Source organism: Camelina sativa, chromosome 18, assembly GCF_030686135.1.
Source record: "Camelina sativa cultivar CO46 ecotype springtype chromosome 18, ASM3068613v1".
Lineage (NCBI taxonomy): Eukaryota > Viridiplantae > Streptophyta > Magnoliopsida > Brassicales > Brassicaceae > Camelina > Camelina sativa.
In genome coordinates, this window is record NC_141897.1 from 1,268,797 (window position 1) to 1,340,885 (window position 72,089).

At 40.7% G+C, this 72,089-nt stretch overlaps 2 protein-coding genes, 2 non-coding genes and 1 pseudogene across 4 annotated transcripts; 2 read left to right on the top strand and 3 right to left on the bottom strand.

Moving 5' to 3' along the window:
• Positions 1-8,477: 8,477 nt before the first annotated feature.
• Positions 8,478-8,577, bottom strand: LOC147921332 (small nucleolar RNA R71; annotated as a pseudogene).
• A 9,892-nt stretch (positions 8,578-18,469) lies between these two features.
• LOC147921333 (small nucleolar RNA R71) lies at positions 18,470-18,576 on the bottom strand. The gene has a single exon (XR_015589873.1). It is a non-coding gene; the product is annotated as a small nucleolar RNA R71 (small nucleolar RNA).
• An 831-nt stretch (positions 18,577-19,407) lies between these two features.
• On the top strand, positions 19,408-20,016 carry LOC104763048 (uncharacterized). Its single transcript, XM_010486466.2, has one exon. The coding sequence runs from the start codon at positions 19,408-19,410 to the stop codon at positions 20,014-20,016; it is 609 nt and encodes a 202-aa protein (XP_010484768.2).
• Positions 20,017-31,833: 11,817 nt separating this feature from the next.
• LOC147921334 (uncharacterized) lies at positions 31,834-32,163 on the bottom strand. Its single transcript, XM_087499715.1, has one exon. It carries the CDS (start codon positions 32,161-32,163, stop codon positions 31,834-31,836), a length of 330 nt encoding a protein of 109 aa, XP_087355841.1.
• Positions 32,164-68,391: 36,228 nt separating this feature from the next.
• On the top strand, positions 68,392-68,500 carry LOC147921335 (small nucleolar RNA R71). The gene has a single exon (XR_015589931.1). It is a non-coding gene; the product is annotated as a small nucleolar RNA R71 (small nucleolar RNA).
• The last annotated feature ends 3,589 nt before the right edge of the window (positions 68,501-72,089 follow it).

Consider the following 72,089-nt stretch of genomic DNA (forward strand, 5'->3'; position numbering starts at 1 on the left):
AAGAGAGCTTGTCTAAGGACAACCCACTCTCCTCACCCTGCTTGAGAAAGCAAGCTAACGTCAAGCCAACGACGTTAAACAAGAGCGCTTCTTGGGAGACAACCCATGTCTAGTAAGTTTTTATTTTTGGGATTTATTTTCTTTTACTATTGATATTTTTGCATTTTAGTTTCAGGTTATAAAAAAAACACAAAAAAAAAACAGAAAAGCCAAAAAGAAGGAACAAGAAGGACCATGGATTGGCAATGCACACTATGTCTAGTGGCAATCACCATCTACTGATCGGCTATGTTCAACCTGACCGAAGCAAGCCGAAGGCAACGAATCAATCACAAACCTCATGTGATCGATGCCAAGAGTCCCCACTAGCTGTACGTAGCCGATGCGATGTCCCATGTCCCATGTACAACGTCCAACGTTAGCTGCTAATGTGTGTGACCATACCATTTGATGTTGTCCGCGACCGTTCATCCGTGTGCCGCGAGACACTTCCGAACCACCACCATCCTACCACCAACCATCACCATTCTTTTACTTAGGTATGTTTTAGTTATTTTTATTTTCTCATTATTATTGATGGTTTTAGGTTTTTGTTTCAAGGAGGATGCATTTAGAGATATATCAAACACAATTCGATTGAACTTAGCCTAGTTCAAACTCGATGTCAAGCAACCAAAGGAAGTATAAATGGTTAGTCACCACATTTTCCTTTTTAGCTCCAAATCTTCCTATTTAGCTCCATTAAGCTCCCATCCATGCTAAATCCTATAAAGAGTCAAAAGACTCTAAAAATACCAAAAAGACTATAAATAAGACTTATATCATGGCTAAAAACACCTAAAAACCATGATATATCAACTCCCCTAGACTTAGTCTTTGCTTGCCCTCAAGCAAAACATAAACTTAGACCTGTGAAAGAGGTTTGAAAATGCAGGAACTCATTTTCTTTTTAATGTTATGCCATGATCATCCAAACCATAATCCATATGCTTAGCAGATAAATCCAAATCGAACCACCATGTACCGTGGAATCTCATTGAAGGCTCGAAGAGGATGTTTTAGGACTCCATGTCACACACAATTGACTAACTCACATAATCAATCAAAGCATGCAATCCCAACATCAACAACAAAAACCTAGTGAACCCAAACCCTAGAACCGTAAGGGCTCTGATATCAAACTGAAACGACCTGACCTTTTTTTTAATTAATAAATAATAAATATATAAATATAATATAATAATAAAAATCTAAGCTAGTGGTCCCATACCCACTAGCCACCTAACCACGATCACATCAAACATCGGAAATAATAAAACCAATAAATAACCAATAAACCAATAACCAATATCAAATAAACTGTAATAATTCCAAAACCATAAACTAAAGATCCAATCAACATAAACCAGAAAACCAACAATCCTAAACAACATTCAAGGACTCAACTCTAGCAATCTAACAAAAGCCAGACAACAACCAAGCGAGCAACTAGAACATCCTCGTCTTCATTGCCATGATCCCACGGTCACACTTTGCCTCTACCTGCACCACAAACACAATGAGATGCGTGAGTATTACCAGAAATACCCAGTGAGGCGATTCTCCCAGCTATGAGCTATACACACAAGAAAATCAAGAGTACAACTCCAAATAAAATATAACAAACCAACCATTAAACAGAACAACCAACAACACTTTCACCACACCTACACATCATCACACAAAACAAGTCATACAACCCAATCGCTTAGATAAGCTCATGGTCACGCACTCACCTTAACAAGTGATTCACGAAAATAACAACAACCAAATGAGAGGCTCTATAATATCCAAGAACAACCAAACTCGCTCCTACAACCAATCACAACAATAAACAAACATTGAAAATAAACTCCCAGAAAAATCAGAAAAGAACAACCTCACAAGTGAAACCACGAAATCAAAATGAACCGTTAACTTTAATCCCTCCGGTGACAAGCAAGGTCTATACGTCCCACAAAATTTCAGCACGATCAGAGCTCAGATGAAACCGCAGTCGGTCCCAAAACACCCGCTGGTCTCAATCCGTGACTGAGACAAAACGCCCCATGGAACTGCCAATATCTCCTAGAATATTAACTTCGACTCACTTCTGTAAAAAGGAGAGTGTACGAAAATCTCTTAGCTACAACCCTACCAAAAATTAATACCTTTCGAAACGTTTTGAGTAATCGGATCTTCCTTCTCCCAAACTCTGATAGTTCTGAGAAAACAGTTTTGTTTCTCTCATTACTCTAAAGAAAAAGCTTCATCTCCTTCTCTTCCTTCTTTACACTAACCAACCAAGAGTTCTCTCCCTTTCTCTCCCTCTCTCTCTCATCACAATGTCGACAATAGCAAAAATAGGAGAGGAGGCGTGACTTTGAGAAAGAGATTAGGGGTTTTTGGTTTAATTAGATTAAACCAGGATTTAATGAAACCAAAATTAATTAAAATCCACTCTTTTGGTTTACTCAACATATCTCAAATTCTATTTCCGAAACACGGATGTTACAGTAGGGAGCAGTAGTTAGATGTATAATACCATTTTCTTGACAAAAGTCATTAAATGGCCCATCATACTCGCCTCCTCTATCACTTCTTACTACCTTGATAGTTTTCAAGAGTTGATTTTCAACTTCGGTTTTATATTCTTTGAATTTTTCCAAGACTTCGTCTATACTATGTAGCAAATAAACGTAGCAATATTTTGTACAATAATCTATGAAAGTAACAAAATACATTTTAACGCCTCTAGATTGTACGTATTTTAAATCGCACAAATCTGTGTGTATTCATTCTAGAGGTTCGGTTGCTCTTTCAACACCAGGTGATGGTGTTTATGTGAGTTTCGCTTGAACGCAAACTTCACATTTTTCTTTGCTTATTTTGCATTTTGGGATTAGGTTCAAATTAATTAAACTTTGCATAGATTTATAATTCACATGTCCTAACCGTTCATGCCATAAAGTAGAAGACTCAACCAAATAAGCAACTCTATTTCTATTCATGGAATTGTTTGAAACAAAAGTAGAAGCTACATCATTTTTCTTAAGGAATGTTGCAACACCCAGTTTAACAAGTCCTCCCTTAACAAAACCTTTGCCAATAAAGACACCATTCTTCCTCAAAGTCATCTGATCGGACGCGAGGTTAGCAGCAAAGCCATGCTTGCTCAATAGGGTCCCAGAGACCAGATTCTTCCTCATGTCTGGAACATGCTTCACGTTGTGGAGTGTGACAGCCATACCTGAACTCATCTTCAAGACCACCTTTCTGGTCCCAACGATCTTGGAGTGAGACACATTGCCCATCATCAGACTAGACTTGGATTTCTGATAAGTGCTGAACATGTCTCTGTGAAAGCAGAAGTGGATAGTGGCTCTAGTGTCTTACCACCGCTCCCTTGGGTTTTCATTGTTCATTACCACATTTGCTTCTGTGACGACCGCACACAAGTCTTCTTCACTCAAATTGGCTTGATTTTTACCCTTGTCTTTGCTGCGACATTCAGCGGTTTTGTGACCTTTCTTGCCACAATGTCTGCACTTTCCAGCAAACTTCTTAGCCCCGCCTTGCTTCTTGAAGAACGTGGAGGACTGAGGTGTCGTCTTACCTGGAACAGCCTTTTTTGGTGAAGCTCCTTTGTTGCCATAGACAACCTTAGCTTTCCCTTTTCTTCTATACTCAGCCATATTTGCATTCTCATTAGTGACGGACACAGCGTTGCCACGTTCAGTTGATTGGTTTTGAAGCCTTGAGATTAGGTTGAGCAAGGTGATTGGCTTCTGCTTGTGATCGAGATAGTGCTTGAAGTCGCTCCAACTTGGAGGTAGCTTCTCGATGAAGAAATTCACTGTGAATGTCTCACATATGTTCATTCCTTCATCAGCTATCGGTTGTGCCAGCACTTGAAGATCATGTACCTGGTCCATTATGGGCCGAGAATCCACCATCTGGTAGTTGAGAAACTCTCTTGTGGCGAGTTTTCCTGAGCCTACATTGTAGACTTTGTACTTTGTTTCTAGAAGATTCCAGAGAACTTTGGAGGTTAGTGCTTTGTTAAACACCTTGAACAGCTTTTCCTCCATGTGCACAAGGATGGCGCCTTTGCACAAGTAGTCCGAGTGATGCAATGCTTGAACGCTTGCCAACGCATGCACATCGTTGTTATCAGCAGGCAGTGCCGGAGCATCCTCGGTGAGAAACCTCTGCAGGTTGAGTGTACTCAAGAAGAAGTACATATTTTGTTGCCACGATTCAAAGTTTGTTCCAGCAAACTTGTTGGGCGTCACTGCAGAGCTCGGGATGCTTGGTTTCAGCTTAGTCGGAAGGATAGGAGCAGGTGGTGGACCATTCCCGGGTTGGGTTGTCGACTCACGATGTTCCTCGACATCTCCGTTGTTGTTGTTTTCAACACCGTTAGTCATCTGTTCATAAAAGATAGAAATATGTCAATATTTATTTGAATAAATATAATTATTAAGAGTTAGCAAATAATTAAATAATTAAATTAATTTAATTTGCTAAAATTAAAATTTTTCTCTAGATAGCGTTATAATAACGTTCACAGAATTAAACGTCCACAAATTCGCTAAAATAAGCTATTGTAGAAAACGTTTTTGGATTGCTCAGATTTGTTTGATAAAACTGTGTCACGAAACTACCGTATGGCCTTCGCGGAAACTGATTTAAAAAATCTCGAGAATCTTGTAGTGAAGCGTTTTGCGAAACACACCCGAAGGCCTTCACATAAACATTCAAAAATCGATTACAATATGGAAAAAAGGTTGATTGTTTGTTACCAAATATGAAAACTTTAGCATATATTTACTATATATTTTTTCTTTAAAGTTTAGCTTATTCTAGTTCTTTAAATTTAGATTTATAATTATTTTTATTGTTGTAATTATTTTTTAATTATTGTATGATATTAAATTCTGATTGAAAATATATCAATGTTGCAAAAAATCGTATTCTGAATTTAAAATAAAATTAACTGACCTATATTTTACGGAATAGTTTTAATATGTTAATTTCATAATCAAGCATTTAATCTTCAAATCACAGAATCAAATATAGTTTGTTACCTTAATAATAGTTTTAAAATTTTGTTAGGATACTTTAATAAGGAAATTAGAATCCAATATAGGATCTTAATTATTTGGACTTGCCATAACTACTCGAAGTCGAATTTTTTTTTATAAAATTGAATTTCATATTTATTTCTCATAAGTTTAGCAATTCAAAACTGTATTTTACCGTGATTGGTCGGAAATATAATCCAATAAAAATACGACTTTTTAAAAAACATCTTTACTATTAATTGGAGAGTAAACTTAGAAAAAAAAGAAAAAAAAAAGAAAAAAAAAGAATTTCATGAAATGCTCTTTTTGAAAAAACGTGTGCAGAACAAAAATACAAAAAGGACAAATCAGAAACTTAATATATACTAAACGTGCGGATCTGTTAGCCAACATGTCTAAGTTCGGATCATGTGTTATTCGGATATGGAACCGATATACACTGATCCAAACAGATTCCAAAACTGCAAAACAATTTAAACCAAAAGATTATTAATATACACATATAAGGAAATCATAACCGTATTAGTATCCCTAACTATTGGCTGAGAGCATTAACCGCAAATAATTCATACCAGATAGTGCATTTGTAAAAAACTAATCATATATTAATTTGATTTAAACCGAAAAACTATTAATATAAAGAAAAACAAAACTAAATCAGTATCCCTAACTATTAGCTAGGAGCATTAATCAGATTCATACCAAACAATTAGTTTGGATGGTATTATTTGAATTATTGAATATATTAAACAATTAGGCATATTAAGAAATTCCAAAGTACATTGAAATTAGGGTCTGTATCACTCACAATTTACCAAAAACTATCAAAACCCAATATCTCCAGAACCAAAACTTATTCTCAATACAGATTTCTTTTTAAAATAAAAAGTGAAGCATATTTTTGTGTTTTGTTGTTGCTCATGTTTTCTTTCTTCCGTAGTTTGGTTTTGTTTCCAAGAGAGATCACAAGCAAACACTCAAACTAATGGTGTTGTGTCAGATTCTCTTTTGGGAATATTTTCCAGTTCGAAATTGGACCCGCGGTTGAATAAATATCAGTCTTGTGACTGATATTGGGAAACATAATTCTTTGGTTGGATTTCTTTTAGTACCCACGGTTAACACTTTGGTTAGATGTTAAAGTCTTTAAGACAAAGAAACAAAAAAATTTGGTTGGATTGTTTTAGTATTGATAACTCTCTAATTTGCATGTTTTAAGCATCCTTTTTTGTCCATATTTTGCATTGTTTATACCCTAACCTCAACATTTTTAGGTCATTTACTGTAGGAATTCACATTTAGGCCATTTAGGGTGTTGCATTCTTGCATTTGCATATTTTGGATGAAAACAGGTGATTTAGCGCCTATAATGGGGAGAAACAAGGTCAAATCCGAGCATGTACCCGAAGGAGCTATTGAGCAGGAAGAACAGTCCGAACACCAACCCGATCGAAGAGGATCCAAGAGCAAGAAGAACAATCCGAAGACCTATCCGAAGGGCAACCCGAGCTCATCCTCGAGCAGACCCTCGAGCAGGACTGAGAATCTAGGGTTAATGGGTTTCCATATATAAACCCCCCTCTTCTTCCTCTCGCCCTAGCACGCCGCATACACTCAACCAGAGAGCGAGAGCTTCTGAGAGAGATCTAGAGCGACTCAAACTCTTTTCTATCTTTGTTAGGATTTATTTTACATCTTTTTGCTATACTTTAAGGTTTCTACTTTATACTCTTCTCTTCTACTTCATATTTTAATACAATGCAATTTTCGTTTATCTATGCTTTTATGTTTTCTGCAATGAATTTTGAGTAGTGAAACAAAGTTTCTAGGGATGGGATAGACGATTTTGTGTTCTTGATCGGTTATGATGTCTTAGCTTTATTGTTTATGTTTTATAAATTCCCTTCTAGATTGGTGTTCTTAATGCTATCAACAAACCGAGAGGGTGAGATTAGATCTAGGGTGTTTTACCATCGAGAGGTGTAGATGAAATGCTTGAATCAATCAATGCTAGCGATTTAGTCACTTAGCCTAAAAGATTAGATGAGTAAGGGGTTTATTGACAATAATGAATCGATTTGTATTGCCTGTTTGGTCATGTTTCTCAAACGAGAGTTGGGTAGGGAAGTGATCAAGGTTGATTGTTTCTATCACGAGAGTGTTTTAACAAGATTTTAGAGATTCATTGTCTAGGGAATATTTGCTTGAGGCATGTAGGACATCCATACTGGTCAGGAACACTTAGGACTCGATTACCCCATCCTTAGGAGCTTTCGAATCTTGATTGTTTACATTTTCATCCATCACTCGATCCCTTACCCGAACTAGTACTCGATCACCAGCTTCGTGTAACCCCTCGAGCTGTTCATACTGTTCTTGCTTACTTGATCACCCCACCCGATCCTGTACTCGAATGCTTGCATCGAGTGCTTAGTTCGTGTGGTTCTAATTTATTTGCTTTCTTTTATTTCTTTTAGGATTGTTAGATCAAAACCATTTCTTGTCTGGCTTGACTTGCTTGCTTATGATTGCATCCTATCTGCTAGCAGAACAACCATTTGGATTGATAACCCTATGTACTAAATCTGCATAGGGAATTGATACCCTGGGTGAAAACCATATTATCAATTTGGCGTCGTTGCCATTTGGTTGTATTTAATTTTTCTACGTTTAGGATTTCAGCACTTGCTAGATCAAGTTCTATTATACACTTTGGTTTGGTATTGACTTGTTTACTTTTGTGTTTGTCTATTTTGCATTTCAGGTACAACCCAAGCACCCACCCGACCCGTCACTCGATCACCTGGATCGAGTTGACCTTCGTGTACTCACTCGGTCACCTGCTTGTGCATGCAAAAACGAACCAAGGGTAGCCAACACTTGAGTCCTTTCATCGACAACATCGACAGACCAAGGTTACCCTGACAACAACGAGTTCAGCAACAACAACCAACAACAATTGAGGAGACAATGAACAATCAGAATGGTCCACCAGCTCCTCAAGAGAGGACCAACATAGGAGCAGGAGATGCTCCATCTACTCACACTCAAAGACATGGCATTGTGCCACCTGCTGTCCAGAACAACAACTTTGAGTTCAATAGTAGTCTTATCCAGATGATATAGAGCAACAAGTTTCATGGATTGCCAATGGAGGACCCATTGGACCATCTGGATGAGTTTGATAGGCTCTGTATCCTAAACAAGATTAATGGAGTGAGTGAAGGTGGATTCAAACTCCGGATTTTCCCATTCTCTTTGGGAAACAAAGCACACGTCTGGAAGAAATCACTCCCCAAGGAGTCCATCACCATCTGGGACGCATTCAAGAAGGCGTTTCTAGCCAAATTCTTCTCCAAATCCATAACTACAAGGCTGCGAAATGACATTTTGTTCAGAAGAGCAATGAGACGTTCAGTGAAGCTTGGGAACGTTTTAAGGGATACACAGGCAGATGCCCTCATCATGGATTCAGCAATGCTTCATTGCTAAGTACACTATACCAAGGAGTGGTCCCTAAAATACGGATGTTAATGGACACCGTAAGCAATGGTAACTTCCTCAACAAGGATGTTGATGAAAGTTGGGATCTAGTAGAGAACTTGGCTCAATCTGATGGGCATTACAATGAGGAGTACGATCGCACTGTGCGATCTACTGGAGAGGAAGATGCCAAATACAAGAGGGACCTGAAAGCCCTCAATGACAAGCTCGATAAGCTCCTCAACCAGCAGCAGCATGTTCATGCAATCTCCGCGGAAGAGCAGTTTTTACAACAAGATGGGGAGAATGCTCAGCTAGAGGACATGAACTACATCTATAATCAACGTGGTCACACAACAAGGACTCGGACCTACATCCTAACTAATCAACCTATCAGCCCAATACCTTCATATAATTCCTCATCGCTAGATTTGCTCTCACTAATGCACCAAGTCCTGTCAACTCAGAAGACCGATGTCGTACAAATTACTACAAGATTCGATGATCTTGCCTGCCGTTTATCATCCAATTTCAAGCAACTACACAACAAGTTTGATGCCTTAGGCTCTCGAATTCAGGTTCTTACAGAGAAATCGGCCTCAACTTCCGAACGTCATGAGTCTGCGCATGCCATCGCCCTACGGAGTGGACGCCAATTACCACCTCGGACGGCACCACCGCAAATTACTGAGGACAGCAATGATTTAGATGGGAAGGATCTCCGTGAACCGCCCACTCTTTCTCAACCACCAAACCATTCTTGATAGATAGGTTTTTCACCAGGGTATCAATTCCCTATGCAGTTGTAGTACAAAGGGTTATCAATCCAAATGGTTGTTTATGCTAGCAGGAAGGATATGATCAGAACAGTGCAAGTCAAGCCAAGCACATAGGGTTTTAGACTAACAATCCTAAAATAATAAAAGAAAAGAATATATACAAAGAACCACACGACCTAAGCACTCGATGCAAGCATTCGAGTACAAGACCGGGTGGGGTGATCGAGTAAGCAAAGATGGTATGAACAACTCGAGGTATTACTCGATGTAGGTTATCGTGTACCTGATCGGGTAAGAGATCGAGTAATGAATGGAAATGCAAGCAATTAAGATACGAAAGTTTCTAAGGATGGGGTAATCGAATCCTAAGTATTCCTAACCAGCACAGATGTCTTACATGCCTCAAGCAAATATTTCCTAGACAATGAATCTCTAAAATCTTGTTAAAACACTCTCGTGATAGAAACAATCAACCTTGATCACTCCCCTACCCAACTCTCGTTGGAGAAACATGACCAAGCAGGCATTAAGATCCGATTCATTATTGTCAATAAACCTCTTACTCATCTAATCTCTTAGGCTAAGTGAGTAAACCTCTAGCATTGGTTGATTCAAACATCTCATCTACACCTCTTGGTGGTAAAACACCTTAGATCTAATCTCACCCTCTCGGTTTGTTGACAGCATTAAGAACACCAATCTAGAAGGAAATCTATTAAACATATACAATCAACTAAGACATCCTAACCGATTAAGAACACAAAATCATCTATCCCACCCCTAGAAACTTTACTACGCTACTCGGAAATCATAGCAGGAAACATCGAAGCAAATATAAACGAAAATTGCATTATATTAAACGGTAAAGTAGAGGGATAAGAGTACAAGATAGAAATTTAAAGAAATGATAAAAAGTTATGAAAAATAATCTAAAACAAAAGGGAAAAGTGTTTGAATCGCTCAGTTCTCTCACAGAAGCTCTCGCTCTCTGGTTTGAGGGTCTGCGGCGTCCTTGTTTGCGAGGAAGGAGAGGAGGGATTTATATATGGAAACCCCTTTGACCTAGCTTCCCAGACCTGCCCGAGGGTCTACTCGATGGGGTACACGAGGATGAGGTCGGGTTACTCCTCGGGTAGATCTTCGGGTTGTTCTTCCTGCTCCCGTATCCTCCTCGATCGTGTTGGGGTTCAGACTCGTTCTTCCAGCTCGATGGCTCTTTCAGGTACATCTTCGGGTTTGTCCTAGTTTTTCCCATAAATCTTGCCATGTCCTCTAGCAAGGAAGTAGGAGAGTGCAGTTTGACAATGGGGACTCATAACCTTTATATACTAAGCAAAGGATTCAAGCTATAGTCCTTAAAGATAGTTTAATGGTGCTAAAATCAATCAACATACTTACAAATATTTTCCTATGCTTATTACCATGCATCGATCTAGTTCAACCTCCATCTAAAAGTAGAGAACATCTCTTTCATATTCAATTAAGTGTTTGGCGAATTCTTGCAAATGGAAGGTGAATCAAACTCAATTGGTTTCAAGGGCAAGGCTTTTTAGTAAGGTGGTTTCAAGCAAATTTTTTGGGTGTTTTTCTCTCAAAAGAAGGAATGCTAGACAGTTGTGAAAACTATCTAAGATTGAGAACAATTTGGGCATACAAAGCTTAACTCTTGATAATCTACCCTTTTCTCATTCACTTTTTTTTTATATATCAAACCCCAAGAATTATACTACCCACATCCTTGATTTTAAGTCTCCTTTTTGACTTCTCCTAATATGTATAAATATATATATATATATATATATATATATATATATTTGAAAGAATGGTTTGAAAGAAAGGTTTGGGTTCATGGGTAGGACAAACAAATCGGGTTAAACGAAAAAGATTGGTGAAACGGAGTGCTAACCTGAATTTAGAGTTACCATGAGCAAGTATTCAAATTCCATAAGCAAGACAATTTAAGTTTAAATTAAGTCCAATAATATAGAGATGTTCCAATGTTTAAGCAAGTGGAAGAAGCATTCAAAAGACACAAGGTTCTAAGCAAAGATTTTTCATTTTTTTCCAAAGAATGATCTAGCAACAATGAACTGTGCTATATGAAGCAATCTAGACTAAATCCTAATATGTAAATGCAACTACATAAACATTCTTTTTTTTTATAATTATTATTATTTTTTTTTAATTTTCAAAATTTGTTTTGTTTTTTTCAATGCACATAGATGCGGACTCAAATGAATAAAACTAGCATGCAAAAATTTGAAATAAGAAAATTAAGAAAATAAAACACAAAGTTGAAAATATTCTGGACCCTCCCCCAAACATAAATTACACAGTCTCTGTGTAAATAAAAGTTGGAAAAAGAATCCAAAAATCACACAAAATGAAATAAACTAAATGCAGTGTTATTTACAAAGATTGGATGAAAGTGGTACCTCAAGGGTTGGTGAAGAAGGAGGTTGCAGCAGCCTCCATACTCGCCAACGTGTAGCCAGGGTCGTCTCCGGCTTCAGCAGGTGCCGGTGTTTGCTCGTCAGAGAGCTCGGTGATATGCACGGACGACTTACTCGGACCAGCATCCGAGGGGTTAATCGAGGGGGGTATCGCGTAGCTCATCGGGTAGGGCATCAGGTAGTACGACGGGTATGGCGGAAGAGGTCCAGAGTGATCACCCGTGTAGCCACTCGTAGGGTGCATCGTATACGACATCGTGTATGGCATTTGGTAAGGAGGAGGGAAGAGTCCTGAGTAATCACCCGATTGTGTACTCGATGGGTGCGTCGGGTAGTGCATCGTGTATCCCATCAGGTTAGGCATCGGAAGGCGTCTGAATGGCTTCTCCGTGATACTTCAGGTCGGGTGATGTTCTCCTCAGCTATGGGCTCGTATGATGATACTCTGTAAGGTTCTTGAGGTGGCAGTCCTCGAGTTCCTCCTAGCGGTCCGCTTCTCCCCATCCAAGTTGGTGCTTGTGCTGAGGTAGGAGTTGAGGCACAGCTTGCCTTGTCTTGCAGCTCCTTGATCTGACCTCCCATAGTCTTTACCGAACCGGTAAGATCTTTTACCTTTCTCACCAAAAACTTGTTCATCCTCTTCAGCCATCCGATCCTCTTGTGGGCTTCCCTCATTCCAACCGGTTGCTTTTGAGAGCACACATACTCCTCAAAGTCGAAATCTTCAGAACTATCTCCCTCTCTTTGCCCGGTTGCCTCTCTCTTCTCAGCTTCGGACTCCTCCTCCGGATTGTACAGCTCATCCAAAGGTGGTGCAAAGTCGATGTTGTCTCCTAGCCGAACCTTGGTGCACATTACATTAGGTAGGATCATTTGGGTGGCTCCGGCGGTTGGATGGACGAACTTGAAGAGCATCATGTCGTTAGGCCTCTCATAAGCCAAAAATCTCGCCAGCACGAGGTAGTGGACGTCCAGCCATCTCGGATCATGTACCACTCCCTTCAAGGGCACATCGAATGCCACTAAAATCAGTGTGATCAGTCCTCCAATGGATATCTCTACGCCTCCTTCTCTTCTCTTAATAGCCCATGACTTGAGGTAGAGGAACTGATCGAGCAGCACAAACACCATGCTAGTATCCGCAACATCCCCAACTAGCGGTGTACCATACCTAGCATTGTCCAAAACTCCACACAATGAAATTTCCAGCAGCTGGAGCTCGTGGTCATTCACATTCCCAGTCTCCTTTCTAGAAAAAAGAGTGCATGCGAGGGACTTGTGAAAATACCTCAAGACAGGGCTCCTTATTTGAGCGGATTTGGAGCTTGTGGACTTGTAGGGGATCTTGTCTCCTATTGTCCGCCATAGGGACCTCATTTCTTCCTTGCTAACCTCCATTCCTTCTCCACTCCCAGCCTTGAAACCATACAGCTTCTCCATCTCTTTGAAAGTGAGCCAGTACTCTTTGTTCCTCACAGAGAAGGTGATGAACCCAATCTTCCCATCGGGTAGCAGGGTCGGGTGGTCCTCAAAATATTGCAGCCGAAGTGTGGAGAGAAAGTGGACCGTCTCCTCCTCATAAGCTTCAAGGTGAGCTCTCATCATTTGGCCCAGGTGGCACATGTCAAACAGGAACTCGACATCTCTAGTGATGCCCAACTTCTTCATTGTCTCACGGTGAGGGTATCGGGTACCAACGAAGTTCATCTTCCGGAAAACCTTGAAGAGTTTTGCCGGAGTCTCCACTTCCTTCTGCTTCAACCTCCGCGAGGCTTGGCGTGTTCTCTCTCTCTGCTCCTCCTCTGCTTCTCGATCCTCTTCCTCAGCTGCTCTCTCAGCTACCTTCTCAGAGGCTGGTCTCTTCCCTCTTGCAACCGCAGCTTTGCTCCTTGACCGAGATGTTTGGATCTCCTCTTTCTCTTCTCCTCCAGCATCAGAATCGACCCCCATGGGGTCGGTAGCGGTTCTTTTGGACGTAGACAGGTCCCTACGTCGAGGAGATCGGAGAACAGCACTCGCCACCGGACTAGGTGAGCGAACTCGATGGTCTACACGATCAGTTGCTCGAGCACCGGATCGGGTGGATGATCGGGTCGAGCATTGGGTTGGGGAGGCAAAACGTCCAGCCAGCGGTTGGGAATGCGGAACGTTTCCTCTTCCTTGGGATTCTCGAGGTTTGACGGCATCACCTCCGGTTGTAGCAGCGGTGGAGGTTGATCTTCTCCCCTTCCTTTGGTAGGTTTTCGTGTGTGGCTCCATTGTCGAATCCTTGAGAAGAAAAAGCTAAGCTTCGAGGTTAATAGGGTTAGTCCCCGAAGAAAAGCAAATATTACTTGAGATTGAGAGAGAATAGAAAGTATGGAAACTAAGAGCTCTAGGGTTGAAAGAAAACTTATCGGTGCTGCTGAGGAAGGAGGGTGTCGAAACCCTTAAATAAGATAGGGTTGGTGGGTTGGGCTTCTCCGAGAGTGGGCTTGCTTGTGGAATTCGGACTCCACTCTCCACCGGAGCAGGGACACGATCAGGCGCGTCGAGTACGGTGTTGGGTTGACCCTCGGGTTTCTCAATTTCCCTTATATATATATATATATATATATATATATATGTATGTGTGTAAAAATAGAAAACAAGATTCAAAATAATAAAAATAAAAATGACAAGAAAATTAAATGGAAGATACCTTTGGGACTTCCTCCCAAGTGAGCTTGTTTAAAGTCACTAAGCTTGACTATTCATGCTTCTTAAGCATGGGATCCAGGTGGAAGAGGTTTTGGAATCCTCTCCACAATAGCAGGCTGGTTCAACTGATTCTCCAGGTTTTGTCCAGGTTCCAAGGCAATTGTAGTGTTGACCTCCTCAAGATGTTTGACTTTTCTCTGCTTTGTCTTAGTGGAAAAAGCTTGACCATCAATGGTTGGCCTCTTAATCCCCTTCTTCACATCAAACTCCATCTTGAAGTGCTCACCATGCACAATTCTGATCTTTCCTTGCTTCACCTCAATCACAGCGCCTACTGTTGCCAAGAATGGCCTTCCTAGAATCAGTGGATCGTCTGGTTCCTTGTTCATATCAAAGATCATGAAGTCAGTAGGGACTTCTATTCTTCCGATCCTGAGTGGCAAGTTTTTTAGGACCCCAATAGGATGTCTGACTGTTCTATCAGCTAGAACCAAATACGGACTACTTGGTTTAAAACTGGTGAAACCCAACTTGTTGGCAACTGATAGCGGCATAATGCTAACTGAAGCTCCAAGGTCGCACAAGCAATTCTTGAAAATCCGAATTCCTATCGAGCATGGCAAAGTAAAAGAGCCAGGATCCTCTAATTTTTCCTTGATTCGCAGCTCAGGATCTAAGCACACTCCACTCCTGAGAATCTCAAACCAAATTTTCTTGACAGCCACCTTAACCTCGTTCTCCAGCCGAGCTGCCTCCTTGGCAGCTTCCTCCTGAAGTTTGTGTGGTGGCAAAAGCTTAGGTGGTGGAGCTTTATGCTTGGCCATACGCTCTGCAAGCGCCTCAAGTTGTATGTCAAGTGCAGCATTGAACCTTTCCTCTAGTTCCCCTTCTGGTGCTACAGGTAGTTAAGGCTGTTCTCTTGTTTCAACATCTACTCGATGTATCATCCGATCACCATTATCGGGTAGGTCATCGGGTTCAGCTTCGGGTGGTTCTTCGATTTGTGATTCTTTAGCCAGTGCTCGATCATCAAATCGATCAGTCTCCTCGGGTGAAGGCTTGGATTCATACTCGGATATGTAGTATTTGTCCTCAGTGAGGTAATCCTCATATTCATCATCAAGGAATATGGCTTGGGCAGTGGCATAATCCTTAGGGTTTTGAACAGCTTTACCTAGGAGTTGGTTGATGTTTGGAGCTGGTTGGTTGTTGTGGTGGCCTTCTAGTTACCGCAGCTTAGTGTTGAGCGAATCATACTTGGCATTAAAATCAATGTATTTTGAATCAATCTTGTTGCTCATCTCCGCAAAATGTTTTGCGGTGTCCATCGCAGCTGATGCCTGATTCTGAATCATCTGCTGAAGTAGGCCGTGTAGGTCAGCTTCTTGTGAATTGTTCTGCGGGACATGGTGTTGTTGAAATCCAGGTGGTGCAATGGGTTGGTGGTAGTTTCCAGAATACTGCTTCTTAGGTGCATAGCCTTGATTGTACTGGACAAAAGGCTTCTGTTGGGTCTGATTCCCTTGAACTGCAGATGGGTAAGTTTGGTCCTGAGGATTGGCAACATTCGGGTTCCAGTAAGACAGATTCGGATTTGGCTTGTAGTTGTTGTACCCTTTGTTGTAACCTCCCTGGTTGTTGATGTAGTTAACATCCTCTATCTGTACAGTCTCCCCATCTTGATGTAGAAACTGCTCTTCCTCTGATATTGCATGAACATGCTGCTGTTGGTTGAGGAGCTTATCGAGCTTGTCATTGAGGGCTTTCATGTCCCTCTTGTACTTGGCATCTTCATCTCCTATAGATCGCACATTGTGATCATACTCTTCATTGTAATTCCCATCAGATTGAGCCAAGTTCTCCACTAGGTCCTAACCTTCATCAACATCCTTGTTGAGGAAGTTACCATTGCTTGCGGTGTCCAGAAACATCCGTATCTTGGGGTGATTGAGTAAGCAAGAACAGTATGAACAGCTCGAGGGGTTACACGAAGCTGGTGATCGAGTACTAGTTTGGGTAAGGGATCGAGTGATGGATGAAAATGTAAACAATCAAGATTCGAAAGCTCCTAAGGATGGGGTAATCGAGTCCTAAGTGTTCCTGACCAGTATGGATGTCCTACATGCCTTAAGCAAATATTTCCTAGACAATTAATCTCTAAAATCTTGTTAAAACACTCTCGTGATAGAAACAATCAACCTTGATCACTTCCCACCCAACTCTCGTTGGAGAAACATGACCAAGCAGGCAATACGAATCGATTCATTATTGTCAATAAACCCCTTACTCATCTAATCTCTTAGGCTAAGTGAGTAAATCTCTAGCATTGATTGATTCAAGCATTTCATCTACACTTCTCGATGGTAAAACACCCTAGATCTAATCTCACCCTCTCGGTTTGTTGATAGCGTTAAGAACACCAATCTAGAAGGGAATATATAAAACATAAACAATCAAGCTAAGAAATCCTAACCGATCAAGGACACAAAATCGTCTATCCTATCCCTAGAAACTTTGTTTCACTACTCGAAATTCATTGCAAAAAACATAAAAGCATAGATAAACGAAAATTGCATTGTATTAAAATATGAAGTAGAAGAGAAGAGTACAAAGTAGAAATCTAAAAGTATAGCAAAAAGATGTAAAATAAATCCTAACAAAGATAGAAAAGAGTTTGAGTCGCTCTAGATCTCTCTCAGAAGCTCTCGCTCTCTGGTTGAGTGTCTGCGGTGTGCTAGGGCGAGAGGAAGAAGTGGGGGGTTTATATATGGAAACCCATTAACCCTAGCTTCTCAGTCCTGCCCGAGGGTCTGCTCGGGGATGAGCTCGGGTTGCCCTTCGGATAGATCTTCTGATTGTTCTTCCTGCTCTTGGATCCTCTTCGATCGGGTTGGTGTTCGGACTGTTCTTCCTGCTCAATAGCTCCTTCGGGTACATGCTCGGATTTGACCTTGTTTCTCCCCTTTATAGGCTCTAAAGCACCTGTTTTCATCCAAAATATGCAAATGCAAGAATGCAACACCCTAAATGGCCTAAATGTGAATTCCTACAGTAAATGACCTAAAAATGTTGAGGTTAGGGTATAAACAATGCAAAATATGGACAAAAAAGAATGCTTAAAACATACAAATTAGAGAGTTATCAATACTAAAACAATCCAACCAATTTTTTTTGTTTCTTTGTCTAAAAGACTTTAACATCACACCAAAGTGTTAACCGTGGTACTAAAACAAATCTAACCAAAGAATTATGTTTCCCAATATCAATCACAAGACTGATATTTATTCAACAGCGAGTCCAATTTCGAACTGGAAAATATTCCCGAAAGAAAATCTGACACAACACCATTAGTTTGAGTGTTTGATTGTGATCTCTCTTGGAAACAAAACCAAACTACGGAAGAAAGTAAACATGAGCAACAACAAAACACAAAAATATGCTTCACTTTTTATTTTAAAAAGAAATCTGTATTGAGAATAAGTTTTGGTTCTGGAGATATTGGGTTTTGATAGTTTTTGGTAAATTGTGAGTGATATAGACCCTAATTTCAACAACAATTGAGGAGACAATGAACAATCAGAATGGTCCACCAGCTCCTCAAGAGAGGACCAACATAGGAGCAGGAGATGCGCCATCTACTCACACTCAAAGACATGGCATTGTGCCACCTGCTGTCCAGAAAAACAACTTTGAGATCAATAGTAGTCTTATCCAGATGATACAGAGCAACAAGTTTCATGGATTGCCAATGGAGGACCCATTGGACCATCTGGATGAGTTTGATAGGCTCTGTAGCCTAACCAAGATCAATGAAGTGAGTGAAGATGGATTCAAACTCCGGCTTTTCCCATTCTCTTTGGGAGATAAAGCACACGTCTGGGAGAAATCACTCCCCAAGGAGTCCATCACCACCTGGGACACATGCAAGAAGGCGTTTCTAGCCAAATTCTTCTCCAACTCCAGAACTGCAAGGCTGCGAAATGACATTTCCAGCTTTGTTCAGAAGAGCAATGAGACGTTCAGTGAAGCTTGGGAACGTTTCAAGGGATACACAAGCAGATGCCCTCATCATGGATTCAGCAATGCTTCATTGCTAAGTACACTATACCGAGGATGTTGATGTGGTTTGGGATCTAGTGGAGAACTTGGCTCAGTCTGATGGGCATTACAATGAGGAGTACGATCACACTGTGCGATCTATTGGAGAGGAAGATACTAAATACAAGAGGGACCTGAAAGCCCTCAATGACAAGCTCGATAAGCTCCTCAACCAGCAGCAGCAGGTTCATGCAATCTCCGTGGAAGAGCACTTTTAACAACAAGATGGGGAGAATGCTCAGCTAGAGGACATGAACTACATATATAATCAACGTGGTCACACAACATGTCAACTCAAAAGACCGATGTCGTACAAATTACTACAAGATTCGATGATCTTGCATGCCGTTTATCAGCCAATTTCAAGCAACTACACAAAAAAGTTTGATGCCTTAGGCTCTCGAATTCAGGTGCTTACAGATAAATCGGCCTCAACTTCCAAACGTCATGAGTCTGCGCTTGCCATCATCCTACGGAGTGGACGCCAATTACCACCTCACATTACTGAGGACACCACCTCACATTACTGAGGACAGCAATTATTTAGATGGGGAGGATCTCCGTGAACCGCCCACTCCTTCTCAACCACCAAACCATTCTCCAGAGAAACCCGACCCAGCACCCGGCCACCCTACTCGGATGGATGATTGGGTTGATACTCCAGTCAGTCCACCTCTTACAGACAAACCAGGAGGAGAGAAACAGAAAGAAAGACGATTCATCCCTCCACCTTACAAGCCACCCTTGCAATTTCCTGGATGATTTCGCAAGAAACTTCTTGAGAAGTACAAGGCATTGTTCGAAAAACAGATGCAGGGACTCGAGCTTTGCATGCCTCTAATGGACGCTTTCACTCTGATACCCCCTTACCAGAAATTCCTGAAAGATGAGGTGATGGAACGGATCAAACAAGTTCAAGGGATGGTCATACTCAATCATGAGTGCAGTGCTATAATCCAGAGGACTACTGCGCCTAAAAAACTGAGCGACCCGGGTTCGTTCACTTTAGCTTGCTCGATAGGACCTTTGCCATTCGGCAGATGTCTCTGTGACTTGGGGGCATCAGTCAACTTAATCCCTTTGATTGTAGCCAAACGTCTTGGATTTGAGAAATTCAAACCCACCAACATCCAACTATTTCTGGCAGATCGAACCACAAGGTTGCCAAGTGGAGTATTGGAAGACTTTCCGGTCAAGATAGGGCCGGTAGATGTTCCAACCGACTTTGTGGTTTTGGAAATGGATGTAGAGACAAGGGATCCGCTTATCTTAGGACGACCGTTCTTAGCCACCGCAGGAGCTATGAAAGATGTGAGGAATGGGAAGATAGATCTGAAGCTCGGGGAAGACCTCACTATGCAGTTTGATATTCTAGAAACCATGAAAAGCCCACAATCGCGGGGCAAACCTTCCGGGTAGAGGAGTTAGAAAACCTGCACGAGGAGGCGCTTGAGGAGATAACAATCGGGGATTGCCTATAGACAGCGCTAACAAATGGAAGAAAGGATGGATTCGTGCACCAAGAAATGGAGTTAAGTGAAGACCTGATGGAGGCTGAAAAGGAGTGAATAATGCTCGGCAACCGAAGCTCGAACAAGTCAGTAGTCACCTGCTGTGTCATGTCGTGCAGTTGCTCGACGCCGGGCCATCCGATCTCCAACCCGACCACTAGCACTATCGCCCCACCAAGGAGGAGGATCGAGCACCACCTCGGGCCGCAACTCCAAACCACTGATGATTGGGCCGAGTCAAAGGCACCTAAAGTAGAACTTAAACCTCTTCCATATGGGCTAAGGTACATGTTCTTGGGACCTAATTCAACTTATCCAGTTATCGTTAATTCTAGCCTGCCCGAAAAAGACTTAAAATTCCTTTGCAATCAGTTGAAAAACTATAGAAGAGCAATAGGCTATACACTAGATGACATCAAGGGAATATCTCCTGATCTCTGCACCCACCGGATAAACCTGGAGGATGAGTCGTATTCTAGTGTACAACCTCAGCGTCGGCTAAATCCGAACCTGAAAAAAGTGGTGAAAAAGGAAATTTTGAAGTTGCTCGATGCTGGAGTTATCTACCCCATCTCTGATAGTACTTGGGTGTCCCCGGTGCACTGCGTTCTGAAGAAATGAGGGATAACCGTTGTCAAAAACGAGAAAGATGAGCTAATTCCCACGAGGACGATAACGGGACATCGAATGTGTATTGACTACAGGAAGTTTAACGCAGCCTCTAGGAAGGATCATTTTCCCCTGCCTTTCATCGACCAGATGCTGGAACATCTCGCTAACCATCCCTACTATTGTTTCCTTGATGGGTATAGTGGGTTTTTCCAAATACCTATACACCCTGCAGACCAGGAGAAAACGACATTCACCTGCCCTTATGGTACTTTTGCCTATAAGAGGATTCCTTTCGGTTTGTGCAACGTCCATCTTCATGGATTGAATAGAAGAGATGGGGGAGGTTTTCATGGATGACTTTTCAGTATACGGAGCCTCCTTCTCATCCTGTCTTTCAAATCTCTGCAAGGTACTCAGAAGGTGTGAAGAAACCAGCTTAGTGTTAAACTGGGAAAAGTGCCACTTTATGGTTCAAGAAGGGATAGTCCTAGGCCACAAGATCTTAGAAAAAGGGATTGAGGTTGACAAGGCTAAGATAGAGGTGATGGTTCAACTGCAGCCTCCTAAATCGGTGAAAGACGTCAGAAGCTTGTGCTTGCGGACCCCAAGCGCCTCTTGCACTTGTTCCTAGCACTGCACACACGTCGGCTCGTCAGCCATCCTGATCTACCCGCATTCCGCGGCCTTAGACCACCACACAACTGCAAGGAATTCTCCTTGCAGGACTCTCTGCGGCTCACCCGCATCTACGTGCCTTAGCACCTTATTTCCTCACACACAAACACTTATTTTACCACAACATAACATGCATCCACGCAACCACATCAATATCAATCAACACACATTCATTTTATATTCTCATCTTTATTTTAGTTCTTATATAATATAATAAATATATAATTATATACGTATAAACAAGATATACACCCATCCAAATATACATTACTTATATACTATATAACATATAGGTATACTCAGCTTAACCTTAAACTAAGTAACTATCCAAACACATCTGAACACGTAGAAAACATCAACTAATCCTCACCTTAGCCACATGAATCAATCCTCGGTTTAGCACTTGCAGCAATAAATTCTGCATAAACATCAATCTCCGTCAGCAACAGTTTAGAGTTATTGGTCAAATATTATTTCCAAATAATATATAAAATCATATCCATGATTTAATCCACTGAAACAAAAATTACAAATCTCTGTTAACTGATTTGGTATTCCTCCAATCAAATTAATTAGAATGATTTAATAGTTAACTAAACCAATTCTAATAATTTATTTACACCATGCATGCAAGGACGTAATAATACCCAACACCACAAATCAGTTCATGTGACCACGTTTTTCTTCCGGTTCAATAACCCCAACTCCCCACAAGGCCACAACCATATACTGAGTTTAATCGATAAACAAGTTTAAAACACTAACAAACGACACCACCGCTTAATACCCGTGACCACAAACACCACGAAACCATTCCTTCGTTCATAATACTTAAGTGTCGGTTCTGGCAATTAATCTAAACTTAGGATCTTTTGGTTTAGATTAGTTTAACTCATCGGTTCAATAATCAACAAACACAACAACAACACGGGACAAGAGTTCTGCCGTTTACCTTTCTCGGCGTTTACTCTCGGTGAATCTCCTCAAGGGCTCAACGTGACAGTTTAAGCACACGGTGGCGTTCAGTTCTCATGATTCACAATTAAACAACAACAACAGATCATGAGACAATATCATTTACTTCATGCGCAAGTTACAAAAGAACACTAGGGTTTCCTTACCCTTAATGGCCTAGACAATGCCTACGGCTGCTAACGAGAGAGCGGCTGACATCTCCTTTGACAGTGGTTAACACATGGTTTCAAACTCCGGTGATTCACGATGGCTTGCTGACTAACGGTGGTGATGGACGGTGGCGAAGAATAAATCTCCGTGACCTCTTTCTCTGCTTCTTAACAATGGCAACAACATGAGGAAGACGGTGATGATGGTGAGATCCAACGTTGAGAGAGAGGCTTAGTGATGTGAGCGCCGAGCGGCTAGACGACTCGGACGGAGGTCGGAGTCGTGGGACGCTCAGGAAAACAATGACTCTCCTCGGACCAAAAGAAACACAGTGAAATTGGGACGAGAATGGACGATGGAAACGAGTTTTGAGGGCAAGCGAACGAGTAGAACACGGATTCGGACAAGCAGCTGCATGATAGCGGTTGATCGAACAAATGAACGCGGATGCGTACAGACGGTACGCTAGAATCAGACAGCGGCTAGCGAACCGAGTAAGAAACTCGACCTCGGCTCACTAAGGAAACGATGGGGTCAAAGTGGGACACAACCAACGATCGGATGAACACTGTGCGATAGAGACGGTATGGATCGAACGGCAGTGTACACGAGCGGTGGTAAGCGTCGTACGCCGACTAGAAGAAGAGCGATCCCGGATCGATCCTTCTAGGGTTTCTTTCAAGCCAAATACCGGACTAAGTTGCGAGAAAGATAAGTGAGACAAGAAGCAAAGATTCACTCTTTGGAAAATTATCATTTCAATCAAGTCTAAAGAACCTAAGCAAGTGGCGTTGGAAGCTTAAATAGACTAAGGGTTTAGACGGAGCTAGGGACACGTGGACTCGCTTTGGTCTGCACACGTTGCTCTTGACGCGTCTCCACAGACGGTGAACACGTCACACTATTCCAACGTTCACTAGGGAAGGATCTAGAGAAAGTTCAAACGCAAAGCTTAAAGGAAAAGGACAGAAAAGAAAGGCCGCGTCCTTAGGCTGAGTGCGGATGCCACGTCACTGAAGTTAAACGCGGCTTTGCATGCATCCTTGGTGTAAAATGCGGCGTTGTGCGTCAGGACTCGTCGCCTTGTTAAAACCTTCTCCGGTAAACCTCATGGGAAAAACCCGAAGTAAGGAAAAAGAGTACGAGTCATGATCCTGACGTCTTTGGCGCCCTCATCCTTGGGTAAGGAAGAAGGCCATACGGACGGTCTCGCCGGTGGTTGCCTTGGCCGAGTAAATCTCTTGGTCTTCTTGGACGAAGGCTTGGACGAAGTGGTTGATCTTGTGCTTGGCGGTCCTTGCCGAGCTCTTAGTACAGTGGTTGCGCCGGGAGTGATCCTAGGCATGCTGACTCCGTGTTGTCTCGCGGGTGATACATGTGTCCGAGAAGTGTCCGGGTCCGTCTCGAGCGATCCTGGACGCGTGTCCGATCCCGTGCTTACATCACTTAGGGTTAGAGTTCACAAACTCTCTTCTCTCGCCAAAACAAAGACGGCGATGTATGAGAGTATACACATGTACACAAACATACATTGTGACGCAAAACCTTTTACTTTTGTTCAATTGGGCCCTTAATTGGCTGTACTTTTCAAAATGACCCAGATTTGAATTTGGGGATGTTACAATATTCATCACTTCTTTTTTTACGTTTTCGACCCTAACGTGAAACTCCACCTTTACCTCTCTTTCTTTTAGCTCCAACAACAAATTCAGATACACATACAACCAGCTCACCACCTCCATCTCTGACATTAGAAATTGCAACATCCTGCAGTGGAGGTGGAGCTCCATCTTCAACTCGAGCATCTTCATCTAATGGGTTTCGATAAAACACAATTAGATTCAGTGATTCATCTTCTGGTGGAGGTGGAGCTCCAACAAACGATTTCACACCTTTATTTCTCACTTTCGGCATTTGGGACTGAGTGGGAAAATCGAAATTTAGGGTTTGAGGAGAATTAAGGATTGGGGATTTCGATTTCGAGATTGTTTTCCCTAATTTACTTATGTTCCAATGGTGTCGTTTTGACACTAACGGGGAAGGATTAACGATCTCTTAACGCCGATTGATTGCTCCGTTTAGGGATTTAACGACATGTCCAATTCATCGTGGTCAAAATTTTTTGATGATTTAAATGATAAGTCAACAGAAGTTCATGTTTAAAATGGCCTCCCACGAAGTTGGTGATTAAAATGACCACAATTTGAAAGTTCGTGATTTTAATGACATTTTTCCTATTATTTTTACCTTTAAAATATTTGTGTTTGTCTTTAATGGAGTTTAATCGTTTTAATGGTTTTATATCCATTATGATAGGACGAAACGAGTTGTTTGTCCTAAATAAACTTATCACATTTCTCTTACTATATTTTAGTGGAGTTATCTTTTATGACAACCCGTCCCGCAGACCCCACTAGCCCCCCGCTAGCCGCCCCAACAGACCCCAAGCTGGCTTTGCAGGGCATCAATGCTAACCCCTCACCGTGGAATGGAACTACTCATCCAAATCCACAAGTAGGTTATTGGGGCGCCAGGCTTTCCTCGAACCCTATTCCTCACCCTTTAACAACCTTCCCACAGGATTGATGCTCTGCAGGGCCAGCTTGGGGCCTATGGGGGCAAGCTAGTGGGTAGGCTAGTGGGGTCCACAGGACGGATTGTTATCAATTGGTGACAGCTTGTCCTGTGGGAAGGTATTTAAAAGAGTGGGGACCAGAGTTCGAGGAACGTCTGACACACCAATAACCTACTGGTGGATTTTGGATGTCCACAGTGAGGGGTTAGGATCGATGCCCTGCAGGGCCAGCTTGGGATCCATGGGGGCAAGCTAGCGGTGGGCTAGTGGGGTCACAGGACGGGTTGTCACATTTTACTTATAACAAAAACTAATCCGATCATTCTTATTGTCTAAATTGAATAAAAAACAAATTAATTAATATCATTCCTAAGAAAAGTATCACAAACCGATTATCAAACTTAGTTTTTGAAATTAACTCCGCATGTATGTGCGGGTCGATCCTTAGTATCAATTAAATCTGAATCATATACACAAAAACATATGAAATTATGAGAGAAAGCAAAAACCAAAAAACTTTAGATGATACATACCAACGATGAAAGAGCAAGTTTTCCAACGACCTCTTTGAGATTTTCGGACACAATTGCCTCCATCTTTTGTATAGTCATCTGCTACCTCTTCTACTGCCATTTTCTCTCTCGTTCAATATTAGTTTATACGGATCTTTGTTTGAAAAGAGTTGGTACTTTAGTCTCACACACACATATATATATATAGTAAAATGAATTTTTTTGTCATTTTTTGTAGGACCGCGAAAATCCAAATATGAGATAACGATTATAACACCTATGTAAAACGATAAAAGAAAGGAGTAGAAGTAGATTCTCCGAGACGAGATACGATCTCTTTCCTTAACCTAGAGTAGCTCCCGTAGTGTGGCGGTTTAACGAGTACATGGATCCCAGGATACAACCAAGACGAGACCGTATCACAACACTTGATTACCGACTCAAACGAACGTTATCAAGTCTCACACGTTGGCGAGATATCCGTAACGACTTATTCTTCCGTTTGAGTTGATAAGACTTCGACTTTGTTTGTTTTTAAACACAACAAACTCGATTTGACTTTGCAAATAAAATTTTGAATATTATATGCAACGTACGTAACATGAAATGTAATATAAGTTGCAAATAAATTTACTCCAAAATATTAAACCAAGTCGGTCTATGCAACGTAATATCCTCTTCCCATAATAAGTGTATCATTATAATATACTAGGTAATATCACGTGCATATACGCCGTTTGTTGTATTAATTATGTTAATTTATTTTAATTTATGTAATAATCATAAAACTATGATAATTTTATGAGAATATTTTTTAATAAAGTTTTTTAAAATGGTATTTCTGAAAAGTAGTATTGAAAAATATGTATTTTTGAAATTCTCCTTAAAAATACATATATAACAATCAAATTTTCTAAATGTCAATAATATTGTATTATAATATCAAAATATACCACTTATTTAAAAATATTGTTAATGATAAAAATAAAAATTTACTATGATATTCAAAATTTACCTAAAACATTTAAAAATCAAATTCCAAAATTATTTTTTAAGTATCATATTAAATATATTTCCTATAAAATCATATGAAATATAAGATAAATATAACAAAATATAGAATCACACTTTTATTAGAAGAGTTACAATTATAATTTATAGTGTGTTTGAATGAAAATGAATGGAAAAAATAGTCAATTCATAATTAATGTAATTTCAGTTACAATTTAGTAGTAAAGTGTAGATTTAAAGTATAGATTAATGTACATTATTACATTTTATTTTTAGAAATCAAATGCTAAATGGACCAATAAGGAGAGAGTGAAACCTTATAAAATCATATGAACTACAATAAAATATTTCAAAGATTAATTTAATTTTTAATCTCTTTTATATTCACCTTAATTTAAGCTATATTGCTAGGTTATATTCTAATGATTTCCTCTTTGTAGTAAAATTTTTGGAAATAGAATATCAAATTGTTTTTATATATAGAAAATCATTAACTTACAAAATTTGAATTGAATAAACATTATAATGATCTTTATATAATTATATTTTGGATAACAAGAACTAAATATAATGATGAGTATACAAAAAAATGTATTATAAATTTTTTGGAGGTAAGAGAGAGTCAAAAAAATTGATTTAATAATTCTATTCTAATAGTTTATTTTGTTAAAACATTGCATACTAAAAACATAATACATATATATATATATATACATGAATGATAATGATTTCTTTAGCTTGATTCCCCCATTAGGTTTTGATAGAAATTAGTATTGTTGAATCTGCATAGATTTTGACCAAAAAAAAAAAAAAAAAAAAAAAAAAAAAGAATCTGCATAGATAATTGTTTTTTACAGTCACCAAAATTTTATTATACATATGTAATTGAAAATTAAAAATAATAAGAAGACAAAGAAGGAAAGAAGAAATGCATAAAAAAAAGAACTAAAATTGAACAAAATATAAGATAAATCTAACAAAATATATAAGCACAGTCTTACCATGCGTTTTAAACTCATGCAAGAACAGAAAAAAAAACCAAAGAAGTTACAATTATAATTTATAGTGTGTTTGAATGAAAATGAATGGAAAAATATTCAATTCATAATTAATGTAATTTCAGTTACAATTTAGTAGTAATTTGTAGATTTAATGTATAGATTAATGTACATTATTACATTTTTATTAAATTATAAATAAATATTATTTTTTAAGAAACTAAATGTTAAATGGACCAATAAGGAGATTTAATAATTCTATTATAATAGTTAAAATAATAGTTTATTTTGTTAAAAGATTGCATACTTTACCAAAAAAAAAAAAATATATATATATATATACATGAATGAAGATGATTATTATACATATGTAATTGAAAATTAAAAATAATAAGAAGACAAAGAAGGAAGGAAGAAATGCATAAAAACAAAGAATTAAATTGAACAAAATATAAGATAAATCTAACAAAATATATAATCACACTCTTACTATGAGTTTTAAACCCATACAAAAACATAAACAAAAAAATAAATTATTTAGAATTTGAGATATGTTGGACGATGAGGTGAGAATGGTTATTTATAGGATTTCAAAGGATGAAAGTTACATTTCTAAAATATTTTATTATACAAATGTAATTAAAAATTGAAAATAAAAAGAAGACAAAGAAGGAAGGAAGAAATACATTTTAAAAAATTGAACAAAATATAAGATAAAGCTAACAAAATATATAAGTACACTCTTACCATGAGTTTTGAACTCATGCGAGAACATAAACAAAACAAAGAAAATATTTAGAATTTGAGATATAGTGGATGATGATGTGAGAATGGTTATTTATAGAATTTCAAAGGATGAAAGTTACATTTATAAAATAAATTAATTAGAGGAGTTATAATTATAATTTATAATGTGTTTGAATGAAAATGAATGGAAAAATAGTCAATTCATAATTACGGTAATTTTAGTTACAATTTAGTAGTAAAGTGTAGATTTAAAGTATAGATTAATGTTATTTTTATTTAATTATAAATAAATATTATTTTTAAAAAAAATGCTAATTGAACCAATAAGGAGAAAGTGAAAACTTACTTTTATGTATATGATTAGTGGGATAACTTTCCAATCTTCCAACGTGGAACAAATGCAAATATTTGCAGTTATAAGCTCTCAAGCTAACCACTTTGGAGATTAATTTCTCATTCATTATAACTTCGATTTTGACAAGTATCTACGACCCCGATTTTAACGGCTGTTAGTTATGGTTTTAAAGACTTTAACTTTAAAATTCTAGCTGTAAAGCATTTGGTAACAAATATTTTTAAAACTGAAACTGTTATTTTTATTATTAAAATATATTAAAATGATGATAATGAATATAAAAATTATTATTATTGAAATGGATCTTAAAAAAAAAAAAAAAAACAAGAATAGTTAATGTGTAAAAATAATTTAACGTAAAATTTATATATAAACTTTTGAGAGCTTGTAAGTATAATGGGAAAAAAGATTATATTTGTTTAATTTTAAAGGCTGGTTTTGACGCTTTAAAAAATTTGGGAAAACAAAGAAGGAAAAGAAAATGACGTACAAAACTTTCTAAAAAATAAAAGTAAAAAAAGTCTGATTGACAAATAAATGACTGTTAAAGCTTTAATTTTTAAAAAAAAAATTAAAAGTCTTCTACCAATCAGGGCATTACAAGGAATCCAAAGAGTCCTTTAAACCGGTCATTCCAATAACGGATATCACCGGAAAAGTCACTAGAAATTTGGCTAAAACCATGTTGTCAAAAGTATAGTTCCAACATTTTCATCACTATTTTTTAAAATAAAACAAAAATTATCACCATATTTTTATTAAATTTGAAAAAGTTAATATTTTTTCTACTATATAGAATTGAGGTCAGATATTGTTTAATATGATCACAAAAGAATGTAGACAAAAACTAGTCAAATGTACGTATCCTTATCTTAGGGATGAGGATGGAATCTATCAAACAAAAAAATAGAAAAAAATAAAAAGCTGAAGAAATAGAAAAAGAAAGAGAAAGAGTAACGCCCCCGAACCGCCGTATGGCCGGGCGGACCACGGACGGCACCGGGACGCTACTTTGGAAACGTTCACCAACGATCCGGCCGGGTGCAAGAACGGATCAGGACCCTTTGGCTAGTCCATTGGTGAGGTTTCCGACCACACGGCACGTCCTTAAGGCTTTGCAACCCTTGTGACCCACCGTGCGTTGAGCTGACTCGGACAAAGTCTATATCAGTACCACTCGCCCGTTTAAAAATAAATCCGAATACTTTGATAAATAAAAAGAGTTTATTACGAAAAGATACCAAAAGATGGTAGAGCTTTAGATAAGGCCTAGTGCCAAAGTTTGATTCGAAAAGAAACATACTTGAATTTTACAATAGAAACAAAATAAAACTACTCCGGGTTCCTATCGTTCACCACGCCCTCTAGTTCCCTCTAGGGTTACCTGCAACACAAATTATTATCATAAGTAATCTAAGATTACTTTGTGAGCTCAGGGTTCATGCAAAGAGATTAGCTCCAATCCCAAACCCCAATAACATACAACATGCAAGCAAGCAAGCAATCAACAATCAGAGAATGGCATGCGGAAGATAATGAGCTAACCAAATTCATCTAACAAGCAAACACCATAACATGCAACAACATGCATGCAACAACATGCAACAACACAAACTTGAATAAAAACAAAGAGTTTTAAACAAGTTTTAATTTATGGGCCCGGTATGCTTCCTTTTCCTTAACACCCCTTTGAACAACCGCATTACAACCACAAAGGCATGCAACCGGACTTCACTTAGAGCCACACCGTCGTGTAGACAGCTTCGGCTAGGGTAGCGAGCCCAGTAACCTCCGAACTCTTCGTAACCAACCCTACACGCACACGAACATGGGTTGCATGTCGCGGCTGCATGTGGTACGGAATAGGAAGGAGAACAATACCCCAGTCTTACTACGCTAGCCGGACTTTGTCGCAAACTAAAACGCATTAAGACCTCAGCAAGGTTGATACTTGAGTTTATGGTTTTTAAGCTCATAATTTCTACAAGTATTCAACTAGTTATCACCCTTGTTACTAGAACATTTCGAACTAGTAATTGGTGTAACCTCACCACACATGCATTTAAACAAGAAAATCACAAAAGAAATTCAAGTAAAAATGCAACTATATGCTCATGCAAACCGTCCACTAGATGGATGTCTTTAATCCCCATCTAGCCGGTGCAATATGTGCCTGAACTCACAGAAAACCGGCGGTCTCTTGTAAGGAGTGGTCGGAATTTCTTGATGAGGCTCCTTTACGGCACACTTGAGTCCCTTCTCTTGTTGAAATCGATTTCCCACTCGATTCAACACCTTGTAGTTGCTTCCTTTCTCCTTCACTCGTTCTCCCTTGCGGCAATACTTCTCTCTTTTCTCTCTTCTTTCTCTCTTCCTCTCCTTTCTCTCTTTCTCTCTTTCTCTTCTTCACCCTTAGAAATTTTTGGCGAAATGAGAGAGGATAGAGGTCTTTATATAGAGAGTGTAAGCGACAACTTGGCCCAATGCATGGTTGAAGTGTGTTCATCTTCAAAACCATTAATTTCCATGTGTGGACACTTGTTAAGTGAGCACAACACTTGTCCAAGAGAATCTTCTCTTGTCTCCCACTTGTTTCCCCTTGATTAAATTAATTCTTAGTGGAAAATCCCATTTAAATTAATTTAGTGATTAAAAATCACTTAGTGGAGACTCCACTAACTTCACTTTAAATAAATAATTCCCCTCCTTAGTGGGTTCCTTCCCACTCTTGCTTCACGTCAAGGACACGTCCTTGTCCATTCGGTGATCGTCTGGTACGTCCGGTCGTGCACGTACGTCCGGTACGGTACATGGTACCATCGGCCATCTCTCGGTCCGTCCAGAATTTCTCGGACACTTCTTCCGTAATTCTCCTACATTCCTTCCTTGCCTTCCTTTAATGTCCTTTCCAGGTCTTTTGGCCAGGGGTTTTTATTTTAAAATTTACCCCTTGGTGAGGGTCATTACATTCCCCCCCCCCCCTTAATAGAATTTTGTCCCGAATTCCATAAGGTTCTGATGACCCTGCTTCATCCTCTCCGATGAACAGCTGAGGATACTTGGTGCGAATCCTATCCTCATCCTCCCAAGAGATAACCTTACGGTTCTGCTTTCCCTAGAATACTTGGATTTGAGGAATGCTCCTGTTCTTCAACTTCCGAGTCCTCCTTTGCCCTAATCCCAACGGTCCTTCGGGGTATGTGAGATTTGTCTCCAAATCTTCGATAGGCTCGGGCACAATCATGTTAGGATCCGGTACATGCTTCCGTAGTTGTGAAACGTGGAAGACTTTATGTAACCGCATAGTCTCTGGCATTGATAGCCGGTAGGCTACCTCTCCAACTCTGTTCTCAATCCAGTATGGTCCGATGAACCTTACCGCGAGCTTTCCCACCTTACCAAACCGATCCTTTCCTTTTTGTGGTGCTACCTTCAAGTACACCATATCCCCGACTTCAAATTCCACTTCCCGGCTTTTACGATCTGCGATCCTGGGCTTTATTCATGCATTCTTGGATAAACTTGACCTTCTCTGTGGTCTCATCAATCAACTTGTGATTGAAACTTGTCCTTTCCCCAACTTCGGTCCAACACAAAGGTGTTCGACAAGGCCTTCCGTACATTGCTTCAAATGGTGACATGCCGATACTTGAGTGATAACTGTTGTTATACGCAAACTCAACCAATGGCAAATTCCCTTCCCAATATGTAGACCACTCCAATGCACATAGTTGGATCATGTCCTCTATGGTTCGGATAGTCCTTTCCGTCTGTCCCTTAGTCTCTGGGTGGAATGAGGTGCTCATGTGAACATCTGTTCCCAAAGCCCTCTGCAAATCTTGCCAAAACATCGATGCAAACTTTGGATCTCGGTCGGAGACAATGTTTGCTGGCACTCCATGCAACTTCAAAATCTCGTCTATATACTTCTCTGCCAAAATTGGCGCTTGATCAGTGCTTTTCACTGAAACCAATTGGGCTACCTTGGTAAAACGATCAACCACTACCGAAACTGCGTCATTGATTCTTCCCTTCCTGGTTGGTAGACCGGTAATAAAATCCATCGAGATAAGAGTCCCATTTCCACGTCGGTATGGGCAAGTTGCGAAGCAATCCTGCTGGCACTTGATGCTCTACCTTGATTCTTTGACATGAATCACATTGGCTTACCCATTTCGCTACTGCTCTCTTCAGTCCAGGCCAATGATAATACCTACGCACGTCCTTGTACATTTTGGTACTTCCAGGGTGTATACTCAACGCTGAACTGTGGGCTGCTCTCAGTATCTCCTCTCGTAATCCACTCCAGTCAGGTACAGTTATTCTCCCATTAAGGAGTAAGGTGCTATCATCTGCTAAGTGTTAACCACTAGCATTCGGTCCGTCTAAACTCGTCAACTCCGCGATAATTTTCTTTAGGTTCTCGTCCTAGGGTTGTTCTTCACGAATTCAATGTAGTAGGCTTGCCTTGAGTTACAGCTTGTAAACCCAATGGCTCACTAGATTCTCCTTCTAAAGCTAGAAGTCTTACCTTCTTCAATTCATCAGCTAAAGACTCCATGTGTTTCTCAACATCAACTTGCGCTTTCCTTCGGCTTAGTGCATCTGCCACTACATTCGCTTTGTCTGGGTGGTAGTGGATCTTCAAGTCATAATCGGCAATGAATTCCATCCACCTTCTCTGTCGCAAATTAAGATCTGGTTGCGTGAACAAATATTTAAGACTCTGATGATCCGTAAATACCTGAACAACTTCTCCATATCCTTAATGCAAACACCATGGCTGCCATTTCTAGGTCATGAGTGGGGTAGTTTTCCTCATGCTTCCTTAACTGTCTGGAGGCATAGGCAATTACTCTATCTCCTTGCATCAGAACACAAATTATTATCATAAGTAATCTAAGATTACTTAGTGAGCTCAGGGTTCCTGCAAAGTGATTAGCCCCAATCCCAAACCCCAATAACATAGAACATGCAAGCAAGCAAGCAATGAACAATCACTCAACAACAATCAGAGAATGGCATGCGGAAGATAATGAGCTAAGCAAATTAATCTAACAAGCAAACACCATAACATGCAACAATATGCAACAACATGCATGCAAAAACATGCAACAACACAAACTTGAATAAAAACAAAGAGTTTTAAACAAGTTTTAATTTATGGGCCCGGTATGCTTCCTTTTCCTTAACACCCCTTTGAACAACCGCATTACAACCACAAAGGCATGCAACCGGACTTCACTTAGAGCCACACCGTCGTGTAAACAGCTTCGACCAGGGTAGCGAGCCCAGTAACCTCTGAGCTTTTCGTAACCAACCCTACACGCACACGAACATGGGTTGCATATCGCGGCTGCATGTGGTACGAAATAGGAAGGACAGCAATACCCCAGTCTTACTACGCTAGCCGGACTTTGTCGCAAACTAAAACGCATTAAGACCTCAGCAAGGTTGATACTTGAGTTTATGGTTTTTAAGCTCATAATTTCTACAAGTATTCAACTAGTTATAACCCTTGTTACTAGAACATTTCGAACTAGTAACTGGTGTAACCTCACCACACATGCATTTAAACAAGAAAATCACCAAAGAAATTCAATTAAAAATCCAACTATATGCTCATGCAAACCGTCCACTAGATGGATGTCTTTAATCCCCATCTAGCCGGTGCAATATGTGCCTGAACTCACAGAAAACCGGCGGTCTCTTGTAAGGAGTGGTCGGAATTTCTTGATGAGGCTCCTTTACGGCACACTTGAGTCCCTTCTCTTGTTGAAATCGATTTCCCACTCGATTCAACACCTTGTAGTTGCTTCCTTTCTCCTTCACTCGTTCTCCCTTGCGGCAATACTTCTCTCTTTTCTCTCTTCTTTCTCTCTTCCTCTCCTTTCTCTCTTTCTCTCTTTCTCTTCTTCACCCTTAGAAATTTTTGGCGAAATGAGAGAGGATAGAGGTCTTTATATAGAGAGTGTAAGCGACAACTTGGCCCAATGCATGGTTGAAGTGTGTTCATCTTCAAAACCATTAATTTCCATGTGTGGAAACTTGTTAAGTGAGCACAACACTTGTCCAAGAGAATCTTCTCTTGTCTCCCACTTTCTTCCCCTTGATTAAATTAATTCTTAGTAGAAAACCCCACTTAAATTAATTTAGTGATTAAAAAATCACTTAGTGGAGACTCCACTAACTCCACTTTGAATAAATAATTCCCCTCCTTAGTGGGTTCTTTCCCAATCTTGCTTCACGTCCAGGACACGTCCTTGTCCATTCGGCGTTCATCTGGTACGTCCGATCGTGCACGTACGTCCGGTATGGTACATGGTACCATCGGCTATCTCTCGGTCCGTCCAGAAGTTCTCGGACACTTCTTCCGTAATTCTTCTACCTTCCTTCCTTACCTTCCTTTCATGTCCTTTCCAGGTCCTTTGGCCAAGAGTTTTTATTTTAAAATTTACTCCTTGGTGAGGGTCATTACATCAATTGTCTCTCTACGTTATACGGAATTGTCCGAGATGCTCTCGCTCCGGAATCGGAAACGTTCGGAAGCGCTTTGAATTGCAAGGGAGGCGTGATTCCTATAAAGTGATGGTCGAAAACGTCGTGGGAGCGCACGATTCTGAGTTGGAATCGTGAGTTGACAAATCCGGAATCGTGGTTTCTTTCTGCTTCAGACAGATCTAAACGAAGAAGACGACCTACGTGGTTTTTTTTTCTTTTAAATTTGAGGTCCAATTTTGTTTAACCAATGAGGCCCATTGAGGAGTTAGTTGAATGCTTTTTCATATATTTTCCACGTTTGGCTTTTTTTCTTAGTTCAATTATGTAATAAAACAATTTTTAAAAGTTCAATTATTTTTCCTACTTTTTCGTCAGCGTGGCCAAAACAAACATTATTATATTATATAAACTATAAATCACTCATTTTGCATAATACAAGTTATAAGGTGTCTTTTGTGTTTTATGTTCAAATAATGTATTGTATTTTGTTGTCTATTATGTTGGTATATATATGCTTCTAACATGTACCCCTTCCTAGTTTTTTAGAAAAAATCGATTCTTCGCTTTCAAACGCTTCCGCTTCCGTTTCCATACAGCTTAAGTGTCTCTACCCAAATTCTTTTAGATCCTCACCTATCTATGTGTCATAACTTGATAGGTTCATTTAAAAAAATATATAATTAACTACGAGTTGGTGGGCTAGTGAAAAACCAGTACTACTTTCTTAGAAACAGTTCTCTCCCAATTTCGTCAACGAAGTCTTCATCAGTATAATCCATTGTACCAAAATTAAATACAGATACATTAACATCTTCTTCTCTAAATTCTCAAAACCTAATTAGATCCTCCATTCTTTCTTCTAAATCCGCCATCAAAACTACAGAGAAACGAAAAAGAAAAAATATTAAGCCTTTCTAACCAATTCTGACGTTGGACGAAGATGGGTGGTAAACAAATCAAATACCCACTCAAATCTCTCTGTTTTGTTTTTCTCTCTCTCTCTGCATGACTTAAATGAGTTGGCCTCTGATTTTATCTGCACGAAACCTTTCCTTCCCTTCCCTTTAGTCTAATCAATTAATTTCACTCTAATGTTTGTGTCAGGATGCTGAAAACTGAAAACAATGAAAGGCGAGGCTTACACTTCGGCGAGGGAGTTCACCAAGATGATAGTTCATCAATGATGCGCGATGTTAACTTCTCAATTGACGGATCTTGACAAAATGACTTTGGCCCACCTAAATGCCGGTATGATATCGTTAAATCTTTGGCTATGCTTTCCAGATTTGTTACGTTTTACTTCGTTTATCTTCTCACACTCTCTATGCACACCAGATGCTCCACAAATTAGCCATGCATGTCTAATGTCGTCTCCTTCTTCTTTACAATTTGTAATTATATTTTGCAATATTTTTAGTTTTCAGAATTATGGATTTTTCATTTGGATTTGCAAGTTTATATTCCAGATTATATAGTTTACACTCTTTTTTTTTTAATAAAATGTAAAATTTATTCGAAAAATGTAGTTTTTATATCAAGTGCAGCATGTAGTTAATTCAGTTTTTGAGATGCAACTAGAATTTGTGTTTACAAAATGGAAAATTGAAAAGTGCTATTGGTGCCCTCAGCGCGAGTCCAACCACTTCTCCATACAGCCTGTGAGTTTTCCTCCATCTCGAAATGAGAACAGCCTCTTCTGGACCTGCCTGTCGAGGTGTTTGATGAGCTGAGCAGAGGATACTGGTGTTTCTCCATGTCGACGTCTATTCCTCTCTTGCCAGAGTGAGTAAATCGATGCCTGGAAAGCATAGCGTAATAGTAATAGAATAACATACCCCAAGGTGGTGTCCACTAGGAGAGTTAGGTTACTGTCCCAATCCGTAGAGAACTTAGGTGTGAGTAACTTAGAGATTAGACCTGTCGAAACTGCTGATGAATAAGGACACGTGAAGAATAGATGGTTGCGGTTTTCTTGTGACGTACGACATAAAGAACAGGAGGAGTCTACCCGTGAGTTCCAGCACAGCATACGATCTCCCGTTGTGAAACAGTTCAGTGTGGCTAACCAGACTATAAAGGAATATTTGGGAGTGGGCTGGGAAAACCAGATACCAGTAGCCCATGGTTTCCTCTGTCGGGAGAGCCGGGTATGCTCCCAAGTTTCTTTTGTGCTAAATTTGGCCTTAAACTGATCTCCTTTACCCCTCTAAAGGACCACATCCTCTGTTTGCAATAGTCCTCGGTTTCGAATTGTCATGAGAACCGTCTCTAGTTGATTCAGGTAGTCTACTCGATGGTGTCGTTGTCGGTGAGTGAATGCCTCCGCTACAGTGGCGATGATACCAATCCCCATATCAATACTAACCCACGGTCCTGCAATATTGAATAATCATCCCACTGACGACCAATTATCATGCCAAAAAGAGATGTGCTCTCCATTCTTGACCTCATACCGAACAAACTCCACGGCTAAGGCTCAGTATTTGAGTAGTTTTCTCCACATCCAAGAGCCTGAAGTAGTGTTATCTTTGATAGACCAGAAAGAACCCTTTTTGAGTAGATAAGTCCGAAGCCATTCCACCCAGACAATTCACCTTATTTGCTTTATTCAAAGAACGCAAACCCTATCCACCCTCTTCCTTTGGTATACATACATCAGTCCATGAAACTTTTGCTTTTTTGGTATTTAGAGAAGGACCAGACCACAATAATGCAAAGCATATACTGTCTATCTCCTTGGTACAGGCTGTTGGCAAGCGAAAGGCTGACATCCAAAAATTTGTGAGATTGTGAGTGACTGAACTGATGAGTTGGAGGCGCCCCGCAAAAGATAAATATCTCCCTGTCCAGCTGCTAAATTTTTCTTTGATGCGTTCTAGTAGCGGTGTATAGTCGGAGGCTGACATACGCTTGGTTAAAAGAGGTAAACCAAGATAATGGACAGGGAGAGTTCCTGATGCAAATGGAAAAGAGCTTAGGATCGCGTCTTTTTCACTAACTGTGACTCCAACCATGTACAGTGTAGACTTCTCTAGACTAATATTCAGCCCATAGAAGCCTATCTTTTTCTATATACCTATCTTTTTCTATTTTCTAACATTGATTCGAGATCGTGGAGTTTTTGTTTTACATTTTTTGTTGACCATCTAAGTATTGTAGCGTTAATATCCATCATACGAGCAAGATTTTTCCGCCAATGAAAGTTTTAAATGGTCTCCTGTGGTTTGATGTGGGTTTCTGTGAGTTTCTAGGAGTTTTGGATGAGTTTCGGACGATTTGGAGAATTTGGGAAGCGGATATTTGACTTTTGGCTTCGTGCAGAACGAGTTGCAGAGTTGGTGTCGGTCGACACCAGGAAGGTGGTGTCGGTCGACACCAAGAAGGTGGTGTCGGTCGATACCCATTTCTGTCAGCAGCAGCTGATGTCTGTTTTCCGCGTTTGTTTTTGTTTGGTTGTTATTTGTTAAGCATTGGTTTCTCAGTTGCTTGTGTGTATAGCCCAGTTGATGGGAGGATTGTCTCACTAAGTATTTGTGATAATACTTACGCATCTCAATTGTTGTTTGTGGTGTGAAGGTATGTAGCGTGGAATTATGGCGATGAGGAGGAGGATGATCTAGGGTCTCTTTTGTGTGTTGTTGGATATATTGTTTATGTTGGATACCTAGTTAGAGTTATGTTAGGTTATTGGATAGAATGTTTAGGAAATGTTATTGTTCATCTCTCTCACCATACTGACATAACGAGAGTGAACCCCTACTTCCGCAGCCACTGGCTGTTGCACCTCCGCCGCCACTGGCCCCCCTACCGGTGCCTGAGCCAGTACCACTCTCGGTAACCGCTCTATCAATTGTGCTAACAAGCCCGCAAGATCAACACCAGGGACTCCAACTGCTGGGACTCCCACACTCGAAACCCTAGCATCACCGACCACTGGAGCATCAACACTGCCCCCTCCGGCCACACTCATAGAATCCCCTTGGACACCCTGCGACTTGCCGACACCCTCAGATGTCACACTCTGGTATGCAGTCTCAGTAACCGCTGGGACTCTGCCCCTACCACGAGCACGTCCGCGTCCACGACCACGACCACGACCAGAAACAGCACCGTCTCTAACCATCTGCACTATGAACAGAAGGGTAAGCACACAATTAACAAACACAAAAAATATATACTCACCGTGGAATCACACAGTAGGCTCGAAGAGGATGTTCAAGGACTCCATGCCACACATAATTGACTAACTCACATAATCAATCAAGACATGTAATCCCAAACATCTACAGCACAAGGCCTAGTGAACCCAAACCTCAAACCATAAGGGCTCTGATACCAAACTGAAACAACCCGACCCGTTTAAAAAAAATTAAAAATAAAAATAAATAATAGTAATAAACTACAACTAGTGGTCCCATATCCACTAGCCACCTAACCACAATCACAACCAACAGTGGAAATAACGAATACCAATATCAAATTAATATCTAATAATAATAACCAATATTATAACATAAACAATAACCAAGAATCAACCAACAAGAAACATAGAACCAGCAACCTAGCAATGTTTCTAATGACCCAACTCTAGCAACCTAGCAATGCCAGACAACAACCAATCTAGTCCCTAGAACACCCTCCACTTAATTGCCTTGATTCCACGATCACACTTTGCCTTTACCTGCACCACAAACACAAATTGCAATGCATGAGTATTTTATAAACACTCAGTAAGGCAATCCTCCCATCTACTGGGCTATACACACAAGCAATAGAGATATCTCTAACCATCAACCAACAATCAACAATCAACAATAACAAACCAGGACTCTGCATCGACCGACACCAAGCATGCATCGGCATGTGCATGAAAACCCTAGGTTTTACGCGCCGTCCTCGCTCTTGCATCGACCGAAGGACAAAGTGCAACAACCGATGCACATGCCGAGCATCGTTTTTCCCCGAAGCTTCTCGCTGGATCTTCGTTCCTACGACCACAAAAATCGATCCCAAGCCACAAGAAAGCTTCCTAACGTCCCAAATAACAATCTAGCAAGCCTAACAACAAATAACAATCAAATCAGACAGATCTCCAGCTTAGATAAACCATGGTCATGCACTTACCTTTGCCAAGAAGTTTATGAACCTTAAACAAGCAAGAACACGCTTCTAGTAAGCTCCTACAACGATCTCAGCTACAGATTTCTTCAGGAAACGCGTCCAATCACCAGAAATCACCAAGAACACTCAAGAACCCTTAGGGAACTTTTTCTCTCTTTTCTTTTCTCTCAACAGCGGCTAAACACGACTAATGAGACAAAAACTCGATTTAAGGGTTTTCCTAACCCAAAACGCAGCGTTTCACTTAAACTCGTCCGCAGAAAACCAACATGTGCATTGGTCGATGCAACCCCTAAACCGGGATTTCTGTTCGCGGATGTTCTAATTCTCCCCCACCAACATAGATTCGTCCTTGGATCTCGAACATCCATCAGCCAAGGACTCCGGTGCGACCGTCTCTACGGCACGCACTCCTCCGACCAATCTACGGAAGGTCACCTCTAGGTTATAGACTCACGTTCCAAGCAGTATTTGCTCTCGACTATTGGACTTTCCTTTACCCATAGGTATAAACCTTGAGTTTTTATTGGCTCCTCGTCAGACCTAAGTCTGCATGCCATAATGTTGGCTCCTCATCAGGCTTAAGCCCGCATGCCATACATAAAAGGAAGTCCAATATTCGTCTCTCGGGTTTCCACCCTACAGCGCGCCCCCGGATCGTCATCCGAAGTCGCTATACCAACCATACTCCCAAGCCATAAAGCCTCAGAATATGGCAGTACTAGGAGAACTAAAGTCCCCCAAGAGTTGCGAACAAACAATTCTGAACACGTCTGAGTCCTATCCCTATCCAGGTATCCTTCCCGTGGCTCGCGTAAAACATCACAATGTCCTACCAACCACATATCCTCTCACTCGAATACCTCATGACTGCACAAGGATCATCTACATGCCAGAAGGGCCAAACAAATTTCCTAAACAGGACCGCCACTAAGGCCAACAAACTTTCCTAAACAAGACCACCACAAAGGCCAAAAAAATTTCCTCAACAGGACAGCCACCAAGGCCAAACAAATTTCCTAAAAAGGACCGCCACCAAGGCCTCTTGTCCCAAAGGACCGTCAGAAAGACTATTTGTCCCGAAGGACCGCCTAAACAGACAACATTGGCTAAATAGCCCGCCACAAAGGCCACACAACTAGCTAAGCAACCCGCCACAAAGGCCACACAATGACTCAAAAGACTGCCACAATCGAGCACAATGACTCAAAAACACCACTAAGGCCACACAAGTCCCCCCCCCAAGGCTCTCCACCACTAAAATGGACAAATTATAACTCACATAAAACTTTCCATTTTTAGAACTTACCACTTCTGGAATCTTTCCACTTTTAAAAACTTCTATTTCAGGAAACTTTCCCTCAAACCACCGCCTAAAGGAAATTTCGTACTCCGAACACCACCTCATCTTGTTACTTAGTCGCACAACAACCCACCCCTAAGCGACCAAGTAAACCTCGCCTTCATCCTCGCCTCAGGCTCTCATCAAAGGAATCTTCTTCTTCCGAAGTTCCTTGATCGTCCTCTCAAGAATCCTCACTGGTCTCGCCTCCACAGTCATGTTAGGCTGAAGATCCTCAGGAATCTTAGCTAACAACTGATCATCCTCACGGAGACACTTCCGCAACATAGAAATATGGAAAACCTTGTGGAATCCACACATAACCTCTGGCAACTCCAGCCTATATGCTATTGGTCCCACCCGCTCAATCACTCTGAACGGACCCATAAACCTCGGACTCAACTTAGTCTATGTCAATGACCTATTCGGACCCCGCAACATGACCATCTTGAGGTACACTCTATCTCCTACCTGAAACTCAAGATCTCTCCTCCTCCTATCGGCATAACTCCTCTGCCGATCCTGAGCTTCCTTCATGTTCAGCTTGAGAACCCGAATCTTCTATGAGGTCTCCTGAACAAAATCTGCCCCGTTAATGCTCCTCTCCCCCACTTGAGTCTAGCATAACGGTGTGTGACACGACCTCCCATACGAAGCCTCATAAGGAGCCATCTTAATACTCGCCTGATAACTGTTGTTGTAAGCAAACTCTACCAAGCTCAAGTGATAAGCCCAATGGTCTCTCCAGTCTAACACACACATCCTCAGCAAATCCTCCAATGGCTTGATCATCCTCTCCGACTGTCCATTTTTCCGAGGATGATAAGCTGTACTCATATGCACCTTAGTGCCCTTCCCTGCCTGAAACGCTCTCCAGAACACCGAAGTGAACTTAGAATCCCTATCAGACACAATGCTTGATGGCACCCCATGCAACCTGACTCTCTCCTTCACATACTTCTTAGCCAAGACCACTGCTCCATCAGTCTTCTTAATAGCCAGAAAATGTGCTGACTTAGTCAACCGGTCCACAATGACCGCAATAGCATCAAACGTCCTGGACACTGGCAAACCCACCACGTAGTCCCTAGTAATCATAACACATTTCCAATCTGGAATGGGAAGACTCTTCAGTAACCCTCCTGGAACCTAATGCTCAGTCTTCACTAGCTGACACACATCGCACCTCGCGACCCAACTAGCTACATCCTTCTTCATCCCGACCCAGTGATAGTACCTCTTGAGATCACGGTACATCTTAGTCGCTCCTGGATGAATAGAAAACTTGCTCGCATGAGCCTCTCTCAGGATCTCCTGCCTCAACTCCTCATCCTTGGGCACAAAAATCCGCCGTGTACCAAGATAGTACCATTATCTGAGACATGATACTCTGAATCCACCTCCTTTGAGGTATTCACCAGCCCCAAATCCTTCTCTTGAGCCAACCGCACCCTGCTCAGAAGATCAGCTCTATCAACCGCCTCCAAACCCAACGGTTCCTGAGAAACAACACAAAATCCCAATGCACCGATCTCTCCTACCGGAGACTCCATCTCCTGCTCCTGAGCCGAAGCTACCCTCTTCCAGCTCAGAGTATCTGCAACCGAGTTAGCCTTACTAGGGTGGTAGACTATCTCCAAATCATAATTCGCGACCAGCTCCATCCACCGCCTCTGCCTCAAGTTCAGCTCGGGCTGAGTGAATATATACTTCAAGCTCTTATGATCTGGAAACACCTGCACCTTTTTACCATAAAGATAAGATTTCCAAATCTTCAGGGCAAAAACTACAACACCCATCTCTAAGTCATGAGTAGGATAGTTTCCCTCATGCTTCTGCAACTGCCGCGAAGCATAGGCAATCACCTTCCCATACTACATTAACAAACATCCCAAACCAAATGTAGATGCATCTGTATAAACCACATGGAGGATTTGATTCAAACCAGCTAGCTTCAGTCAATGCTAAGCTAGATTCAGTTCACAATCTTCTAGTGGGTAAGAAGTCAGTCCAATTTTCTGCTGAGGTTGAGACATTTGAGCCAGAGCCATAAAATATAGAGGAGAATGTAAACTATGTGTATGGAGCTGGGTATTAGGGACAGAGATTTGGTAATCAGCAAGGCAACAGGTCTTACAGTGGGAACTCTTCAGGCTACACTCCTAAGCCAGAGTATCAGAAGCAGCAACAGAACAACAGTTATACAAGAACCTATGGGAACTCATCCTATCGGTCTCTGCCTCCACCGACTTCTTCTGAGAGTAAGATGGAAGCTATGCTTGAGCAGCTTTTGCAAGGTCAGGAGCAGATGACAGTGACTTTCAATGGGAGGCTTGACAATGTCTACACTCAACTTAATGGGAAATTTTAAGCTTTGAACATTCATGTCAAAAAGCTGGAAAGCCAGGTTGCACAAACAGCTGGATCCGTCAAAAGGCAAGAGGGATTTCTCCCTAGGAGAACTAAGTCAAATCCCAAACATTCTTGTAATGCCATATCAGTGAGGGATGAAGAAGTTGATGAAATTGCTTCTCAAGAACTGGGAGAGCAATCGGCAAATTTCTTGTTTTCAGATGGTGGTGTCGATCGACACCACCTGCGTGTCGGTCGACACTCATCTCAGACAGAACCCGAAACTGCAAAATCTCAGGTTCCAGCTGCTGAAAGGGTGTACCAACCAAAGATTCCTTTTCCTAAGCCAAGAAGGTCCAAGTAGGAGCTTGAGGAAGCTAGATGCAAGGCAATGATGGATAAGGTGAGGATAGAGATGCCTTTGATTGATGCAGTCAAGTGTTTTTTTGGACTTAAGCGGTATGTGAAGAGAATGGTATCAAATGGTTTGAGCCCTGAGGAAGGAGCATTGCTTACCAAGGATGTCAGTGCAATTCTTTTGAACCAGCCTCCACAGAAAAAGAAAGAAAGGAAGCAAGAGGTGGTTGTCTCTAAGAAAGTGATTGCAATGATTTAGTGTATGACTGCAGAGAAATTACCAGATCATGGGAGCTTTGTACTTGATTGCTCTATCTCTGCAGAAGGGTTTGCTCACTCACTTTGTGATCTTGTCTCTAGTATTAACTTGATGTCATATTCTGTTGCTGTGAAACTTGGGATGACAGAATTCAAGACAACTCAGATTTCTCTTATCTTAGCTCATAGATCCAAGAGAATTCATGAAGATGTTTTAGAGGATATTCCAATTAAGGTTGGTGCTGAAGTATGAAACGGAGCCTAAAGATCCTCTCATCTTAGGAAGATCTTTCTTAGCTACAGTTGGTGCCATCATAGATGTGAAGAAGGGACACATAACACTGAATGTGGAAGATTTGAGTATGAACTTTGAGATGGATAAGCTGAGGAGGGATCCTACTATTGATGGATATACTTTTTCTGTTAAGAAAGTTTCTGCTACTCACGCAATAGGCTCCGTGTCGACCGACACCATATCAACATCGGTCGACACTCCTCCACATCCGAGACTGAACTTGTCCACAACTTATGCTCCAAGTCAGAAAATTGTTCCCAAATATAAACCTCCCCCACTCCACACTCTATAGTTCTCAGGTAAGGCCAAGGTACACATATTTTTCACCCAAACCTTCTCCTATCATCAATAAGAATTTTAAAAGTACTAAAACTGTTTTGTAGTTAACCAAGCCACGAGATTATCGTAGAGCTCTTGTTTCTTCTGTTGATGATTTTGCAGGACATAAACGAAGCAATCCCGTCCCTAAATCCCGCCTTGGTCTTGTTCCTCACATCCTGGATATACCTCATGCACCTAAAGCATATACACCACCTTGGATGAAGAGGACATTTTCTCGGCAGCATTCATTGCCAGTTTCCGATCCACTGGACGTCTTAGCTTAGACACAGTCAAGCTAATGACTGAAAACAAGCACATAGTGGGAGGCAACCCACTTCTAGGTTTTTCTTTTCCTTTTAAGTCATTTTTCTTTTTGCATTGAGTCAGTTTTTGTTTGAAATTATGAACTATCTATCTATCATGTTGCTTTTAATTTGTGTTTGAGTGTTTCTTAACAGAATAATCATCCAAGGATTGATCCAAAAACACATCAACACAAATAACAGCAACTAACAAGGAGTTACGGCCAAAAACCACCATTCATGATGAGTGTCGATCGCAGCTGAATTGGTGTCGGTCGACACCGCTGGGTAACCCAAGAATCAGTTCATCTTTTCATTACAATTTCCATACATTTTTGTTTCTTTTAGCTTTCCTCTTACTTGATAACACTGTGGACAGTGTTGTTTAAGTCTGGGGGAGGTTATCTACTAACTACGTTTTTGTTTTTGAGTTTCAGTTGTGTCAGTCAAAACCATAAAGTTTGAGTCAAATTTTTCAAAACTTTTCTTTTTGTCTTTGGGAATTATGATCTTGGCTAATGATTTCTCTTATTTGGCTAACACTCTAATGATTATTTGTTTATGCTTGATCTCAGAATTGAAGCTTAGAAAGACTATGAGCTTTATCAACAATCCTGAAAGCCCTTATTCAATGGATATCTGATTGATCTAACGTTGTCTCACCTTTTATCAGGATTTTAATTGGACTTAATTCTCTTGCCTAGGGAGTTGGAAATTAGTGGACTAGACTTTGTCTCCCCACTCTCTTCCCTTCAGTACTCTAAAAAAAAAGAGAAAGATCAGGAAAAAAGAGGAGAATAATAGATGAGATGATTTTAATAAGTTTAGAGGGGTAGGTAAATTACTTGTGACCTCATTATTCTACTCTTGGAAGTGAGAGGTAGGTAAATTACTGATGACCCCAGTATTCGCTTACACCTTTGAGAAGAAAAAAAAAATTGGGAGAAATCAGCAACTTGGAAGTGAGAAAAGGGAGAGAAAATGAGATGTATGAAGAATTTCTTGTCCTGAAGAGAGTCTATATGTCATTGATCGATATTCCCTTGGTAAGAATTCACCTTTTTGTGCTTTAATATTGACTAATGAGATGACAATGAATGCTTAAGAGATTCCAAAGCATTGTGGGATTTGAGTAAGGAATGTTGATGCTTATCATGTTTAAGTATACGAAGTAAGTTCTTGAGTCAGGTAAATGAAGAGTGCGAATAAGAATCATCATGCAGTTGAGTGAGTTCCCAGTTTTCAAACCTCTTTCACAGGTCTAAACTTATGTTTTGCTTGAGGGCAAGCAAAGGCTAAGTCTGGGAGAGTTGATATATCATGGTTTTTGTGGTTTTTAACCATGATATAAAGAGTCTTTTAGAGTCTTTTGATTTGTTTTCTAGGATGTTTTTGAGTCTTAATAGGTTTTCTAGGAATTTGGCACGGATGGAGCGAAATGGAGAAATTTGGATGATTCTTGAGCATTTAACCGGAGAAAATCAATTTGGAGTCTGATTATACGAGGAGCATCGACCGACACCACATGAGCATCGATCGACACCCATGCAAGTCGTGACAAATCTTCAAATTTGGAAGTTTTACAAAGTTGCCCGAAGTTTTCCATAATTGCAAGACTAGTCCCTCACGTATTTTAGGACATATATATAGTATTTTTAGGTTTTAGAAACGCACAAGTTTTATTCTAGCAAGTTTTATTTTCTGCAACCCTGTGAGATTTTGAGAGCTTTTGGGAGAGAGAGATCTGAACTGCTTTGAGAGAAAAATTCATAAACTCCCTCTTTACTCTTTTAATTTCAATTGCTTATTATTCAGAATTATGTTTTGTTCTTCATTGAATATGTTTCAGTAGTTTGCTTGTTAGATTCAGGGTTTTTCCACAGGGCTTTTATGGTCTATTAGATCTGTTTATTTAGGATTCATTATCTTTCTAGATCTTTATCATAGGTTGTTCTTCATATTAATCCTTGATTGGCCATCTAGAATTAATACTCTAGGAATGATACGAGAATATAATTGATTTTCCTGATAAAACCTTTTGATGAGCAAAATTACTTTCTGCAATGAGATTTGATTTAGTAATTTTGTGAACATATCAAAACATGTTTTTAAAGCTGTTTTTTAACCTAAAATTTTACAAAGCAGTTTGGATTTTCTGGTTTTAAATTTAGATAATATTGCAGTGAGAACTGATTTATTTTACAAAAGTGTTTAGAGTTCTAGGTCTGATTTTTAATTGCTTGAATCCTAATTAATTTATTAATTTAATATTCCATAATTTCCTGAAAAATTCCCTAAGCCTAACCTTTTGATTTTCTGATTTCACAACACTTTTATTTATTATTTTGCATTGCTTTTCTTAATTTAAATCAACTTGTTTAGCTTAATTATAAAACTTTATAATTTATTGTGTAGACTTGAATCCTTGTGGAATTCGACCCCTAAGTACTGCAGTGACCTCTTAATTTGAGAGAGTAGCTCTAGGGTTTAATTTGAGCATATCACATATAAAAGTGCACAGGTAGCAAAACGCCTAGTACATCACTATATGTGTAAAGGTAGGGGATGTTTTACTGATGTTGAGGGCACTAAAAACCTATGCACCTATGTATGTGTACAGGTTACATAAGAACATGTACACCAATATTAATGTACAACGTGTGTGCCCAATCAATTAAGTATTTTCACTTGATTTCTTCTACAAAGTTGCTTATTTCATCATTATCTTTCTGATTATGTCTGTTTCATCATTTTCTGGGTTTGTGTTCTTAAATCTTATGTATTAGATCTGATTAGAGATAGATTTTTAAGGATGGGTTAAGTTGGTAGAGAACTTAGTTTAGTTTGTTTAGGATTGTTTAAGCTTGAATTCTATAGAATCCTTTCCAGATTAGGTGTTCTCTAAGTTGTTCTTATATATGAGAGGGTAAGAACAGATCTTAAGCTTCCTTAATTGATGTGTGTAAAATTTCACTCCAAATCTTTTACCTGAAAAGACTACACAACGACTGAAAGTGCACAGTTAATCAGTATAGTATTTTAGGATCGATCCCACAGAGAGTAATAGCAAACAGTTAATCATCGATGGATTTGATATCACTGATGCACACAGTTCTATCATATCAGAAGACCGACTCGATACACATTAATACAAGATTCGATGATCTCGCTTGCAGTCTATCCGCCAACTTCAAAGAATTACATAACAATTTTGTTGACTTGGGATATCGAATTCAGGTGCTCATAGATAACTCGGCTTCCACCTCAAAAAGCCCTACGGAGTCTGCACACGCAATAGCCCTATGGAGTGGACGAAAACTACTACCTCGAACGGCACCACTGAACATCCCTGAGGACAGCACTGATTTAGATGGGGAGGATCTCCGTGAACTGGCCATTTCTGCTGAACCACCAAGCCACTCCCTAGAACAACCCGACCCTGCACCCGACCACACTACTCGAATAGATAATCGGGTTGATACTCTGGTAACTCCGTCTCCTATTGGCAAACCGGGGGGAGAGAAACAGAAAGAAAGAAAATTCATCCCTCCACCCTACAAGCCACCATTGCCATTCCCTGGACGATTTCGCAAGGAACTTCTGGAGAAGTACAAGGCATTGTTCGAGAAATAGATGCAAGAACTCGAACTCCGCATGCCTTTAATGGACGCTTTCACCCTGATACCTCCTTACCAGAAATTCCTGAAGGATGCAGTGATGGAGCGGATCAAGCAAGTACAAGGGATAGTCATACTCAATCATGAGTGTAGTGCCATAATCCAGAGGACTGCTGCACCTAAGAAACTGAGCGACCCGGGATCATTTACCTTACCTTGCTCGATCGGACCATTGAAGTTCGGAAGATGCCTTTGCGATTTGGGGGCATCCGTTAGCCTGATGCCACTAACTCTAGCCAAACGTCTTGGGTTCGAGAAATTCAAGCCTACCGACATCCAACTGGTTCTGGCAGATCGAACTACGAGGTTGCCAAGCGGAGTTTTGGAAGACTCGCCGGTCAAGGTAGGGTCAGTAGATGTACCAACCGACTTCGTGGTTTTGGAAATGGATGTGGAGCCAAGGGATCCGCTTATCTTAGGACGACCATTCTTAGCCACCGTAGGGGCAATGATTGATGTAAGAAATGGGAAGATCGATCTGAAGCTCGGGGAAGACCTCACTATGCAGTTTGACATTCGGGAAACTATGAAATAACCTACAATAGCTGGTCGAACCTTCTGGATAGAGGAGTTAGAAAAACTGCAAGAGGAGGCATTTGAGGAGATTGCAATCGGAGATTGCTTACAAACAGCGCTGACAAATGATGGTAAGGAGGGATTCGTGCATCAAGAAACGAAGCTCTACAAGGAGCTGCTTGATACTTATCGAGAAGTCATCGAACCAGAACTAAGTGAGGACACGAGGGAAGCTGAAAGAGAGGGAGTGATGCTCGACAACAGAAGTTCGGACAAGTCAGTAGTCACCTCCTACGTCATGTCGTGCAGTTGCTCAACACCAGCTCACCCGGACGCTAACACGACCTCCCCATCGAGTAGGATGATCGAGCACAATCTCGAGCAGCAACTCCAAACCACTGATGATTGGTCCGAGTCTAAAGCGTCTAAAGTGGAACTCAAATCTATTCCATCAGGGCTAAGGTACGCTTTCTTATGACCTAATTCAACCTATCCAGTGATCGTCAATTCTAGCCTGCCTGAAAAGGAATTGAAATTGCTTTGCACGCAATTAAGAAACTATAGGAGAGAAATAGGCTATACTCTAGATGATATCAAGGGTATATCGCCTGATCTCTGCACCCACCGGATAAACCTGGAGGATGAATCGTATTCTAGTGTAGAACCTCAGCGTCGGCTAAACCCGAACTTGAAAGAAGTGGTGAAAAAGGAAATTCTGAAGTTGCTTGATGCTGGAGTTATCTACCCCATCTCTGATAGCACTTCGGTGTCCCCGGTGCACTGCCTCCCGAAGAAAGGAGGAATCACCGTAATCAAAAACGAGAAAGAAGAGCTAATTCCCACAAGGACAATAACTGGTCATCGAATGTGTATTGACTATAGGAAGCTTAACGCGGCCTCAAGGAAGGATCATTTCCCCCTGCCTTTCATCGACCAGATGCTGGAACGACTCGCTAACAACCCATACTATTGTTTCCTTGATGGGTATAGTGGATATTTCCAAATACCCATACACCTTGCTGACCAGGAGAAAACGACATTCACTTGCCCTTATGGCACTTTTGCCTATAAGAGGATGCCTTTTGGCCTGTGCAACGCTCCCGCGACTTTCCAAAGGTGCATGACATCCATCTTCTCGGACTTAATCGAAGAAATGGTGGAGGTTTTCATGGATGACTTGTCAGTATATGGAGTTTCTTTCTCGTCATGTCTGTCAAACCTCTGCAAGGTGCTGAAAAGGTGTGAAGAAACCAACCTAGTGTTAAATTGGGAAAAGTGCCACTTTATGGTCCATGAGGGAATAGGTTTAGGGCACAAGATCTCAGAAAAGGGTATAGAGGTCGACAAGGCTAAGATAGAGGTAATGGTTCAGAGTCAACCTCCTAGATCGGTGAGAGATGTCAGGAGCTTTATAGGGCACGCAGGGTTCTACAGGCGATTCATTAAAGACTTCTCTAAGATCGCACGACCGTTAACGCGGCTCCATGGCAATGAAGCAGAGTTTATTGTCGACAAGGACTATTTAGACGCCTTCATCAAGATAAAGGAGGATTTGGTGAGCACACCAATAGTTCAAGCACCTAAGTGGGACTATCCCTTCGAGATTATGTGTGACGCGTCAGATTATGCTGTGGGAGCAGTACTGGGTTAAAGGATAGATAAAAAGCTCCATGTGATCTACTACGCCAGCAGAACCATGGACGATGCCCAGACGAGGTATGCGACAACTGAAAAGGAGCTCCTTGCTGTGGTTTTCGCGTTTGAGAAGTTCAGAAGCTACTTAGTCGGTTCGAAGGTGACTGTCTACACGGACCATGCTGCCCTGCGGTACATTTACTCAAAAAAAATACACCAAACCTAGGCTCCTCAGATGGATCCTTCTTCTGCAAGAATTTGACATAGAGATCCTTGATAGAAAAGGAATTGAAAACAGAGTAGCAGACCATCTGTCCAGAATGAGAATCGAAGATCCACTCCCAATAGACGACTCAATGCCCGAAGAAAGACTGATGCACATCGCCTTCTTGGAAGAAATGAGCCTACACGATCGGACACACAATAGCTTACTCGACCCCCGAATCAACCAGGTCAATCGAGTCGATGGCTATCGAGTCGGCTGAGCTACCATGGTACTCAGATTTCGTGAACTACATGGTGTGCGGGGAAATTCCTAAGGACTATGATGCTCATAGAAAGAAGAAGTTCTTCCGGGATGTCAACAACTACTACTAAGATGAACCTTATCTTTACAAAAAAGGGACGGATGGCCTGTTCAGACGGTGTATAGCAGAGGAGGAAGTCCGAGGAGTATTAGAGCACTGTCATGGGTCTGCCTATGGAGGACATTTTGCCACCTTCAAAACAGTCCAAAAGATACTCCAAGCTGTTCTTTGGTGGCCAACCATGTTCAAGGACGCACAGCTCTTCATAGAAAAATGTGATTTGTGCCAGAAGATGGGTAACATAGGTCGAAGAAATGAAATGCCTCAGCAGCCAATCTTAGAAGTCGAAGTTTTTGATGTCTGGGGAATAGATTTCATGGGACCTTTCAACCCACCCTCGAATGGAAACATGTACATCCTAGTGGCAGTCGACTATGTCTTGAAATGGGTAGAAGCAATCGCCAGCCCGAGAAATGATCACAAGGTCGTAATGAAGATGTTCAAAAACATCATTTTCCCGAGATTTGGTTTTCCAAGAGTAGTGATCAGTGATGGAGAAACCCACTTCATTAGGGTTTTCGATGGCTTGTTGAGAAAGCACGGAGTCAAGCATAAAGTCGCAACAGATTATCACCCACAAACCAGTGGACAAGTGGAAGTAAGCAACAAACAGATTAAAGCGATATTAGCCAGAATCGTGGGAATCACAAAAAAAAATTGGGCATTCAAGCTAGATGATGCGTTATGGGTTTACAGGACCGCTTATAAAACACCGATTGGGCGGACCCCTTTCCAGCTTCTTTACGGAAAAAACTGTCACCTTCCGGTCGAGGTTGAATACAAAGCAATGTGGGCTACCAAGCTGCTGAATTTAGACATAAAGACTGCTCAAGAGAAAAGAGCAATGGATCTCCACGAACTCGATGAGATACGGCTGGAGGCTTATGATAATTTGAGGATCTACAAGGAAAGAACCAAAGCTTTTCATGACAAGAAGATCCAACACAAGGATTTGAAAGCTGGAGACAAAGCCCTTTTGTTCAAGTCAAGATGGTCAGGACCCTTCGAAATTAAAGAGGTTTTGCCCTATGGAGCGGTGACTTTGCTAGGCAAGGATGAGACTGAATTTACTGTAAATGGGCAGAGAGTGAAGAAATAGATGGCAAATGAGAGCACAAAGGTGGGATCATCTGTGCGTCTCGTCGATCTCGCGCTAGTCTGAGATGAACTGAAAGTCAAGCTTAGAGACTATAAACAAGCTTACTTGGGAGAAAATCCCAAAGGCAGGTTTGTAAATATAATTTACATTTTAAAGTCTTTTCTCTCTTACGCCCTTTTGCCCTACCCGATGAGCTACACGATACCCCCCTCGATCAATCACTCGGATGCTGGTCCGAGTAAGTCGTCCATGCATATCACCGATCTCTCTGACGAGAAAACACCGGCACCTGCTGAAGCTGGAGACGACCCTGACTACACGTTGGCGAGTATGGAGGCTGCTGCAACCTCCTTCTTCACCAACCCTTGAGGTACCACTTTCATCTAATCTTTGTAAATAACATTGCATTTAGTTTATTTCATTTTGTGTGATTCTTAGATTCTTTTCCCAACTTTTATTTACACAGAGACTGTGTAATTTAAGTTTGGGGGAGGGTCCAGAATATTTTTAACTTTGTGTTTTATTTTCTTAATTTTCTTATTTCATATTTTTGAATGCTAGTTTTATTCATTTGAGTCTGCATCTATGTGCATTGAAAAACCCAAAAAAAAAACAAATTTGGAAAAATTAAAAAAAAAAAAAAAAAAAAAAAAAAAAAAAAGAAGAGAGTTCATGTAGTTGCATTTACATATTAGGATTGAGTCTAGTTTGTTTCATATAGGATTGTTGCATATGCATCTTAGGGGACAATGATTAAAACAACCTTGTTTAAAATCAAACCTTAGGATTGAAGCTATAGCCCTTAGTCACAGTTCATTGTTGCTAGATCAATCTTTGGAAAAAGATGACAAATCTTTGCTTAGAACCTTGTGTCTTTTGAATGCTTCCTCCACTTGTTTGAACATTAGAACATCTCTATATTATTGGATTTAATTTGAACTTTAATTGTCTTGCTTATGGAACTTGAATACTTGCTCATGGTAACTCTAAACTCGGGTTGGCATTCCATTTTACCAATCTTTTTCGTTTAACCCGATTTGTTTGTCCTACCCATGAACCCAAACCTTCCTTTCAAACCTTGTTGTGAATTGTTGAGTGAGGCCTTTTTCATTGTGCTATAGGTTGTGAAACCTTGAGAGTATTGAGAACGACAAAGAACTGCCTCTTGATTTAGCTAAGTTAGAATCTGAACTAGCTAATAGATTCGGTTTTGAAAGATAGGTGGTTAGAATGTTTATTTGGGGTTAGGTTGAGGAATAAAAAAAAGCATAGTCCCTAAGGTTAGAATCAATAAGCTCTAAGTCTCTACGAAAGAAAGAAAAAATATATATATACATATTAGGAGTTAGCAAAGAAAAAAAAAAAGTACAGAGCTAGAAGTTTAAAGTTTAAAGCTTAGGGAGTAAAAAAAAGAGAGTTAATAGGTTGTGGGTAGTGTAATTCTAGGGGGTTTGATATAAAAAAGAAAGTGAATGAGAAAAGGGTAGATTATCAAGATTATCAAGAGTTAAGCTTTGTATGCCCAAATTGTTCTCAATCTTAGATAGTTTTCACAACTGTCTAGCATTCCTTCTTTTGAGAGAAAACCACCCAAAGAATTTGTTTTAAACCACCTTACCAAAAGCCTTACCCTTGAAACCGATTGAGCTTGATTCACCTTCCATTTGCAAGAATTCGCCAAACACTTAATTGAATGTGAAAGAGATGTTCTTTACTTTTAGTTGGAGGTTGAACTAGATTGATGCATGGTAATAAGCATAGAAAAATATTTGTAAGTATGTTGATTGATCTTAGCACCATTAAACTATCTTTAAGGACTATAGCTTGAATCCTTCGCTTAGCATATAAAGGTTATGAGTCCCCGGTTTCAAACCGCACCCTCTTACTTCCTTGCTAGAGGACTAGCAAGATTTAAGTTTGGGGGTCTGATAACTCTCTAATTTACATGTTTTTAGCATCTTTTTTTGTCCATATTTTGCATTGTTCATACCCTTAACTTAGAATTTTTAGGTCATTAGCTGTAGGAATTCACTTTTAGACCATTTAGGGTGTTGCATTTTTGCATTTGCATGTATTGGATGAAAACAGGTGCTTAAGAGCCTAAAATGGGGAAAAACAAGGACAAACCCAAGCATGTACCCGAAGGAGCCATCGAGCTGGAAGAACAGGTCCGAAACCCAACACGATCGAGGAGGATCCAAGAGCATGAAGAACAACCCGAAGATCCACCCGAGGAGTAACTGGTCTTCATCCTCGTGTACCCCATCGAGTAGACCATCGGGCAGGTCTGGGAAACTAGGTCAAAAGATTTTCCATATATAAACCCCCTCCTCTCCTAGCTCGCAAACGAGCACGCCACATACCCTCAAACCAGAGAGCGAGAGCTTCTGTGAGGGAACTGAGCGGCTCAAACACTTTTCCCTTTTGTTTTACATTTTATTTCATACTTTTTGTCGTTTCTTTAGATTTATATCCTATATTCTGTCTACTCTACTCTACCGTTCATTATAATGCAGTTTTCATTCTTATTCGCTGTTATGTTTCTTGTTATTATGTCTGAGTAGTGTAGTAAAGTTTCTAGGGATGGGATAAATGATTTTGTGTTCTTGATCGGTTAGGATGTCTTAGTTGATTGTATATGTTTAATAGATTTCCTTCTAGGTTGGTGTTCTTAATGTTGTCAACAGACCGAGAGGTTGAGATTAGATCTAAGGTGTTTTACCACCGAGAGGTGTAGATGAGATGCTTGAATCAACCAATGCTAGAGGTTTACTCACATAGCCTAAGAGATTAGATGACTAAGGGGTTTACTGACAATAATGAATCGGATCTTAATGTCTGCTTGGTCATGTTTCTCCACCGAGAGTTGGGTAGGGGAGTGATCAAGGTTGATTGTTGCTAGTGCGAGAGTGTGGTAACAAAGTTTAGAGATTCATTGTCTAGGAAATATTTGCTTGAGGCATGTAAGGCATCTGTACTAGTCAAGAATACTTAGGATTCGATTACCCCATCCTTAGCAGCTTTCGTATTTTAATTGTTTACATTTTCATTCATCACTCTATCCCTTACCCGATCAGGTGCACGATAACCTGCATCGAGTAATACCTCGAGTTGTTCATATCCATTTGCTTACTCGATCACCCCACACGATCATGTACTCGATTGCTTGCATCGAGTGCTTAGGTCGTGTGGTTTCTTTGTTTATATTCTTTTCTTTCATTTATTTTAGGATTGTTAGATCATAACCCTATCTGCTCGGCTTGACTTGTACTGTTCTGATCATATCCTTCCTGCTAGCAATAGATAACCATTTTGATTGATAACCCTTTGTACTACAACTGCATAGGGAATTGATACCCTAGTGAAAAACCTGTTTATCAGAGGGTTATTTGTTCTTTGAAAATAGACTTTGTGTTCCTCACTCTTCTTTGCGAGAACTGTTTCTAAGGGAAGCTCATGGTGGTGGTTTAATGGGACACTTTGGAGTTGCTAAGACATATAAGGTGATGCAAGAACACTTTCATTGGCCGCACATGAAAAGAGATGTTGAACGACTATGTGAACATTGTGCGACTTGTAAGCAAGCTAAGGCTAAGGTTCAATCCCACAGTTTGTATACCCCTTTACCTATTCCTTTGCATCCTTGGACTGATATATCTATGGATTTTGTGGTTGGATTGCCTAGGACTAGGGCTGGTAAGGATTCTATTTTTGTGGTGGTTGATCGCTTTTCTAAAATGGCACATTTTATTCCATCTCATAAAACTGATGATGCATGTCATGTTGCTAGCTTGTTCTTTAAGGAAGTTGTTCGTTTGCATGGCATACCTAAGACCATAGTTTCTGATCGTGACACTAAGTTCCTTAGTTATTTTTGCAAAACTTTGTGGTCTAAGTTAGGAACTAGAATGCTTTTCTCTACTACATGTCATCCGCAAACCGATGGTCAAACAGAAGTTGTCAATAGAATCTTGTCTACATTGTTGCGTGTGCTCATAAAAAAGAACCTTAAGACTTGGGAAGATTGCTTGCCGCATGTTGAATTTTCTTATAATCATTCTATGCATTCTACAACTAAGTTTTCTCCATTTGAAATTGTTTATGGGTTCAACCCCATATCTCCTTTGGATCTAATGCCTTTACCTTTGAGTGAGAGATCAAGTCTTGAAAATCTTGATGGCAAGAAAAAGGCCGATTTAGTTAAACAGGTTCACAAAAAGGCTAAGGAAAATCTTGAGGCCCGGACGAAGCTTTATGAGAAGTATGCGAACAAAGGGCGTAAAGAAGTCATCTTCAATGAGCGTGATCAAGTGTGGGTTCATCTTAGGAAGGAGCGTTTCCCGGAGGAGCGTGCATCCAAACTAATGCCGAGGATTGATGGACCGTTCAAAGTGCTCAAAAGAATCAACAACAATGCCTACCAACTCGACCTCCAAGGTAAGTACAAAGTTAGTGGCAGTTTAAACGTTTCTGATCTTCTTCCTTATTGTGCAGATAATTCGGATTTGAGTTCAAATCTTTTTCAAAGTGGAAGAGGATGATGAGACCATGGAAAGATCGACCAAAGAACATGGACATGAGGAGCAGCTTGAACCAGAGGAAGCATTGGAGGAGCAGCTTGTACCAGCAGAAGCAGTTAAGGAAGCATTGATCGTCCCGGCGGGTCCTCTAACAAGGTCACAGTCCAAGAGGTTCCACCAAGCTATCAATGGACTAATCAAGGAGCTGGACAAGACGCAGTCCAAGAGGTTCCACAGCTCAAGGTGTTCGGTAAAGGGTTAAGTGTTGCTTATTCACTCTTTTTCCCTTGTCAAGTTTTGTCCCATTGGGTTTTCTTGACAAGGTTTTTAACGAGACATAAGTAGCACTTCCAAAGCCCCCTTTGCCAACCCAATTCGTGGTCCAAGGCCCATATTTTTGTCTTGGCCCATTTTCTATCTTTTCTCTCTTTTTCAAACTTGCATTTATTGCTTTGTAATTTCCTAGACATTATGCATGAGTTTGACCTTGTTAAAGCTCTTGCATGATTTCCTAGGCTTTTTATTCTGTTCTCTCCTTCATCCTTCCTTCTCCTATATAAAGACAATGTATCTCTCTTTTGTTTCTGATCAAACATTTTATCAAAAACATCTCTTCTTACTTGTTTGATCAGAGAAGTGTGTAGTATCTTTTCAACTTGTTTATTTCTTAGTGTGACATATTTAAAATATATTCAAGCCTGTAGTCTAAGAGATCTCCATCTCTCTTATTAGTACATTTCTTTTCCCCTTTAAATCCACTGCATTCAACCCCCTTCACTTTCACCGCCGTTCATCTCTCCATTCCGCTGCATCTTTCACCCATCCTTCATCATCATTTCGTTCTTCCCTCTTCAAGACCTTGCAAAGTGTGTTCTTGGGAGTAGATCCTCATCCAGGAGTCTATCACTCTCTCTCGTCCCTCTCTTTGAAGCTTTGAGATCCACCAACTCTTTCTATTCTATTTGCTTTGTACTTTGTTTCAAAAAGGAAGAAGATCCTACAACTTTGTTTGACAATCATTGAAGTAATATCTAAATCCTTTCTCTCTATTTATTCTTTTATGTTTATGAGTCTATTAAACCTTGCTTTGATGATTCCCTTAAACATGCTAGAGTAGTTTTCTAGTTGGGTTTAAAGGGATAATCAAAGGGGGGAGATGATCTTAGTTTAGGTGGCAATTTTTAGGGTTTGTTAGATTTAAATTCTGTTTATTCTATGCTTTAATTCTAAGTCTTTGCTTAATGCTTTAAGTTAGCCTCATGAACTAACTATGATCTAAAGTGTGTGTGCTTTGCAAAAAGCTTGCATGTGTGCTTGACCTAGCTTAGATGTATGGGGAGACATAGGAAGCAAATACCCCTTACCTATGGAATTCCATGGATTAGAATCGAACCTGTTTTAAATGCTTTGATCTATGTGTCGTTGCCTGCGACAGTTGAGTAACGGAGTGTAGAGATCTTTGATGGTTAGCTTGAGAACTTTAAGTTAGCGGTTCATTAGTGTTTCGTAGTCCGAGTTTTAGATAAACAAATTAACCCTAAACTTTCCTAGATAGATAGATCATTGAACCCCTGTGATTTCCCTTGATGTCCAACGCTTGTTTTATTATTTTTACTTGCATTTTATTTACGTTTATTTGCTTGCTACAACCGTGACACCCAAAACCCCCATTTTATTTAGTCCTAGTCTTACTTACTTCCATTGGATTCCGTTAAACAACTACTCTCTCTATGTGGGATCGATCCTTAAATACTACTACCGATTAGCTGTGCACTTACAGCCATTATGTGGTCTTTTTGAGATAAAAGATTGAAGTGATAAAAACCACGCACATCAAATAGTACATAGTACATGGTACATAGTATATAGTACATAATACATAGTACGTGGGACATGGCCTTGGCTAAGGTTGGTATGGCTGTTGGGGACTCTCGGCATCGGTCACTCAAGGATGGTGATGATCCGTCGCCTTCGGCATGCTTCGGTCACATTGGAGGTGGCCGGTCAGTAGGTGGTACTTGCCACTAGTCATAGTGTGCATTGCCAATCCATGGGGACTTCTTCTTCCTTCTTTTTGGCTTTTCTATTTTTTTTTTAATTTGTTTTTTTGTGTTTTTTTTTATAAGCCTAAAACTAAAATGCAAAAATATTAAAAATAAAAGAAAATATATTCTAAAAATAGATACTTACTAGCTTGGGTTGCCTCCCAAGAAGCGCGCTTGTTTAATGTCGTTGGCTCGACGGTGGCGGCCAAGTTAGGCTTGAGAAGAGTTAACTTCGGGAATCAATGCTCCTTCGGCTCCTTTGATAACTTCATAGTCTGCTCCAGCTTCAAAAACAAGTTGTCCTTTTGCTGAAGTTTCATAAACTTTTGCATGAAGAAGAACTTCTTTAGTATGCCTTATCATCTCTTGAATCTGTTCCTTGCTCTCGCTACTTAGCTCAGTAGGAACTTTGATCTTGATCTTGGAAATTTGTGGTGGCTTAGGCGGTTTAGGTGGCTTGGGTAGCAGGCTGTTTATAACGCCCCCGAACCGTCCTTTGACCACGCAGGCCAACGGACAGCCACATGATGCTACTATGGGAACTGAGTCGGGGTGGTCCAGCCGAGGGACGGAAGATGCAGCTTCCCAACCGGTCCTCCATGGACGCAATTCCACCCGCGACTGGGATTTCTTAGGCTTTGCAACCCTCGCGGCCTGGTGAGTTGTGTTGGCCTGGACAAGGCTAGTACCATTCGAACCCACACAAAGATAAATAAAACAACTTCAATACATTAATTACTTAACGAAATAAGTTCACAAAACATTCATAACGTTTTTGGTACCAGGCCTAGAGCCAAAATGCGATAATTTAAACTACAACAACAAAACATCTTTCAAAGGCAATACAAAACTACACCGGCTGGCCTAACGTCCTCTGCTCCCCTCTAAGGCTTTTCCCACTAAGGTTACCTGCAAAACAAATTATGGAGTCTTGAGTGCTAATCACTCAGTGAGTTCAGGAACCTAACAAGAAACCAAACCCAACCCCAACCCCAGCAAGAAACACACAACTTGCAAGCTAAGCAACTACACTACATGCAACACTAAAATGCAACACACAAGCGACATGCAAGAAAAACAAGCAAGATAAATGCAAGTTAGTCATGAAACAAGTATACTATCAAAGTATAAGCATGCGGAAGCTAACAACTATTCTTCGTCTTCAAGTCCAAGGGCCCTTCACTCCTTCACTCCACCACTTCATCTCTTCCCCCATACCCGTGAACACCTATACTCACAGCCACAAAGGCACGCGAGTATAGAACATCACGTGCGAGTCCCTCTCTTCAGGCGCACTCGATTACACCGTCGTGTACTACTCGGCCCTAGGCAGCTATCCCGTGTCTCCAAGTCTTTGTAATCCACTCAAATTACGGCCTTGGGGAAGTCTTCTCCTACACAACCTCAACACACAACCAAACAAACCTTAAAATCATACAAGCTACATGCAAGCAACAATCAACTACATGCAAGCCTAAGTAACTAGAGAATTATCTAGAGACTAAGTGCTAAACATGCAAACCACTAGTATTAACATGCAACTTCAGAAACTAGAGGTAATCTAGAGACTAAGCACTAAATACTAACATGCAATGCACCCAAGGAAACATGCAACAACAAACAAGCAACTTAAGAGACTAGAATGAAATCTAGAGACTAAGAGCTAGACACAACCTCACACCAACATGTAGAAAAGCAATAAACGAGACTTGACTTCCTAGAACTCAATCTAGAAGAAAAGAAACGAATCTACCTAAAAATGCCTAGATTTAACTCAAAAATCCTAAGCAAACTCAACACTACCCAACAAACCTAAACGCTTAAGTCTATCACACAAAACTTAAGGAAAAACACCCAACACCCAACCTATCATGTACCATATCACATGCTTTGAGACTCACCTGGACTTGGCTGAAAGAATCGACTCTAACAGACTTCCAGTCCTAGCTAGCGAGAACGAGACGCGAAAGCTCCTACGGTGGCACACGGCTAACGACCTAGGTGGACCCTGCTAACAACTCGCGGGAGAGAAAACTCTAAAGAAACAACTCTCTCTAACTCTAACTTTCTCTCTTTTTCTCTAAGAGTGAAAGCAAACGAAAATGGCTTCCCTAAGGGGTCTCTATATAGTGGAAAGGTGTGAGTTTGGGCGGTTTCAATAGACAATGCATGGCGAGCAAGTGCCTAGCTTCTCCTCCACTCCTTTGGGCGAAAACTTGGTGAGCAAGCCACTAAATACTTGGTGAAAACACACACCACTTAGCTAGAGAATGTCCTCTTCTCTCCTTTGTCTCACATCCTCCTTTGCATGAATCTCCATTGGCCAGCTTTTGAGAAGACAAAATAATTATATTTCTCCCTTCTTTTTGCATGAAATCTCATTGGTCATTTTTTAAGAAAAGTAATGATTATGTCTCCTCCTTTATTTGCATGAAATTTGATTGGTCAATCAAGGGGAGATGAAACACTTTCTTCATGAGCTCCACACGGACGTTTACAACTTCCTGGTCGCGGTTCTGCGTCGAAGTCAATGGTCCGGTGTACGGGCCAACTGTCCGGTCAACTGACGGTTTACGGCCAACGGTCGAACAATGGTACAGTCACAGATGGACTTGCGGTACATGGTACAGTCCATGGTATGCGGTACGTGGTACGTGGTACATGGTACGGTACTATCATCGATTTCGCGGTCTTTCTTCTTCTGCTTCGACTGTCTTTCCTTATTCGGCCTCCTTTGTCTTCCCAACTCCCTTTGTCCGAGGAATTTTAACTTTAGATTTTTACTCTTAGCACGGGTCACTACATTCTCCCCCCCCCCCTTATAGGAATTCGTCCTCTATATCCATTGAAATCCTCTACTCCTCCTTCTGACGCTTCTCGCCTCGTTCTCTTCATCTCCTTCATGCGCTTGAACTCGACTAACTCTCTTGATCACGAACTTGCTTCCAGCCATCAATCCAACTTGCTCGACCAACTCAACACTCACAGGTTCCACTATACGTCTAGGAAAAGGGTTCGACCTAATACACTAAGGTTTCCCTACACGGCCTAACACTAAGGGTTCTCTAACCACTCTTAGCTAGCAGGCTTCCTAAACACAACAACTAAGACTAGACTAGCACCACTAAATGGTACACACGACTAGACACGCGACACTCCACAAAACCACAAACACACAAACACACAAACACACAAGAACACAATCACACTAAAAGGGAGTTAGCACCCACACTTACCTTCCTGGTGACCAACGGTCATGAAGGTTTAAGGGTTGACTACCTAAGGGGAAGGATGCACACGATCCTCTCTAACTTGCCGCTTCAAAGGTTGTTCATCTTCTGGACTGGTCAGTGGGGGATTTCTTGCTTCTGGTACCGCTACTATGGCTTCGCTCATCGGACATGATGCATTGTAATGGCCACCCTTTCCACAATTGTAACATATGATGTGAGATGGCACTGAGCGATGAATCCTTCCTGCCTTTGAGCACTCTCGAAAATAATGGCCTGACTCTTCAAAATGAGTAACACACAACTCCTCTTTTCTTTGGCTTTGGACTACGCCCTTCCTTGTTAGATCGACTCCTCATTCGATTTTTGCCATCACTTGACATCACCTTCGCCTTGTTCTTCTCTTGGTCCTGACGGATGGCTCCCTTCTACATCTCTATGTTCATCTCCACGTTCACAGCTCTCTCAACCAACTCATCAACTCGTTGGTAAGTTACAGACATGAGCCTATTCTGGATGTCTGGTCGTAGCGCACGTAAAAAGTGGTGTGCCATAACTGCTTCATCTTCTTGTCCTCGGTACACATACTTTCGCAGTCGAGTAAATATTGACTCCAGTTCTCGAATGCTCTTCTGGACTCGCTCCATGTTTATAAACTCATTCTCCAATCTGTCTCTGGCCTCCGATGGAAAATACTTTCCTTCGAACTCCTTTCGAAACTCTGTCCATGTTGGATTCCTTTGACCGTAGTGTCTCCTCACGCTGGTCCACCAATCACTAGCATCATCCTTCAGGTAGTATACTGCAACGTCTTTCTTATAGTCTTCTTGGCATCGGGTTGTGTCAAAATTCTTCTCCATGTTTTGCAACCATTGATCTGCTTCAAACGTGTTTGATCCTCCTCTAAAATACTCGGCTCCCAAATCTTTCATGATTTTCAAAATCTTCAGGAAGCTCGGGGACTCTGATGCACTTGGGCGTGACACTTGTTCTCTCATAAGCGCTAATATCTCTTGGAACACAGATAGCACAGGATCTCTTGCTCCACTCTCTGGACGTCTTGGCTCTTCGCGCGCGCTCATTTGCCTTGACTCTTCGGGTGCACTCCTCTGTCTTGTCTCCACTGGTACACTCCTTTGTCTCGGCTCTTTAGGGACATGCATTTGTCTTGGCAGCACCCTGCTTGGCTCATTTGGTTCGTGATATGCAGATCGCACTCCAGATGGCGTTTCACGGAAACTTGGTGGCTGTCGACTGGTATTGTTCATCCACGGGAAAGACCAATCTCCTCCATAAGAAGTACCAAATATTGTCTCCATCATGAATCTTGTTCTCGCTTGGGATGAAGAATCTTGCGACCCACTTCTGTTGGAACTTGACCTCTCTGTCGTTTGATCGTCATTCTCACTTGATTTTATTTCTCCCTCGACATCATATGGTTCACCCTCCAATGGTGCTTGCCACACCACTTCGACTTCATCTGGATCATCCTCTAACGGTTCTTGGCATTCTCCTTCATCGTCATATTGATCACCTTCTAACGGTTCTTGCCATTCTCCTTCATCATCATATTGTTCACCCTCCGATGAGTCTCGCCACACTTCTCCATCAACTCTTGCATCACCCCACGACCATCCCTCCTCGCTTCCACGGTCTGCCATCTGCACGAGCATCCAAGGGTAAGTCCTAATCCCAACTACCTAAAATGCACAGGACGTACCGGTTTCCTAAAATTTCCTTTGCGACTCATTTACTCGATAAAACATTTGAAAACGTGTGTTCCGCGAGCATCATAACCATGCTCTGATATCACCATTGTAACGCCCTCGAACCGTCCTATGACCACGCAGGCCAATGGACAGCCACGAGACACGACTATGGGAACAGCGCCGGGGTGGTCCAGCCGAGGGACGGAAGCTGCAGCTTCCCGACCAGTCCTCCCTGGAAGCAATTCCGCCCGTGACCGAGACTGCTTAGGCTTTACAACCCTCGCGGCCTGGTGAGTTGTGTTGGCCTGGACAAGGCTAGTACCATTCGAACCCACACAAAGATAAATAAAACAACTTCAATACATTAATTACTTAACGAAATAAGTTCACAAAACATTCATAACGTTTTTGGTACAAGGCCTAGAGCCAAAATGCGATAATTTAAACTACAACAACAAAACATCTTGCAAAGGCAATACAAAACTACACCGGCTGGCCTAACGTCCTGCCCTCCCCTCAAAGGCTTTTCCCACTAAGGTTACCTGCAAAACAAATTATGGAGTCTTGAGTGCTAATCACTCAGTGAGTTCGGGACCCTAACAAGAAACCAAACCCAACCCCAACCCCAACAAGCAATACACAACATGCAAGCTAAGCAACTACACTACATGCAACACTAAAATGCAACACACAAGCGACATGCAAGAAAAACAAGCAAGATAAATGCAAGTTAGTCATGAAACAAGTATACTATCAAAGTATACACATGCGGAAGCTAACAACTCTTCTTCGTCTTCAAGTCCAAGGGCCCTTCACTCCTTCACTCCACCACTTCATCACTTCCCCCATACCCGTGAACACCTATGCTCACAGCCACAAAGGCACGCGAGTATAGAACATCACCTGCGAGTCCCTCTCTTCAGGCGCACTCGATTACACCATCGTGTACTACTCGGCCCTAGGCAGCTATCCCGTCCCTCCGAGTCTTCGTAATCCACTCAGATTACGGCTTTGGGGAAGTCTTCTCCTACACAACCTCAACACACAACCTAACAAACCTGCAAAGCATACAAGCTACATGCAAGCAACAAACAACTACATGCAAGCCTAAGTAACTAGAGAAATATCTAGGGACTAAGCGCTAAACATGCAAACCACTAGTATTAACATCCAACTTAAGAAACTAGAGGTAATCTAGAGACTAAGCGCTAAATACTAACATGTAATGCACCCAAGACAACATGCAACAACAAACAAGCGACTTAAGAGACTAGAATGAAATCTAGAGACTAAGAGCTAGACACAACCTCACACCAACATGCAAACAAGCAATAAACGAGACTTGACTTCCTAGAACTCAATCTAGAAGAAAAGAAACGAATCTACCTAAAAATACCTAGATTTAACTCAACAATTCTAAGCAAACTCAACACTACCCAACAAACCTAAACGCTAAAGTCTATCACACAAAACTTAGCTGGACTTGGCAGAAAGAATCGACTCTAACAGACTTCTAATCCTAGCTAGCGAGAACTAGATGCGCACAGCTCCTATGGCGGCACACAGCTAACAACCTAGGCGGACGTGGCTAACAACTCGCGGGAGAGAAAACTCTAAAGAAAGAACTCTCTCTAACTCTAACTTTCTCTTTTTTTCTCTAAGGGTGAAGGAAAACAAAAATGGCTTCCCTAAGGGGTCTATATATAGTGGAAAGGTGTGAGTTTGGGCGGTTTCAACAGCCAATGTATGGCGAGCAAGTGTCTAGCTTCTCCTCCACTGCTTTGGGCGAAAACTTGGTGATCAAGCCACTAAATACTTGGTGAAAACACACACCACTTGGCTAGAGAATGTCCTCTTCTCTCCTTTGTCTCACATCATCCTTTGCATGAATCTCCATTGGCCAGCTTTTACGAAGACAAAATAATTATGTTTCTCCCTTCCTTTTGCATGAAATCTCATTGGTCACGTTTTAAGAAAAGTAATGATTATGTCTCCTCCTTTATTTGCATAAAATTTGATTGGTCAATCAAGGGGAGATGAAACTCTTTCTTCATGAGCTCCACACGGACATTTACAACTTCCGGGTCGCGGTTTTACGTCAAAATCAATGGTACGGCGTACGGGTCAACGATCCGGTCAACGGTCGAACCATGGTACAGTCACGGATGGACTTGTGGTACATGGTACAGTCCATGGTATGCAGTACATGGTACAAGGTACATGGTAAGGTACTATCGTCGATTTCACGGCCTTTCTTCTTCTGTTTCGACTGTCTTTCCTTATTCGGCCTCCTTTGTCTTCCCAACTCCCTTTGTTTGAGGAATTTTGACTTTGGATTTTTACTCTTAGCACGGTCACTACACTGTTGGTACTTGTGGATGGAGAATGGTCAAATTGCTTCAGCTTTTCAATGTTAGGATCCATCGGTTCGTAATGTAATGAGTTGGATGGCCATGGTTTTGGCTTAGAGATAGTCGGATATGACTTCTTCTTGTTGGTGTTAGCAAAGGTTGTCTTCTTTGACTTGTGGTCGATGATTGCTCCAACAGTAGCTAGGAATGGTCTTCTTAAAATCAAAGGTCTCTCGGTCTTTTCTTCCATCTCTAAGATGTGAAAATCGGTAGGGACTATGCAATCTCCTACGACAAGTTGTAGGTCTTGAACAAATCTGTCGGGAACCTTTTGTGATGAATCTCCAAAGACTAAACAGAGGATGGATGGCGATATGTCTCACTATCCTAGTGTATCTGCTACACTTCTTGACATAACATTAACATTAGCACCAGAATCACAAAGAGAGTTAGAGAATTCAATGCCTGTTATGGAGCATGAGCAAACAAAGCGTCCTGGATCTTCAGCTTTAGGTAGTCTCCATAAGGGGTAGTGGCTTTCTGTTTCCTCATCAAATGGACATGTCATACGAATAACATCTTCATAAGAGTCAAAGAGGGGTACCATAGGTTTGGCTTAGAGATAGTCGGATATCCTTTAGGATTCTCTTTGGGTTTTCCCGGAAGTACACCAACTTGGCGTGGAACAACATTAGCGGTTTGAGCAACTTTGGTTTCAAGCTTCTTAACATGAATAGAAATGCTTTCACACTTCCCATTTAGTTCGGTATATATGTTATCCATCCTTGAGTTGATGTCTCTTGATTGCTTTTGAAAAGCAACAAGGAGCTCTTGCATCTTTGTATCGACATAGGCATCAGCTTGAGAGGTACGCGCCTGGGTTGGTCCGGATTGGAAAGGTGGCTTGTTGTTGTTGAATTGGGGTCGCGGCTGGAAGTTGTTGTTGTTTCCACCGAAGTTGTTTCCTTGAAAGCGGTTAGCTTGCTGAGGATAATTCTGATCTTGGGGATTCTCCACATTTGGGTTCCTATAAGAAAGGTTAGAAGTATTTCTAAAATTGTTGTTGAAGTTGTTGTTGTACCCTCGGTTTTGGTAGTATCCTTGAGCACCAACATAGTTGACTTCTTCTTCTTGGTCATAATAATTTCTTGGAAAGGCTCCATGTTTGCATTGTTAATAGTCTCACAAGCATTTACTCCACGTTGGTGGTTCCTTAGGAGTTAGTTCATCATTTTCTTGAGGTCGACAATCTCCTTAGTATCGGAATTGCTAGAACGGATGGTTCTATCAAAATCTGTGCAAGTGTTGCTACTACTTGCGGCAAGGTTGTTGATGAGAGCTCTTCCTTCTTGAACGGTCTTAGTAGTAAAATCTCCATTGCTGGCCGTGTCGGGTGAAAGTTGATACTTAGGGTGTAATCCTTTATAGAAGGTACTTACCAGGTTACCTTGAGCAAACCCATGATGGGGACAGTCACGTTCATAGTCTTTGAATCGTTCCCATGCTTCATAAAAAGATTCGACCGGTCCTTGTTGAAAACTTTGCAGCTTGTTGCGAAGAGAGTTGGATCTCGACTTGGTGTAGAAGTGGTTGAGAAAGGCTGACTTGCATCCTTCCCAGCTAGTGATAGATCCAGGAGGTAGAGACTTTAACCATCTATGAGCCTTGTCGGTTAGATAGAAAGGAAAAAGCTTACACTTCAAGTAATCTTCGGGAATTCCATTGGTTCTTGTTGTTGAGCAGATTTCTTCAAAAAGATCAATGTGGTCCATTGGATGTTCGGTAGTAAGGCCATGGAACTGATTTTGTTTCACCAAACCGATAATTTGAGGTTTAATCTCGTAATCACGTTGTGGAGGATGAGTGATACGGATAGCAGCGCGGTCTTGAACGAATTGGTTTGGGGTATCATAATCGGCTATGGTATGGTTAGGTGCGGAACGTCTTAGAAGGTGCACATACGCGGGTTATCTTCTGCCAACTGGAGGTAGTGGTGGATTAGCGATGAGGTCAGGCTGGTGTGGAGGAACATCGAGGTTGTCTCCCACACCTAGAGGGTTAACTTCACGAGGAGCTTGTAAGTTGTCTCGGCCAACTTCAGGGTCGAGTTGCGGATCAGCGGCTAGAAGTTTGGGGTTGCCACCTTGTGCAAGAATTGGTTTTCCTTCCTTGTTGAGGGCATGAGGTATCAGCGGTTGGTCGAGGTTAAGGAAACCTTGGTCCTGGTTCCTTTCTTCGGGCATGAGTTGTTGTCTTCGAAGTTTCCTAATTTCACATTCTAGTCGATCAATGTCTTGAATTGGAGATACGGTTCCGGAGGGTTGACTCCTAGTCATGCACTACAAAATCCAAAAACAGAAACTAGAAGGGAAAATAGAGGTTATCGAGAAACAAGAAAATTAAAAATAAAATTGAAAAATTCAAACTATTTTAGACGAAATTTCTTATCAAATTCAATAGGCAGCTAGTTATTCCCCGGCAACGGCGCCAAAAAGCTTTGATGTGTGTAGAATTTCACTCCAAATCTTTTACCTGAAAAGACTACACAACGACTGAAAGTGCACAGTTAATCCGTGTAGTATTTTAGGATCGATCCCACAGAGAGTAATAGCAAACACAAATTGAATTAAAAGAGAAAGACCTATGGCTAAGACTAAAGAAGAGATTGGGGTTTTGGTTTTCCTAATAACTATTGCAAATAAATAAAACGGTTTAGAACTATAAGACTAAGGCGTTGGGCGTTTTGGAAGCCATCTCAGGGTTTTCATGGTTTTAAGCAATATTAAGTGTAAGATCTAACAAGTTAATACTAATTTTCGGTCTAGGTTCTCAACTACGAAACACTAATGAACTAACAAGCTATTCTCATAGAATGAAAGTCTAAAGTCTTCACACTCTGTTACTCAACTTTCGTAGGCAACGACAAATGTCAACCAGCTAGTTAAAAAAATTTGATACATTCACCAAACTACGCAACTCAACTTACACAGATTACGACGCGAGGTTTTGGTATAACAATAGTTTGGAAAATTAGAATAACGCAGTTAGCGCTCCTGTTCTCTAGATCAGCACTTGGTGATCAATCCAAGCACATGCATTAAGATAAAGATGTCCCAAAAGAACTCTAGTATAAAACCGAAAATAAGATCTAACAACCTAATTGAAGCGAACCATGAATTCCCCTTGAATCACCCCATAAAACCCAACAAAGTAAATTACTCGCTCATGATGCAAAAAAAACGACATTGATATTATAGAGTATAGCATCAAAAGTGAATCAATAAACAAATATGGGTTCAAAGGAAAATTCTCTATTTGTCACAAAAGTAACTTGATCCCAAAAGCAAAGTAAATAAGAAAGAACTAGAAAGAGTAGAAAGAGATTGGTGACTTTAGCGATGGCTTCTAAGAGGAGGTGAGAGAGGACGAGCTTTGACAGTAGTAGAGGAGTCTCTGGTCGTCTCTAGGTTGGCTGCTGGTGGCGTGGATGAAGAACTTAGAGGCACAAAGGAAGCACACTTGAAAACCCTAGGTCTTAAGAGTATTTATAGGGTTTTGTTTAGGGTTAGGGTTTTGTAAGGGTAGAAACGTCTTCTCTTCTTAAGTGCAGGACAAGGGGCGCCGAAAGAGGCTTCTGGACCGTGGAGGAGGCTTGGACTCGGCCGTGGTGATGGTCGCTGGTCAGGCCTTGAATAAAAAGCCCATCGGCTGGTTGGTTCTCTTCACGTCGGTTTGTAACACGTCTCGGTAAAATGGGCATAAGTTCCGGAGGAATGAATAGATTGACTTGATTCCACTTCGAGGAGAAAGATGACTCTTCCAGATTTCCATAGACACCAAGCTCTGAAACTTACCTAAAACATATTTTCCTTGTCTTTTGGTCCTTTTTGCTATAAATCTGTAAAACCTTCTTGAAACCTGAAATACTTGATAATAGACCTTTTATACTTGAAATCTTATCAAAATCTTCCTAAATGCATATGAAAACTATAGCTAATATGGGTAAAATAATTGAAACAAGAACTTTTTCAAGTATCTACTTATGAATGAATGAATGATGCAATCAAACAAACAAACATAAGTATGAATGATCAGAATGTAATGCAAGGTGTTTCAATTCACTTATGATGTTGTAGCATAAAGGATGTCAATCCATAAAGAGTGTGATATGTAAGTAGTCAAGATGTGATCAATGCATTCAAGTTAAGCCAAATATCAAGTTGATTAGTTTCTAACAACCTAATGACAATAATGAAATGCAATGAACTAAGGCAACTTAAGACAATACTAATGCTGAATTAAATTGTAAAACAAGTGCAATAAACAAGACTAAGTAGAATTAACTAATAAGCAGAAGAAAACATGAATAGAACAATGCATAAGCAAGAAAGTAAAATGGAGCTCGACCTAGCACTCGGTCAAGTGCATGGTCGAGTGGGGGATCGAGTTGACAAGCGAATGAACAGAAACAAAGCAAATAATGAAAACAGAGCAAACAACAAGCAATTAACAATACTTAAACAGGGAAATCAATAAACAAAGAAAATCCTAAGGATGGATTTATGGGATGGACTCAAGCTATGGCTATCTAAATTGGTCAACAAACCTCAATCAACAAATGAGCTATCTCTAGACAATGATCTTCTAATACATGTTAATCCATTCTCATGACAATAACAATCAAGCCAAGATACTTCTTAGACCTAGTTCTCACTAGCTATTACATATCAAAGCAGGCATTAAAACCCAGATCATCAATGTCAAAAATCACTTTAAACATCTAATCTCTTAGCATGCTTCATGATAATCTCTAGCATTAGCCTTATCAAACAACTTAGACATTGGTGTGATGCTAAGAAGCTTAAGATCTACCCTTACCCTCTTAGTATAAGAATAGCATAGAGCATATCTAATCTAGAAGAGATATATAACAATCAAGCTTGACCAATCTAAACAACCATAACCTTTACACAGCCTAATCCATCCCTAAGATCCTAACCCACTAATAAGATCTAAAAATCATCATGAAGAACACAAACCCAGAAATTAATGAAACTATCATGATTAGAAAGATGAGATAAAGATGAACAATATTGAACAAAGAAGTGAAAGAAAATATTCAACAGATTCAAAGTTATGAAGGTTACGAATCT

What these genes read in the sequence shown, in the direction of transcription:
- LOC104763048 (XM_010486466.2), top strand. Translation starts at nt 19,408, where the DNA reads ATGCAGGGACTCGAGCTTTGCATGCCTCTAATGGACGCTTTCACTCTG.
- LOC147921334 (XM_087499715.1), bottom strand. Translation starts at nt 32,163, where the DNA reads ATGGTGTACTTGAAGGTAGCACCACAAAAAGGAAAGGATCGGTTTGGT.